This window comes from Benincasa hispida, chromosome 10, assembly GCF_009727055.1.
Source record: "Benincasa hispida cultivar B227 chromosome 10, ASM972705v1, whole genome shotgun sequence".
NCBI lineage: Eukaryota > Viridiplantae > Streptophyta > Magnoliopsida > Cucurbitales > Cucurbitaceae > Benincasa > Benincasa hispida.
The window spans coordinates 39,821,784-39,888,302 of record NC_052358.1 but is presented as its reverse complement, the minus strand read 5'-3'; the positions used below and the strand labels follow the sequence as shown (position 1 = coordinate 39,888,302).

General features: G+C 37.5%; 1 long non-coding RNA gene and 1 pseudogene across 1 annotated transcript; both read right to left on the bottom strand.

The window, feature by feature from the left end:
* Positions 1 to 24,793: 24,793 nt before the first annotated feature.
* Positions 24,794 to 40,774, bottom strand: LOC120089078 (annotated as a pseudogene).
* A 4,748-nt stretch (positions 40,775 to 45,522) lies between these two features.
* LOC120087737 lies at positions 45,523 to 51,476 on the bottom strand. Its single transcript, XR_005484667.1, has 4 exons — positions 51,335 to 51,476; positions 51,165 to 51,219; positions 50,080 to 50,592; positions 45,523 to 45,874 (listed from the first exon to the last, which is right to left on the bottom strand). It is a non-coding gene; the product is annotated as an uncharacterized LOC120087737 (long non-coding RNA).
* Between the last annotated feature and the right edge of the window lie 15,043 nt (positions 51,477 to 66,519).

Below are 66,519 nucleotides of genomic sequence, written 5' to 3'. Positions count from 1 at the left end.
ATGGAAAACGTGAGCTATAAAGCCCAGTGAGTGGTATCTTTAAATAAACAATAACTTTGATTACAGAAATATACTTTTGGGAAATTAGTACATAATCAATGAGTACATTACCACAAGTTCAATATTATTCTTCCAACCAGGCCACTGGATTATCCCCAGCTCAACTACTGGTTAAAACAAATAATCCCAACTTGACCGCTGGTTATCACATAATAAGACATCCCCAGCTTTACCATTGGTTATCCCTAGCATGATCCTAGGTTTTCCCCAGTATTTTCACACGTATACTCAAGCAATATATCAACAATTCCTGTGGAAACTTTCCCTGTACCCTATTATCCCACCAATGTGCACATCGACTATTTTCCTGCTAGCTATGCTTAGATAACTTGACTATATTTCCCGCCGGTTGTCACCGACTATCATTTCTTGCAGACTGAAGCCGACTATACTTTTCCGCCAAGTACCTTTTCAAGCATGCTAACTATATATCCCGGGTACGATTTTAGTTTCCAAAATAAACATACAAGCAATATCTTAACAAGCATAATAACAAGACAAACATATATGCCTGATCATGCCAATTTAACACTATCCCTTATATATATTTACCTATATATAGAAATTACATCAATAATACAACAACGCAATAACCACTCATCTTGGTTGGTTAGGAACTTTCCTTTTTGAAGTTCCTTAGGTTTCCTTGGTTTCCCTTTTGAATCCTAAATTCCAGATTCAAATATCAGCTTAGATTACTCATAGTTCCAGACCTTATTTTAAGATCCTCTCTTTTGAAAACATGTTCTAAAATGTCTCAGGAAGCTTACCATAAAATCTTAGCTCATAACTCTTCGTGATTTGGAAGGAATCATAAAAATATTAAGACTGGCTCAGCTTACCCGATAGCTCGACCCTTTTGTCTTTTCCTTATTCTCCAGCCCTATTCCTTGGAGATTATTCTCTGGAAGCCCCACCATGAAAACTAGACTCTTTTAGATTTCATATGGCTTTGAAATCACATTAAACGCACGAGAATTCTGGGAGAACTCCTCGTTCCAAGTTGATGTTACTTCCTGTCTTTTCTGCCCGACAGCATCTCCCCTCTTGGAACCTTTTAACTAACGCATGGTCTTACTACCAACGCATGGTCTTCTCCCAATTAGTCCTCACACACTCTTCTTTATGTTCGAAGAGAATTTGAGTTCTCATCTGAAGTCCTTGGCCCTATTTATAGGCGTCCAAGATTGCTCCACGATCGACACCTCCTACTTGGTCGCATGACCAAGTGTCTCTTCCTTACACCATCAACGCAATCTTGCATCAGCATAAGCCAAAGTGTCTTCTTCTCCTTTTACCAACACATAGCCCTCATCCTTTACATGTCTTCATATGCATCCACCTAATTTGCTTAAGGTTTAAGAATTCCTCTTAACAAGCCACATGTCCGGATGACATCCTCCATGAGTTCATCCTTTTTATGCGTCCACAAACCCTTGGATGTGCAATGCATATTAGGCCATCACCGCATAGTCTATAATCCACGCATAGCAAGCCAACTCACTACCATCACAATCCAACTTAGCCATCACAAGAACCAGCCATCACCAACACATAGGGTGGCTGCTCATCCTCGACGCATGGCTCACTAGGTATCATCGCAAGGCTTGCTCAGCATAGGCGCATGGTGCTTGGCATAAGCGCTAGCCGCTCGACGCATGAGCATGCTACATAGGTACTGGTCATCACTCGACGCATGGGCATATTGCATAGGCACTGGCCATCGCTCGCAGGCTTGCTTGGCCGCATTGATTCTTCGACGCATAGGTATGACCATTTGACAGGGCGCTCGCTGCATAGGCTGGCCACTTGACGCATGGGCAGGAGCGTTTGATGCATGGCCACTCGGCACGGTAGCTTGGCATGCATCGCTTGGCAGTTTAGCCGAGACACTTCGACGCATGGCTGGGCGTCTGGCTGAGGTTGCTCGACACATAGCTGGGCGTCTAGCTGAGGCTGCTCGATGTATAGCTGGGCATCTGGCCGAGGCTGCTTGACGCATGGCTGGGCATTTGGCAGCGCTTGGCCTGCTCGACGCATGGGCTGTGCGCTGTGCATGGGCACTCAACGCATGCTGCATGCCNATTTGGCAGCGCTTGGCCTGCTCGACGCATGGGCTGTGCGCTGTGCATGGGCACTCAACGCATGCTGCATGCCTTGCCCGAGTCCTCGCCTACCCTTGTGCCATCAAACCTTCCAACGCATCACTTCCATTTTTCTTCCTTCACCAATGCATACCACCACCAACACATCCATCACAACTCTTCTAACGCATCCATTGGATCTAATGTGTTGGTCTAACCTCCAAGGCATGTGTTACTCTTACTTCCAATTCTCCCTTTGCCCAAGTAAGCTCTCTATGATCTTATGACCAATGCATAGCAATGCCTAGTCCAACACTTAGTCAATTTTCATCAACTAAAGTTTAACTCAAAGCTACTCAACGAAAATCTATTCAACACTTAGAAATTTCCTTCACTTTAACATAGGATTTAACTTTCACTTAGTTAATTTCCTTAACTACCTACTTAAGTAGGGACAATGGAAATCCGGGTTTCACAGATAACTTGTAGAAATACAAGTTATTTATGCTGCCTTATTCAGATATTGCGGCCAAAAGAGATTAAATATGCGTCGATTGTATGGAAATTAGCTAAGAAATACAATAATTATGAATTATTGAAAATACACCCACTAACACCATCAAGATGGAAGAAAAGAATATTTCTATTTTGTTTTACGGGAAATCAAGTCACCGCTTGCGTTCAAGTCTCAAAGAGAAACTGAACAACGCATCTCTGTCGCATTGCACCCGTCAATCAACAATGAAGAAACGATCAATGCAACGGCGGCGCATGCGATAGTCGATCTAGAGCTGAATTTCAACTGCATGCGGTAATAAAAACAACACCGCATGCGAGCACATGATCGAAAGATGCAAATGAGCAATGCAAATGCGGAGGATTGTGACACGTGTATAACTAACCGTTGTGTATATTCGACGGACTGATTGCATAACAGAAGGAATATTTATTCCACCATTTTCAGAATTTCTATAACAATAAAGTGGGGTCCACAAGTCAAAGAGTCAAAGCTTTCCGCCTATAAATACCCTCATAGAATTCACTGAAAAGATATACTTGATATGGGGGCTATTTGATACGAGGCTATTGAGAGAGAGGCTGAGTTGAGTGCTGATCGAAGAAAATCTGGGAAGAGAAGAGACAAGGCCGAGAGGTGAGTCTCAGTGCAAATCTGCCAAATCCCCGCCGTGAAGCTCTGTACTGGATCTCTGCTACCGGATGAGCAAGCCTGAGAGGGAAGCTCTTCCTTCCATTCGATCCACACGCCGGTAAGCGATTTCTCCATCCAGATCCGTGTCAAGACGTTGGCACTCATCTGTATTTGTTTCTAACTCTTATTCATCAATTGTATTTCATTTTCTTAATCTCTTCATTCACAATCATGTATCAGACGCTTGATTATATAGTTAAATGTCTTGATCATTGTCATATCTATCTTTCTGTCTACTTCCGTTCCTCCATTAATCGCTTTCTCTACGATGTTTTCTTAATCCCTTGGTGATTAATATGAATTAAACAAGTGACTTAATCTGTGCTAAAGAAATAAAGATGTTTAGCTAAAGCATGCTAGACTACATCTTCACTTGTGAGAGCAGAAGTGAAAGTGCCATTCTGATATGTCGAGAGAAAGTTAGAAGAATGCGTTAACTAAAGCGAGAAGTACTTCCAGAGATGGAAGCAACCTTGTGTTCATTACGTTCATCCTTGTTTCACCATAGAGATGTGGGAATGCGACCGATCACCGAGAGGTGTACGCCAAGGGAAAACGGAACCGTAGTTATGTCTTTAACGCAATTAAGGAACTTGCGATGTTTGTACTAATTATCCTTTCTCTTTTTGCTTCGCACATAAGCCTTGCCACCGCATAACATGATCTTTGTATAATCTTCACAGTCAATCTCAACCTCGGTATCTTGTATCATGTAACCTGTATCTTGTATCATCATAGCTTAGGTTTATTTTATCGCACTTTTCTTTTATCGCAATTTACTTTATTATCGCATTTTATTGCTTATATTTACTTTATCACATTTTTAAATACTTGTGCACACAACTTTTATAAATTGAAAAACCCTAGTCGCATATATCACAAATGTAACGCATGTAACCTAAAACAATCTCTGTGTTCGACCTCGGATCACACCGAGAAACTTGCGGTGGAATTATACTTGGTTCCAACGCAAGGAAACTTGTGACAACACATAGCATACTACAAGAGCATTCATTAATAATGCATATCTAGAAGTAGTATCGCATAAAGTAAATAAAGTCATCATTCATCCATGCATTGTATGACATAAGATCATAAGATTAGAATACATTCCATGTTGTCAAGTTTATGGCATATCTATGTCATCAAGTTTATGGCAATAGAAGATATATATCTATGTCTTTACAAGTTACACTAGTCAATGGTGTTACATCTAGTGGTTACTATTTCGCGGTTTGCTCTTATGTAACCCATTGCATAGGATACCCCCACTTGCGTGTCACCTACACGAACGCGTTGAGTCATTGCGTTCTTTCCAAATACAAAGTGGGCCATATCCATAGTGTCACCAGGATAAGGTATTTAGTCCTTATCCCTATACTATAGACCCTTCAGGCTATTTTGTGAACATTGATCCCTATATGTCTCCACATACAGTTCAAGACTCATAAGGCAACTATGGATGTTAGTTTATTTGATTCCGAGTTATTAAGACAAAATAGAATACAACACAATCAACAACATTTATTGAATTAACATCGATAATTGTTTATTGATGACGATCAATTGATAACATTTACTATCTACGAGTTTTAGGACATAAAACCCAACAAGTAGTAGTGTAGGCATTAACACAACTAAAGAAATAATTATCAAACAATGGATCCTTAAAATGAAGTTTCAAGTTTCTTAAGAGGTGTTATATACACATTTCGTACTCAACATTAGCAAACATTCTTAGAACTCCTTGAAGAATGCTAAAATGCCTATCAGAAACAATGATTAGATTCTCTCATTCCCCAAAACTACTTCGTAAGTTTTCAAAAGACCATGTCTAAGATGCATCATTTTCAGAATCTATGATAGCAAATGCAAGGGGAAAGATTTCATTGTTATCATCTACTGATGAGGCTGTTAATAGCATGCCACCTGTTGGATTGTATGTCCTAAAACTCACAGTTTGTAATGTTAAACATATTCTATTATCAATAAAGATGTTATTGATGTTTATTAAAAAACTGTTATTGAATATGTGAATTGCACTTGTAAAGTCTAAATCCAATAAACTAAGATCCATGACTATTATATGAATACATGAACTTTATGTGTAGACATAAGAGGATCAAGTTCAGTAAATAGCCAAAATGGTCTATAGTATACGAATAAGGTTGGGTACCTTATTTTGGTAACACCGTTGGATGCGGCCTACTCTGTAGTTGTTTTAAAGAGTTGTAAATTGCTACATACGATGTGATCCTAATTCATACATGTTATGACATAAGGATTGGGGGCGTCCTATAGAATGAGTTTGCATAAGATCAGAACCAAGAAATAAGTCACTCTTACTTTATAACGTTGTTTACTATATAAGACTGACTATTCCACCTAGATGACCTAGGTAACTCGATCTTAATCCTAAGATAACTATGAACTCATGTTTATTCGGGATTGCCCTTAGATTTGCATAGGTGAGGATTGGCTCAACAGCGTTGGCTCAATAAGTCTCTCATTTCAGGGGTAAGAATGGATAGATAACTAGGGACATAGGGTGCAAGATGGAGTTCATGCCTACTCGATTTAGGGATAAGAGAAAGGTTGTTCTCTCAAGTACTGAATCCAGACCTTGAACAAGGGGCCCCACCCTCTCACTGGGTTTAGAGAGTTTGGTTTAGTGATTGGACCACAAACCAATTGTTCATTAGAGGACCAGTAGAGACTTGAGGAATAAGACGTAAAACTCGAGGGTAAAAAAAATATTCGACCCAGTTATTATTACGAACAATCTGTGAAAGGTCGACTTGCTGGTTATGGTTAAATCATGTGGACATAATATATCTACATGAAGGGAGTGCAACTATGGGCTTTAGTGGAGTGACCCATTAGTTAACGAATGGGGATTAATTTTTTCTAATGAGTTTAGCCAATTAATCTCGGATCGTTGGAGCCCATGATTTGTAGGTCCGTGAGGTCCCCCTACTAGCTCGTAACGGACTAGCTCTAGAATAATGTGATAAGTTAATTTGAAACGTTCAAATTAGAATTAAGGGAATTAGTAATTATATGAGATATAATTACATGTTTAATTTGAGAATTAAACGGAATAGGAGAATTTATATATTAAATATGATTTAAATATATAAAGACGGACATGTTTTAAAATTAATTTAATATTTGATATTAAATTAATTAAGTTTTATTTAATAATTAATTTATGAAATTATTTAAATTTTCCAATTTTAAAATTAAAATAGATTGTATAAAATCAAGTTTTGATTTTATGATAAAATTGAAAAAGAGAAAAAAAACAAAACACTAAAAATGGAAAATGATTTTCCATTATTCATCTCTTCACTTGCTCACACAAATAGCATCTTCCTTGCCTTGTCTTCTCCAAGCATGAGCTGCAACTCATGCAAATCTCTCCTTTGCATGTTGATATATAATATAATGAAGAGATTGGAGTGAAAATCGAGGATGCAATCTATAGAGAATTTTAGAGAAAATTCGGTTTGAAGAAAGAGTTCTTCACCTAGATTGCTGCTGTGAGCTTTTTTTCTTCATCCCTTGATTCAAGCTTGTTTTGAGTATCACAACTAAATCTAGAGCACCAAGAGAATAGTGGGGAAGATCTTGAGGTAGTCTGGAAAAAGATGTGGAGAAGATAGCAGCTAGAGGAGGAGCTTTAAAGAAGTTCTACAAGAGGTATGTCTTGAAACTCGTTTTCTGCAAGAGCATGCTTTATATTTTGCTAAAATTAGTGAATTAGAGTGTTTAGATTATCTTTGTGCTTCCATTATTGCTGTTACAATCTTGCAAATAGTTCTCTCTTAAAAAAAAAAAAAAAGAGTGAAGAAAAGTTATTCTCCTTGCTCTCCTCCTCTCCATCTCCTTCCCTCTTCCAAAACCCTAAAGAAGAGCCCACACCTCCTGCCATCTCTCAATCCCTCAGGAGAATACAGGAGGCTCCGTTTGGTGGTGTCCCTTTTAGAGAAGGAGATCCATTTGTGAATTGTTCGAGGGATTCTTGAAGAATAGTCATCAAATGTAGGAGTTTCTGAAACCCTAAGTTTTCCTTTAATAATGGATGCTATAATTTATGTAAATACATATCCTGTTCTTGATTTACTACAAAACTTACATTCAATGAAAAATGGATTTTGAACGATCTTGCTTCCGCTCAAGGTTCTCCTCTAAGAGAGTTTATTTGATTGGTTGCTGGTTTACTGATCCCAAATTCAATTTTTTATTTAATCAAATTGTACAGTGTTGGTGGGTTTTACTGCATTATGTTTAAAATTAATGTGATGAATGGTTTCAATATGAATGTGGTTTTGTTGATGGATGTTTTGTGATAGGATACTTAGTTTTAAGGCTTTATTTTGTTTATAAATTTGGTTTGTAAAGGCCCCTGTTTTAGGCGTAATTTTTGCTAGAGAGTCTATATTTGTTGTTTTAGTCGCTCGTGCTGTTCTTGAGATGCTTCAAACCGGATGACTCTTACGCTGCAATAGTTAGCCTTTTAACTTTCCTTTAAGGTGTCCTATCCCGGTTCATTAATTGTTTATTTTAAATATACATATGATGTATGTTCTTTATATGTAATATTGTATGTCATATAGTTTTAAAACCCACCATAGTTTATGCATTTATATTCATGGATCATTTTATATTATAAGTGTTATAATATATGTATGTGCATGATTTAAATTATAAAGCATGCTCATGTATCATATAGATATGATTGAGAGTTGCATGCAAACATTAGGTTATAATAATTTTTTAAAATTGTTTTAAAATATGATTGATGTAGACCTAAGTTCACAAATTTCTAATGAGATTCGAAATTAGATTAATCTTTTTTAATCGGTTTGATATGATTAAACTGATTTCAATAAAAGATTAAATTTGTAGTAAACATATCTATAAGGGACCTTTTGTCTAAGGCAAGAATTAGATAGATTTTCTACAAGCATGCAATTGTTAATTAACATTTGTTAAAGCATTTAACAAATATTAATCAAAATTGTTTAACTTTCCAAAGTAAGTATTACTTTTGAGCAAACATAAACAATCACTTAATAAAAATAATTAGCCGTATTTTTTTTAAGTTAATTAAACCCTAGGTCGTTATAATAGACAGTGGGAGGAAAAGATTTATATGATACATAATTTTTTCACTCACGTTTCTCCATTAATATTTACACCATGGACTCATGCTTGGCCTTGGAGCGCCCTGGTAGCATCCCTCTTTGGATGGTGTTTGCATGGGTCAATATCAAGGTGAATGGAGAGAGTACTTATAGTAAGTGGGAGAGGGATGTGTGTCAACATGTCCTACTGTTTCTTTCATTGGTTTGCATCGTGAGATCTTCTTGCATAATGATAACAGGCAGAAATGCACGTTATTACAGTGCTAAGTTATTAAACAATGCAGGTTTGCGTTGATAAAATATATAAGATTGCGTCCAAAAAGCATTAAGTTTGTAACATTGCGGTCACATGCGTTCATCGCATAAAAACAGTTAACTTTTGTATTTTTGTGCAGAATATGCGTTGATGCAAAGCGTAAAATGCGATCACAAGAAAGCAATTTTCGAGCGCAGCGTTACTGCAAGGCTTTGCGGTGATTTGTTCTCGTAAACATCTGTTCAAAAAGGATTGCCGCATAGAGCCGCTGCAACTTGGTGGGCGCATCTGGGCGAAAAGCATAATAAATGACGATGGGATAGAAAACTGATGACAGTCGAGTCCAAATTAAGTTGACAAGCCGCTAACGAACTACTGTAGCAAGTACACTCAACTTTTCGGTGATAAATATTCGACGCATCTAATTAATGCCATTCCATCAGTGCAAATATAAGAGAGAAGACGTCTTTCACCCTGAAGCTCTATAAATACCAAGGGCAACCTTCAGTAAAGGAGTTCGGATAGTTAGAGAACTTTCCCTTAGATAAAATAGCCTTGTTCATAGTTTTCCTTTTTACTTAGAAGGTGGAGCAAGAGAAGGGAAGAGACGCCGGAAGATCGCTCTGGTCAGTTTGAGAGAGAACCCAGAGGCGTGAAAAGCAGATAGAGGGCCGACTCTCGCGAGAGCGAGACTATCTTTTGAATAGAGTAGAAAAGACAGTGTAAAAGCCTTAGGAAGCAAAAGATTGCTACCATGCTCTTTATTCTCATCTTGCATTGTTGTTTTGTATTCCAACTCTATATCTATACAATGAAACTTCCTTATCTACATCTGTTCACTCTCTTAAGAGCACGCAGGAGTAGCTAAATATATCGAATAGGTTGAGAAGAACTAAGCTAACATGACCTAGGATCTTCATTGCATGCGATTATCTTGTTTTATGCCGTGCCCAACACCCCTTTAGAGCTACTCGAGAGAGAGTCTAAAGAAAGAACCTAAGACTTGAGAGAGCTAGGTTAGAATCTAGACTCAAGAGAGCAAGATTAGATCTACATAAGCAAGAGATAGAGACTTAGAGATAAACCCTGTTTGCCAACATGCATCGCATGCACCCTAGAGATAGGTTATGATATTATGTGGTTGCCTTATTTGTGTGTGTGTCATTTTGTCATCGCATAAATAAGAATAGAGGCTTATGTGTAGGTCCTATAGACTCATCGCATATATCGCATGCGTTCTAGTACTAGAAGCCGTAGCATTTACGTTGAGAGATGACTTGCTATTGTATGTGTGTTGCATGATCGCATAACATGAACGCATCCTAGGAAGTGTTAGCTAAACTTCTTCTCAACCCGTTCCCCGCATATTCATCGCATCTTCCGTATTATCAACTCTTTTGTAACTCCGCCGCATACGTTTATTTTATACCGCAAACAACAACCCAAAACAACTATTTTATTTATTGGTTACTGCAAAGTCTTCTTGAAAATTATCACCGCATACCATTTTCCTTAGTCCCTGAGTTCGACCCTGGGTTTGCCAGGAAACTCAGTAGGGTTTACATTTGGATTATGCTGAGAAAACTTGTTGCTCAATGCATTTACATCACCGAATTTCATCCCATAATTTCACCTCATAAAATAACGCATCACACGACCTTGCCCTTGGATCGTCCCCCGTCAGATGGTTTGTGCAGTAGGTCAATATCAAGGCGAACTCCATAAATAGATAGGATCGCTTTAGTTTTTGCCCAAATCGATTTTTTTCCTTCGATTGGCTCATTGGGGTAGAATCTAGGGTCTAAAATAGAGGGTCACACTTATGGAAAATTATTAAGCAATTAATGATTCTTGACCATATAAATGATGACTGATTATTATAGGAATAAGAGTTATTCTGGTGTAATGATTGGTTGAAAGTGTCTCAATTTAGTGAAGGGAAAACTCACCACCTTTTGGTGGCTGTTGTTTTAAATCACTGAAGCGATATTGCAAAATTAGATGTTAAATGGGGTTCGTTTAGATTTTCCTAAAACTGGTTGAATTTTTAAAGAGCAATGCTAAAATCTAATGAAGATCAATGCGTTTATTTTGAAGCAAATATGTCAAATACCATTTTTCCGTTAGTTGCCTTTTTTAGTTTGACCGATTTCAATTACACGACATGGAAAGAATCCATTAAAACGTCTTTCATGGTAAACGACCTCGAAATTATCATGACCGAGGATTGTCCTCAAGTTCCAACCCCTGATGCACCCCGAAATGTTTGTGATGCATATGACGTGTGGACGAAGGCTAATTCTAATGCTCAAGTTCATATTTTGGCAAGCATAACTGATGCTCTGGCCAAAATGTTTGAGAACATGGTCATAACACATGAGATCATGCAATAAATGCGAGAATTGTTTGAACGAAAGTTCTCACGATTCAAGAAAAACGGGATTGGTGACAATGAAACCAGTAGTTTTAGTTCCCAAGATAATCTCTAGTCCATATTGAATGTCAAGAGAATAATGGAGAAAGCAATCGTTGCTAACTCTGATGAAGTTCATCGATGAGGATTGTCCTCTGAGATGAAACTTGGAGTTTATGACTTGGGTTGTGGAGCTATCCCACTACCCTCTAGAAAAGGAAAAACTCCAAAGAAAATAAATTTGATTTATTTGTATTGGAGACGTGCTTAGTAGAGAATGATGAGTCTACTGGATAGTTGATTTAAGAGCTATTAACCACATGTGTTCTTCCCATCAAGGATTTAATTCTTGGAAATAGTTGGAAGCTGGAGAGACGGCTCTTAGAGTCGGTACTGGTGAGGTTGTTTCGTCTAATGTTGTAGGCAGCCTTAAGTTCTTTTTGGACAAGAAACGATATATTTTATTAGATGATGTTTATGTAGTTCCTCATGTCAAGAGGATTCAAATTTCTGTTTCCTGTCTAATTGAACAAAAATATTTCATATCCTTTTCTGAGAATAAAGTGTTTATTTTTTAGAATGAAATGGAGTTATATTTTGGTTGAATGGAAAATAGTTTATACGTACTAAGGCCGTTAGTCATAAAAGTTGTTCTCAATACTGAGATGTTAAGAACGGCAAAAATTGTAAAAGGACCGAGAATTTCTCCTAAAGAAAATGCCCATCTTTGGCATCTAAGGTTAGGTCACATCAATCTCAATAGGATTGAAAGGTTGGTGAAAAGTGGAATAGTAAATGGTTTAGAAGAAAACCCTTCACCAATATGTGAGTCAGGCCTTGAAGGCAAAATGACCAAACAACCTTTTAGTGGAAAAGGTTATAGAGCCAAAGAAACCTTGGGGCTTATGCATTGAGACCTCTGTGGTCCGATGCAAGTAAGAGCACAGGGAGGGTATGGATATTTCATCTCTTTCATAGATGATTATTCTAGATTTGGGTATCTATACCTAAGGCAACATAAGTCTAAACCTCTTGAAAAGTTCAAGGAGTATAAGATTGGAGTTGAAAACTTGTTAGGTAAAAAGGTAAAAACAATACAATCTGGTCGTGGTGGAGAGTATATACACGCAAGATTCCAAAACTGTATGATAGAACATGGAATCACATCCCAACTCTCAGCCCCAGGTACACCTTAACAAATGGTGTATCAGAAAGGAGAAACAGAACCCTGTTGGACATGGTTCGGTCTATGATGAGCTATACTCATCTTCCTGACTCGTTTTGGGGATATGCAGTAGATACTGCAGTTTATATTTTGAAAAATGTTCCCTCAAAGAGTGTTTCTAAAAAATCTTTTGAGTTATGGAGAGGTCGTAAATGTAGTTTAGGCCACTTTAGAATTTGGGGATGTCCAACCCATGTGCTATTGACAAACCCAAAAAGATGGAATCTCATTCAAAATTAAGCCTATTTGTAAGCTACCCAAAGGAAATGAGAGGTGAATACTTCTATAATCCAAGTTAGAATAAAGTGTTTGTATCGACAAACGCTACCTTATTGGAAGAAGACCACATGAGGGATCATAAGCCACGAAGCAAAGTTTTTTTTAAGTGAAATTTCTAATGAATCTACCGAGACTTCAACAAGAGTTGTTGAAGGGGTCGATATATCAACTAGAGTTGTTGATATCAGTTCATCTAGTCATCAATCTCAAGAGTTGAGATTGCCTCAACATTGTGGGAGGGTTTTGAACCTACCTGTACGCTACATGGGTTTAATAGAAGCCCAAAAAATCATAACTGATGATGGGGTTGAGGATCCATTGTCTTATAAACGAGCAATGGAAGATATTGACAAGGATGAATGGATTAAAGCCACGAATCAAGAAATGGAGTCCATGTATTTCAATTCTATCTAGGAGCTTGTAGATGAACCTGATGGACTAAAACCTATAGGTTGTAAATGGATCTACAAGAGGAAAATAGGTGTAGATGGAAAGGTACATACCTTTAGAGCTAGACTTGTGGCAAAGGGTTATACCCAGGTTGAGGGAGTGGATTATGAAGAAACTTTCTCACTATTGTCATGTTAAAGTCTATAAGGATTCTCTTGTCCATAGCCACATATTATGACTATGAAATATGAAGAATGGATGTCAAGACTGCCTTTTTGAATGGTAATCTAGAAGAGATCATATGCATGAATTAACTAGAAGTATTGAATGAAGTAGATCAAGAGCAAAAGGTTTTGCAAGCTTAATCGGTCAATTTATGGACTAAAACAAGCATCTCGATCTTGGAATATAAGATGATGTTGTGATCAAATCTTATGGCTTTGATGAGAATGCTAATGAGCATTGTGGGTACAAGAAATTCATCAACAGTTCAGTAGCTTTCCTCGTGCTGTATGTGGATGATATCCTACTCATTGAGAATGACATAGATTTTCTGACTGATATAAAGAAATGGCTAGCCGCCATTTCCAAATGAAATATTTTGGAAAGGCGCAGTTTATTATAGGGATCCAGATTATAAGAGATCGTAAAACAAAAGGTTGGCTTTGTCTCAGGCATCGTATATTGACAAGATGCTTGTCAGATATTCGATGCACAATTTCAGGAAAGGTTTATTACCTTTCAGACATGGAATTGTATTGTCTAAGGAATAGTGTCCTAAGACTCCTTAAGAGGTTGAGAAAATGAGACGAATTCCTATGCATCGGTTGTTGGCAGCTTATGTATGCAATGTTATGTACTAGACCTGATATTTTCTATGCAGTAGGGATTGTTAGTCGATATCAGTCCAATCCAAGATTAGATCGCTGGACGTCGGTTAAAACGATCCTCAAGTATCTTCGGAGAACGAGGGACTATATGCTCATGTCTGGAGATAAAAATTTGATCTTTACAGGATACTTATACTCCGACTTTCAGATTGATCGGGATTCTTGAAAATCCACATCAGGATCAATGTTTACTTTGAATGGATGAGCTATAGTATGGCGAAGCATCAAGCAAAGATGCATGACAGACTCCACTATGGAAGCTAAATACGTAGATGCTTGTGAAGCTAATAAAGAGGTTGTATGAATAAAATAATTGTTATTTCATTCTGGCATTTACTTATATCCAATAAATAAAGCTCCATGGTTATCTTATGTAAAGTTAAGCATGTATATGAAATATATAAGTGGATTATGCCTTAAGAGATAACCTAAATAGGTCTGTAGTATAAGGATTAAGCTGGGATACCTGATCCTTGTGACACTACAGATACGACCCGCTTTATTAAGGTTTGTAAGTGTTGTAAACCACTACAGATGGTAGATCCTAACCATTCATGTGGAGACATGCGAGCGGGAGTGTCCTATACAAAGAGTTTGTATAAGACTGGACCACGATATGATTTTTCTCTGTATATAACGCCGTTGATACCGGAGACTTACATATCACCTAAACGACCATAGGTGACACGACCTCAATCCTGAGTGTTTTGGGAACTCCTGACTTTGAGGGCAGTCCTTTGATTAGTATGAGTGAGAGTGGCAAGATTGCCAACTCAACATGCCTACCTTTTTGGGAACTTGTCTGATTTGGGAGCTGGGAACTTAACACACAAGATGGAATTCACTCCTTCCCCGAAGCAGGGGTAAATAGATAGATTGCTCCCTTAAAGGCTGATTATGGGGCTTGAAGCCACAACTTCTCTTTGAAAGAGAGGACTTAGTCATAGTAAGACTATGACTTATGTTCATTTGAGGGATCATTGGTACTTAAGGAGTTAGATGTAACTACAGGGGCATAATGGGCCGAGCTGTACTTACGAGCGATCTGTGAAGGGTTGTAGCGCTGTTGATTGGTTAAGATGGGCACATAATATATTTATAGTAAGAAGAGTTCAACTGTCGGTGTTTAGTAGAGTGTCTAGCAGTTAACGGATGGTGGATCCCTTGACTAAAGAGTTTTGTCAGTTGTTCACATACCGTTGGAGCTTCAAGCTACAGGTCCATAAAGTCCCCTTGGTAGCTAAATAGATTCAAGTAGAGGATTAGTTCTTGGTGTTTATTTGAACTGTTCAAATTTACAAGAGGTAATTCGATTATATATGATATGATCGGTATGACGTATGAGATACATCTAGTGGAAGCTTAATGTAAATGAGATTTAGATTATGTGCCATGGAATAGAAAAATGAGCTATGGTTTGTATGTTTCATGAGATGAAATATTAAAACTATAGGTTATAAATATATTATGGTAAGTAGTTATCATTTATATTTATAATAATATTAATTATTGGATGATTATCTCTTTTTCTCTAATACTCAATTAAGTGGGAGGTTATTGGTGGTCTCATGGTAACCGTGAGATAAAAGAAAAAATGTTTTCCTAATTTTAGATTTGCAATCTTGGAAATTACTCACGGAGAGTTGTCAAGTAAATTAGATTTACTAAACGACAGCTTGGAGTTTTCTAAGCGATCGTGGAGTGTTCTTACATGACAGACACTCAGCTAGACGATGAGTAAGACGATAGCATAGCTTTTACTAAACAATTGGGCATCGACCTATACGATAGGCTGTGTCATCTTCCACTTGCTCAATCGTTTACACAATTGTTCTTCCTCCGATTTCTGCTTCTAACCAAGTCCACAAAGAGCCCACCATCTGGATTCTCACACCGAGAATACCAAGGTAACCTTGTTGGTGGTGTCATACTCAACTCGACACAGTCGAGCTTCTATGGAGGCTGTTCGTGGTGTTCAGGGTGTTCATGACCTTGGCGATTGCTTTGTTCGAAGTCGCTATGTTTGTGCAGAGTAGCGGTTGTGTTGGACGAACGTTCATGTGTTGCTGTGTTGCTATGATCGAGCGTTCATGATCAAGGAACTTAAAAATGAGTCTATAAAGGTTTGTTGATTTTTGTCCTTGAATTTCTATTTTATGCATACCCATATGTTTCCGTTTGTGATTGTAATTGTAAGGTTCATATACGACTGAAATTTGGAAAGGTACTTCCGCTACTCATGGAAATCCTCGTGTTCGATTTCCTTCAATTGGTATCAGAGCCAAGTTGTTCTGATATTCCAAATTTCAATTCTGTTTTGAACTTCTTTTACAGTCGTGGTGGGTTTTATGCATTTGTGCTTAATTGTTAAATGCATTTGTGGATGGAGTTGATGGATGTTTATAGGTTTAATAGCCTATGTATAAAACTTTCTTTAAATTACAAAGTGTTAATTTACAAGGGCCCCTGTGTTTTTTTGGGCATAATTAACATGCTATCGAGTCTATAATTCAAAGAGTTTGACTTGTCGAGTCGTTTGTGATGAAGTTTCGAAGCATGGAGATGCAATTTTCAACGAGGAAGAAGACCAAGAGTTGGTCGTGTTGTGTAGCCTCAGGTAAACAATTGTTGGGATTTAACTAAGCGATCATTTAGTATTTACTAAACGATTGTTTATCTAATGCTAAGCGATAGGGTAAATCGTTTACTCTATCGCGTATCATTGGTTGCCCAATCGTGTAGACGCTGAAGGTAGACAATCGTAGTGGGAGCATTTGATGCTCATCGTTTATAAGAAGGTGCGCGCTTGACGATCGTGTAGTTAACATGCCTCATCGCTTAGTTACTACCTACACGATCATGCCGTATACGATATAAAGGCGCTCGCTAAGTGATCGTTTAGACGATGGTGCTTCGCCGCATTGTAGTCGTTTAGACGATCGTGTAGGGCTTGCGTAGTGCGGAGCGCCCTAAACGATCACGTAACTCGTGCTTCATCGCTTAGTAAAAGGTACACGATCGTTGCTAAATGATCGTTTAGCTTTGGGAGCATTGGTAAACGATAGAGCGAAGCGTTTGTTCTTTCGTGTAGACGATCTTGGGTAGTTTGTGCACGATGGTTCGTCCGTACGGTTCAAGACCTGGTTTGCCTGTTTGAACCAGAGACTCCTTGTGTTGTAATAGTTAGCTTTATTTTTTTGGATTTGAGGCAATTTTACCCGATTCATCAACTTTTGTTTATTATATATGTGATGTATGGTCTTTATATGGAAAAGTGTTTGACATATAGTTTGAAACCAACTTTAGGTTGTGCAATTATTCATGCATCATGTATTATAAGTGTTATAATCTTGCATGAAGAAATTACTTGAAAGCTTATGCATGCATCATGGAATATAAGAGTTATATTTTACCTGCAATGAGCATGATCATGCATCATTCTTTTATTATAAGTGTTATAGTCTAAGGGTGAATGGAAGCATGTTTTGCTTGTTTTGTTGCTATTTTGTATAAGCATTATATAAAAGAAGTAGCAATGAATGAACAATGCATTGAGCATGACACTTAGATGGTTTATAATCGTTATGAGTGCCTTTCATATGTTAGCCTTGCGTTGTGGTTTTGGTTGTTTCCGCTATAAGTGTTATAAAGGAAATTAGAACTAAAATCAATAAGAAAGAGTTGAATGCGGACTTAGGGTGAATTCAAGTTTTTTAAAAGGGTTTTAAAATTGGATTGAGATAGACCTAAGTTCAAATGGTTCCAAAGAGTTTAGTAACCTAGATTAATCTTTTAAAATCGGTTTAATAGGATTAAGTTGATTGGCATAAAAGATTAAATTTGTTTTAAATCTATCTATAAGGGACCTTTTATCTAAGGCGGGTTCTATCTAGGTTGGGGTTCTTAAGCGAATGGAAACGGAACACCCCTACCTGGGAACCTGTCTAGAAAGGTGAATTAGATAGATTTTCTACAAGCATGCGACAGTTGGTAAAATACTCCATTAAAGAGTTAATGGATGATGATCACAAGTTGTTTAACTATCCAAGGTTGCTACTCTTGGGAAAACCTAGAAGTCACTTAGTTAAAATCCTTAGCCGTGTTTTTTCTAAGTAAACTAAACCTTAGGTTATAAAATACTCAGTGAGAGGAAGAGATGTATCTGATATGTCTATGATTCCACTCAAGTTTCTCCCTGAATGTTCACACCGTGAGATTCATGCTTGGCCTCGTGGTGCCCTGGGAGCATCCCCCTTCGGATGGTGTTTGCATGAGTCAATATCAAGGCAGACGGAGAGAGTGTTTATAGTAAGTGGGTGAAGGGTATGTGTCAACACGTCCTATGGTCTATCATTGGTTCACACCGTGAGATCATTCTGTACTCCCTCGTGGTGCCCTGGGAGCGTCTTCTTTCTGATGGGTTTTTTGCAGTTGGTCAAGATCAAGGTGAACTCTAGAAATGGATAGGGTCGCTTTAGGTTTTGCCCCAATCGAATTTTTTTCCCTTTGGATTGGCTACTTGAGGTGGATCTCTAGGGCCTAAAATGGTGGGTTACACTTACGAGAGATCGTTAAGTAAGTTAATGATCTCTTGACCAAATCAATGATGGCTAGTCGTTATAGGAACAAGAGTTGTTCTGGTATTAATAACTGGTTGAAAACCTCTCAAGTCAGAGGAGGGGTAATTGACCTCCCTTCGGTGGATTTTGTCCTAAACCTTTGAAGCGTCATTGTGAAACTAGATGTCACAGGGGGTTCATATTAGTTTAGCTAAAACCTTATTGGATGTTGTTTGTTTACAACGGGTATTTGCTTAAAACCTAACATAGGTCAATGTGTTTTTCTTTACAGCAACTCGTTAGTATTTTCGTTTAGTGCTTTTAATATGACCGATTACATACAGTGGAGAGAATCGTGTAAAATATATTTCGTGGCAGACGATCTTGAATTTTTCATGGTTGAGGAACGTCCTCAAGTCCCTACTGTAGTTACAAATCCTTTCTTCTGATGCACTCTCTAATATAATGATATCACGTATCAATGTGCTTCCCCCGATTGTGGAAGACTGGGTTATTGGCCAAAGCAATTGATGACTTGTTGTCTACAAAAATTTTGGTTGGCTTCTCATGTGATAGTCTCAACTCCCGTAATAGATTTCTCATCCCAATTGCATGGCAAACACATGAAATAGCAGCCACATATTCTGCTTCACATGTTGAAAGCGTAACAATTGGTTGCTTCTTTGATATCCACGTAAAGGTAGTGTCTCCCATGTAGAATATAAAACTAGTCATACAATTGTGGTCATCCACATCTCCACCCCAACCATTATCTCTATATTCCAAGAGCATATAATTATTAGACACTAAACAAAACATGTTGTAGTTTATTGTACCTTTGATGCACTAAAGAATTCTCTTTGCTGCCTTCAAGTGTGTTGTTGTTGTTTTCTCCATGAAGCAGCTGATAACTCCAACTTAATAGAGAATGTCAGTTCGTGTGCATGTAAGATACTGCAAACATCCAACCAAGGTTTTAAAGACTGTTGGATCCATACTTTCTCCATCCTCGCAACGTGACAATTGGATTCCACATTCAATGGATGTGTTTAATGAATTAGAATCATCCATCAGGAACTTTTTTATCACCTCCTTAGCATAGCCTGCCTATGTGATAAAAATGCCTTTATCTTCCTGCTTCACTTCAATGCTAAGGTAGTAAGACATGAGCCCGATGTCGGTCATCTAAAATTCGATTGTCATCTCTTCTTTAAACTTGTTAAACATGCTTGGGCTGCAACCTATAATGATCAAGTCATCTACATACTAGCACACAATCAATACATCATTATTTTGGACTTGATGTAAAGTGAGTGCTCATATGGGAACTTGATGAATTTTTTTTTTGGTGTAGATACTTGTCTATTCGAGCATTCCAGGCTCTTGGAGTTTGCTTTAGTCCAGTGCCTTTTTCAACTTAAAAAATTTCTCTTCTTTTCCCTCAACTTTATAGCCTTGAGGTACAATGTAGACATTTTCCTCTAGTACTTCAGTGAAGAAGGTAGATTTCACATCGATGTAATGGATTCTCCAATTTTTTTGAGCTAATAATGAAATTATTAACCTAACAATTTTGAGTTGAGCAATAGGAGCAAATACCTCATCATAGTCGATACCCGCTTTTTGACTATAACCTTTTGCCACAAGTCTTGTCTTTTATCTTATCCTCTTTCATTCTTCTAATTTTTGTAAACCCATTTCACACTAATCGCATTGAGACCTTTTGGAAGTGAGACTAGCTTTCATGTTTCGTTTTTCTTGATTGCATTCTTTGGGCTTAGAATTTAGTTAGTTTCATTTTTAATTTGTGATCATTAATGATTTCTATGTTTGATTGTAGGAAATTGAGCAAATAGACGGAAAAAACAATTTAGAGGATTAAATGACAAAAGTACCCTCAAGGAAGATGGGAAATTAACCTAGGGCAAGGAGAAAAGTGGAAAAGGTTGTGAAATGTGAACAACAATGTCGCAACGCTACCCCGCTACATTGAAGACCCGAGAGTTAAAAAAAAGCATAGCAGCATCGCGACGCTACTAAGAGAGTCCTAACGCTCCAGAAACAAAGGAATGCATTACTCCGTGTATCAGGTATGGTTGCAAAGCTACGACTGCTACCTATAAAAAAGTTCTTCCGATGATCATTTAGAGGATGCGGCATTGGGCTAAGTGTTACGGTTTAATTAAGATTGTTGTAAGGCCCCCATGGGGAGTAAAATTCTGGATAGAGATGACATTTTGGAGCTTGAAAGGAGTGAATATTTGAAGAGTTTATTGGGTTGCACTTCTAGATTTGAGGGAAATATTCAAGAAACCAACTTGCATCTTCTTCCCTATTTTATTTTCTATTCCTTTGTATTTTAGAACTTCATGAATGGTCTATGTTTGTGCTATAACTATGAGTTATTGATTTTTGTTCTTAGAGTTCTGGTTTAGTTTTATTGATTATTTGAATTGAATTAATTTTTCTTCGATTTGATTATGCATGATTTATTTTAACATGTTTAATCTTAATGCTTTTGAACAATTGTCCATTGATTGAATTTTATTTACTTGATGTCTTGCTTGGAAAAGAGGGTGTTAGGTTAGACCTAGCATGTTAAACTGTTAGTCAAATATGCATGAAAGTGAAATGAGATTATTAGAGATTAATGATGGAGGAACTTAATACCGTAACAATCAAGTAATTGCATGTGGTTGAATTAATATTTAGTTACTAGAAAGGGTCAAGCTCGGAAGAGAATACTTGGATATAAGACTCCCAAGTCTATATAATTAATTCAATTAATCCATTTAATGGAATTATATCCTAGGACATGTCTTTGCCTAGTTTCACCTTGCATTATCTTTTATTTGGTTCTTATAATTAGAATAGTTATGTTTCCATCGTAGTTCGGTCCCATAAGAAAATTAAAAGAATCTATGAATAGCTAGAAGAATCAAACTAATTTTTCAGAGGACGATACTCTGTTTCTTGACCATTTCATTATATTACAATTTGATTCATGCACTTGCATATATCATGTTTTTGGCACAGTTATAGGGAAATTGTATTTTGATTTCTTTTAATATTTAAGAGATTTGTTGTTAATTTTGGGTGTAAATTAGTTCTTTTTATTTTATTTTTGTGTTTGTTTTGTTTGATTTTTTTTTGGTTGATTTTTTGTTGTGGTTGCATGATTAAGTATGTCTTACTATAATTTTGGGTGGCTTGATGGGGTTTTCCAACCTAATTTATGTCCAACACCACCAATACCACTTATTCTTTCCAACCCATATTTTTATCTTGTCAATTACCATTCCCATAATCATAGGAATTTATATGTTTATCCAACCCCAGTAAATGAAAAACCTTCTCTAGAGGACCAATTAAAAGAGTTTATCTTAGAGTCCAAACTTAAAAGGTTTTGTATAGAAGAGAGGGATATAATGGATAGGATATAAGCCCAAGTGGTAGAGAATGAGGCAACCCTTAAACGTATAGGAGATCAATTTATTCTGTTAGTTAACACGTTTAGAGCCTTGCATGAGGAGAATATTTCCAATGCCACTAAGGTAGGGAGATGGTGAGGATGAGTTGTAAGCATTAGAGTCATACCAAGAACCGGTTTGTGAGATTGAGAGAGTAATGTGCCTAATTTAGGCCAAGAAGTTCAACTGATTAAGGTTGAGGTTGAAGAGCCTTGTTTTCCATCTCTTGAGAATCCTCCCATTCTTGTTTCTTTTTCTCTTTCTTTTGAACCTTGTTAGTTTAAGTCTGCTTTTGTGTACTTCTGCTTTCCTTGTTGTATTTATTCTGCTATGCATATTAATTAGGAACCATTGACTTATGCATGTTAGTTGAATGAATATTCTGAATGGGTGAATTTTGGAGATTTTTTTTTTTAATTTTTAGTGGGAAAACATAATGTTGTGCTTAAATTGTGAAATTTGATGTGGAAATGGGATAACATACTCCTGACTTAAGTTATCTTTAAGTCCCTCTTTGAGTCTCTTGCATAATTAAGGACGTAACAATTTTCTTCTAGGTTCTTATTAGTAAAACCTGCGTTTACTTGAATTAATTTGGTTGTCACCTCAAAGACCCCATCGATAAAAGAGTGTCTTTCATGATTGTTGGTATTGTTATACTGAGGGAAAAGAAAAGGTCGTATTTGCCTGCTTTAGAAAAATTGTGCACAAAACACTCAGCGGAATATTAGAATATTATTAATAAAAAGTATGAAAAATAAGCTTATACTGTGTATGCATGGATGAAGATAAAAAGAGTTGGGAATTAACTAGATGTGAGTCCCTACGATGAATGTGTGAAAGTTAGTGCCCCTACGTAATAGAATGCAAGGTTAGGGTACCCTTAATGAGTTATCTCAGGCACATTAGTTGATATATTACTTTCATGAATGCTTTGATGCTTGAAGACTGGTGCATGATGCTAGAGTAGGGGAAAACTAGAGAGATTCATTTAAAATCATGACAAGCTAGTATGACTTAATTGAGAAGACTTGCACACACACATGAGGGACAATAAGATTTGGCGTTGATATCTTTTAATGTTGGCATGTGTTTGAAAATTTCAGCTAATGGATCTGATGTGTTTATTTTTAATGATGAGGTTTGAAGTCATTTACATGCTTGTTTGAATTTCCCTATAGTCTTGTTTTTTCTTTCATCTTGACTAGCAAACTTCTATGTTTGGGGTGGAGTAATATACTCACAAAGTGCATACTTTGGGCTTAGAATTTAATTGGTTTCAAGCTTAATTTATGATCTTTGATGCTTTTTTATGTTTAATTATAGGCAATAAAGCAATTGAATCGGAACAAACAATTTTGAGGATTAAATGACTAAAGTACCCCCAATAAATGTCAAAACTTTGACATAGGGCAAGAAGAAAAGTGAAAAAAGTAGTGAAATGTGAAAAATATGGCAGCATAACACGTAGCGCTACGATGCTGTCCTACTACACTGAAGACCCGATACTTAAAAAAAGCATAGATGCTACTGGGAGCATTGTGACACTCCAGAAACAAAGGCGCGCATTACTTCGTGTTTCAGGCAGCATCGTAACGTGACACTTCAACTACTGCCTAGACAAGAGTTCTTCCACTAATCATTTTGGGGAGGTAGCTTTGGGCTAAGTTAGAGTTTAATTAAGATTGCAACAAGGCTTCCACGGGGAGTTAAAATCTTGAAAAAGGTGACATTTTGGAGCTTGAAAGGATTGAAGACTTGAAGAGTTCGTCGGGTTGCATTTTCGAAATTGAGGTCGATAGTTAAGAAACTGGCTTGCATCTTTTCCCGTCTTGTATTTTCTATTCCTTTGTATTTGGGATGTTCATGAATGGTCTATGTTTGTGCTGTAACCATGAGTGGTTGATTTGTATTGTTAAGGATTTGGTTTAATTTTATGGATTGCTTGAACTAAATCAATTGTTATTGGATTTGATTTATGCATGATTTATTTTAACATGTTTAATCTTAATGCTTTTGAACAGTTGATCATTATTTGAATGTTCTTTAATAATGTTTTGCTTGGAAAAGAGAATGTCATGTTAGATATAGCATGTTAAACTGTTAGTCAAATATGCACAAAAGTAAAAGAATATCAATAGAGATTAATGATGGAGGAATTCAATGATGTACTAATTAAGTAATTAAATGTAATTGAATTAATAATCAGCTATTAGAAAAGGTTAATCCTGGAAGAGAATACCTGAATATAAGACTCCTAGGTCTATAAATAGCATAAAGTCAATCTAAGGTCTAAATTATTAATTAGATTAATCCATTTAACGAAATCATACCCAAGGACGTATCTTTTCCTAGTTTCACCGTTTTGTTATCTTTTATTTGCTTTTTAGGATTAGATTAGTTGTGTTTCCATCACATTCCAGTCCCATAAATAAAATTAGAGGATCTCTGAATAGCTAGAAGAATCAAACCAATTTTTCAGAGGACAATACTCAATCTCTTGACCATTTTATTATATCACAATTTGACGTGTGCACTTGCGCATTATCATATATGCACATGAGTAGTGATTTCAAAGACTCTGGAATGAGATATCCTAGGTTTCCTTCCATTCCATGTTTCTTGTGGCATTTTCTTTCAGATATGCTTATTGTTGGAGATCAACTGGATAGATAGTCTGCACATGCTACTACTTTTGCACAAAACTCCTTTGGCAATTTCTTGCTTTTAAGCATACTTCTTAAATTCTTCTATATTTTTTTTTCTGCCACTACATTTTGTTGAGGGGATATCGACACGGTCAATGGTCAATGAATTCCATGATCTTCAAAATATTTTTGGAATTCATTTGATGTGAATACTCCTCTATGATTAGATCTCACAACCTCGATCACTGGACAACTTTCAGCCTCGATCACTAGACAACTTTCTTTGTCAACAAGGGATTTAAACTTCTTGAAGTTCTCAAACACCACTGATTTATGCTTAAAAAATATATCCATTTTTTTCTCAAAAAAGTCATCAACGAAGAGAAGTAAATAGTTACTCTTACCAAGAGAACTTGGCTTGATCAATTCGTATACATATGCATGTAAGAGTTCCAAAGGCTTTTGAGCTCTCGAGTTTCACTTCTTTTGGAAGCTTTTCTTGAATTGTTTACCAAATAAACATCATTAAAACACTTGATCAAGGTGGCTTATGGAAGTTAACCCTCTCACCATGCTATTTTTTTAGAGTGATTTAATCCTCCGAAATTGAGATGTCCATATCAAAGATGCCAATGCCGAGAGGAATCTTTGTAACACATCTTAAGGCGTTCTACGATGTCATTTTGAATGTTGAGTATAGATATTCTATTTTTGTCACTGGCACCTTAGCAATCATGTTATTTGTAGTGTCTCTTATAGAAAGGTTATTTTCTTTTAATCGAATGCCATAATCTCTCTCTAAGAGTTGGCTCATGCTCAAGATATTACTCTTCATATTTGGCACATAATAGATATTTGAAATAATTGGTGCTCACCATTCTCTAACCGGATGAGAATGATACTTGTTCCTTTTACTTCTTTTTTCATTCATCTCCAAAAGTCGCATTCTCGCTTACTAATTCATCACGTTCTGTAAATAGCTTCTTTCTCTAGAAATATGGTTGCAAGTACAATCTATTATCTTTGTTCAATTCATTAATTGTGCAAGCCATATATAAGGTGCCACATTCTTGACTTCTTTCTTCAATATAATTTACTTTCTCATCAACTTTATTGATTTTTGGAGTTCTACATTTGGATGCATAATGACAAACCATTGGACATTTATAGTATTTTATAGTTGATTTATCCTACCTTGATCGTGAGTTGCCTTTTCCACGACCTCTTATTGACATTCTTGATCCTCTTTGGGAATTATTGTTGTTGTCTTCGAAGGGCCTCCAACTACATCCTCATCCTTTTCCATGACCTCTTCCTCGTCCTCGATGTTTACCATGTTCTCGTCCTTGTTCGCATTTATTATTAGGACTAATTCCTCAACTAGTCAAATCAACTAGCAACATGAGCAATTGATTGACAGTTCTTCCTTCTTCTTTTTCTTTTCTTCATATGCTTGTAACGAATCCATGAGTTGCTAAATGGTTGGTAACAAAAATTTAACCTTTAAGCATATGCACAATGAATGATTGATTCAAGTTCTTGTCCCCGACAACGGCGCCAAAAACTTGTAATACTAAATTTATAATCTTTATCTATGTCTTATAAAAATGAATGAATTGTTATGCGCTAAGACTCAAGTTGTTTTGCGATAAAGATATTACGATACTACGTTCTAGGTGTATGCGATGATGATAATATGCTTCGTAGTATGCGATGTTGTAGTGCGTGTCACAAGTTTTCTTGCGTTGGAACCAAGTATAATTCCAATGCAAGTTTCTCAAATTGACCTGAGGTCAAACACGGGGATTGTTGTTGTAAATGCGATACTAGTGTGGTAAATGTGACTGGTTTATCATAAAGAATAAAGAATTGGTTTGGCAGAAATGTAAATTGCGATGAAAGTAAATTGCGTTAAAGAATTAAATGCGATGGTAAAATAAATGTCTAAACTATTAATGATACAGGTTGAGAACTAGCTATGAACTTGTGCAAGATAATCTAATGAATGCGGTGGCAAGTCTTGTGAATGAATCAGAAAGAGAATGGGTTGAGGCAAACGACATCACAAGCTCGTCAATCTTGTTGAGGACACAACTAAGATTCCGCTTTCCTTTGGCTTAAACCTTTCAGTGATCGGCCGCGTTCTCATATGTCTATTGTGAAATAGAGATGAATGTAATGAACACAAGGTTATTTCCATCTTTGGAAATACTTATCGCTTTAGCTAACACATTCTTCCAACCTTCTCTCACTAGGCGGAATGACAGCTTCACTTCTACTCTCACAGGTGAAGATGCCGTCGAGCATGCTTTAGCTAAACTTAGCCATTTACCTTAACAAGGATTAACTCACTCGCTTAATCCTTCCTCTTAACCCAAGGGATTAGTGACACGTGATGGAGAAAATAGGTGATGAATGCATGGAAAAGAGCAGAGAGATGGTAATGATGACGTTAATGATATTAAATCTAAGAGATAAGCATTTTGATACAAATTGTGAATGAAAGATTAAAGAAAGATGAACACAGTAGATGAATGAAAGAATAGAAACAAATACGGAAAGAGTGTCAATGCCTTGACATAGATCCCGATCGGAGACGTTGTGCTTGCCGGTGTGTGGATGAAATGGAGTGGAAAGCTTCCCTCTTAGGCTTGCTTTCTAGGTAGAAGTGACCTCTCGCACAGAGCTTCTTCTTCAGGAATGGAAATAACTTCTTGCTCGGAGACTTACCTTTCAGCCTTGTCTCGTCGTTCTCCCGGATTTTCTCTATATTGTCTTTTTAGACCAGCCTCATTAACATTGAATTCGAAGAAGCTATTTATAGACCTTGGCTCTCTGTATTAGTGGTCCCACTTCGTAATTATGATAATTCCTACCATGGCGTAATGGAAATGTCCTCTCTGCTCCATGATCAGTTTGTCAGAATAGTACAATAGAAAAGCTATACACTTGTCAAGAATCCATGCAAATGCATTGCTCTTCACATCTTCGATCGATTGCCGCATGCGGTGTAGTTGTTTTGATCTCTTGTTGATTATCGTATGCGGTGGAAATGCGTTGATCGCTTGAATCCATGATCGATCGTCGCATGTGTTGCAATTGCGTTGATCTTTCTCATTCTTGATCGGTTGCCGCATGCTGTGTGGATGCGTTGTTCATTTTTGTCCTTGAGCAATTAACGCATGCGGTGACCTATTTCCTGGAAAACAAAGACTTGGACATTCTATTTCGCCATCATATTGGGGTTAGTGGGTGTGTTCACGACACTTTACAATTTTCGTATTTCTAAGCCAATTCTTATACTATCAATGCAACTTTTCCTTCTTTTTGCCGCATAATCTAAATAAAACAACATAAATAACTTGTATTTCTACAAGTTATCACACCCCCAAATTTAGATATATGCTTGTCCTCAAGTATATCTTCGACTAAGGAAATTCCGCTCAACTCCCATCCTAACTTTGCATCGATCAGCTACTCCGAATGCTCCACCTCTATAAAATTACTCAACATTACAAGTTCCTTCTATCCTTTAACCATTCTTCACATGCTCTACTTTATTCTTATCTAAAACAAACCTCTACCCAAAGTCCCTTCTAGTTTTGAGAAGAATATTTTACCTTTTTATGCAAAAACAACGAAGTGCGTTCTTTATGCGGTGGCCTGGTTTGCGTCATCGTATAGAGAATGTTGATCATGGTTAAACCCTTCATTTTGGCTTGCTCCCATGGGTGTCACGTGAGCATCCAACTTCGGTTGTGTACCAATCTCAACTTCATCTCTTGATCCTTAACCAAGTTTTACTTTTGTTGGTCAGAGGAGTTGTCTCTTTTATCCTTATTTTCTCTCTTTTTTTTTTGTTTTTTTTTTCATATTGCGTTGATCCTGGAAACCTACCTTTGTTTTGACTTGCTCCAATGAGTGTCATGCAAACATCCAACTACGAGCAGGTTCCTTTCACAACTGTACTCTTATCAGGTTAGGATTTTCCCTTGTGCTAACAGCGGGGTTTTATGATTTTTTTTTATAATAATGAATGCATTTGCCTGATATTACCGCATCTACTTGATCGCATCTGCTCAGACCTTCCCCACCCCCAAATTTAGAGATGCGCAAGGTTCTCATTGCATTGTTTTGGACAGAAAAGACAAAACACTTGCTATTGTGATGAAATTTGTCTAAGTGTTAGGTAGAAAATGCAATGTATAGAGAAATATTGCTAAGGGTATGCATACTACTCATCATGGCAGTGCAAATAAACAATGCAAAATAAAATATAAGAATTACTGCAATAGTTGACAAAGGTTGATAAAAGTAAAGAGGCTAATGCATATGGAAAGAATGATTACTCAGTTGTATAAAATTTGTCTAAGTATATAAAGAATTATAAATATCGCAACACCAAATTGTAAGTATGTACAAACAAATACAAGGTATAGCTTCTATATAAAAGAATTGAATGAATGGCCGCAAAGAAAAATTAGCAAAATTGCATAGAAGGTGGCACACCCCAAAATTTAGAGTTGCGGCAGGGGATCTTGAGGAGGATGTTGCGGAGGAGCTCGTTGAGGTGCTTCTTGAAATTACAGAGGTTGCTATAGATGGGGAGGGACCATAGGACCATGTAGATAAGCCGTTAGGAAATTGAAGTAATCATGGTTGTGCTCTATCATCTGTCTCTGATTCAGGCGGATGGTAACGATATTGCGTTGAATGTTAACCATCACCTGTCGCACCATTGTATTCTTGTGTTGCAACTCTGTGTTGCTCTCCTGCAACTTTGTTATTGCTTGGCGGAAGAAGTTAAGTTGTTGAGAAAAGAGGGATCACATTTCTGCTAAGTCAGCAGCAAGGGATGCGATGGTGGGTTGCGCCATCGATGTTTTACAAGCATCGGTTTGAGGTTGAGCGGAAGGCCCTGCTCTTAAACTGTGTGGGTCATCAACATGCGGCGATGGTGGTGAAAAGTGAGGTTGAGATGGATGGCTGAGGGACGCTCTGAAGATGCGAGGTTAGAATTTGGAGCAAGGAGGAAGTTTATGAAGTGGTTTGGAAGAGGGGAAAGGGGCTCTATTGGAGGGTTTGACGGGCGAATGATTAAAGGCAAAGGGTCCAAGGGTAGTTGGGTTTGCTTTTGTGGTGATTGTTCTTGGACTTTTTCCTTTCTTTTATCATTTCGGCGCTGCTTCTTTGGCTTGGGTTGTTGCGGCGCATTCAGATCAATGAGGGGCCTCATGGGCAAATGATTAAAGGCAAAGGGTCCAAGGGTAGTTGGGTTTGCTCTTGCGGTGATTGTTCTTGGACTTTTTCCTTTCTTTTATCATTTCGGCGCTGCTTCTTTGGCTTGGGTTGTTGCGGCGCATTCAGATCAATGAGGGGCCTTTTGGTTGGAAGCTCGAGCAATGCGGGGAATCCTTGAGAAGCATTCTCAAGATCTTCGTGTGGATGATGCTGTGGACTTCAGGCATGGGCTCTTCTTCAATGCCTATGCCCACAAAGAGGCACAGGCTCGAAATCATCCATGGAAAGAAGTATTGGCTTCTCACACGGCCAACAAAATCTCGAATTTGCTTTGCAATCAGCTAGCCTACATCATCGGATTGCCGCGCGCTATACAATATCCAGCCATCACTCGATCCCTTGAAATTGTTTTGTCATGCATTGTTGGGATGAGTCGTTGTTTCACCAAATATACCCAAAGTCGCGCCTCTGGGAGTAGCTTGTTGGAGGCAAAGGTCTTAATGCCTGTTAATGAAACCGACCACTAGGTGCTCGGTTGCATTAATACCTTCAGTGCATCCTCTATGGGCTCTTCATTAGGATCATCAATTATCTTGTTACCCGGTGCTTCCGGGAAGTTCTTCAACTTGTAGAGCTCATTGATGTCCTTTGCGCTGAATGGCACTGTCCACCCTTCAATGATCACCGCATCTTCGGTATTATGGAGCTAGCCGTGATAAAAAGCCCTCACTATCGTAGGAATAACTATGGATGGATATTGGCAGAAGGTCTCGCACCCATGTTCCAACACTACACTTGTGATAAGATCTGGTAGTGGCGTCGACGTAGGGAAGAAACCCATTTCCATCAATAGATCATCATTTTCTTTCTTTGTTGCTAGGCGCCTCTTGGTCGACGCAAGCTCGATGCTCTTAACTTTAGCTTTGCCCTTATCTTGAGCGGACGCAAGGCAGGATTTTTGTCTTTGTCTGCGTTCCCTTTCCTTGCATTGCTCTTCTTTTTCCCTTTTCCATTCCTCCACTTCTTTTCTCTTATTTTCTCTGACGCGCTGTACATTGGCCTTGCGACGTCTTTCCTTCTCCTCTTTCTCCTTCTTTTCTTTTTCTTTTTCTTCTCTCATTTCTCTTTCAAACTGCTTCGAGGCAAGAAAAATGCATTACTCATCCTTCAGCCTTCTTCTTTCTTCTTCTACCGCCCTTGCGTTGTCACGGCAAACCTCCTCATCGTGGATTTTTGTGGCCAAATCACCTGATGCGATGATTTGGCGTGCAGGTGACATCTTTTCTTGCTTTTCCTCTACTTATCTTTTTCTTTTCTCCTCTTCTTTTGCTATGCATTGAAAGAATAATGGGTCACTTGTAGACCCTTGCGGCGCATCCTCCTTGCGACACCGCATAAGAGGGGTGATGTCAGGATCTTCTCTATCTTCAGACACAACCATTCTGATATGCGATGATGAAACTTATGGTTGCGCCGATGCCGTGGCTTGTGTTCACTCTTTTCACTCTCCTTCTTTTCTCTCTTCTCTTTCTTCAATTGGGCTGCTTCATCTTCTTCCACCCGTTTTTCTTTACTTTTTCTTTTCTTCTTCCTTTCAGCCGTCCCCGACTTCTTCTTTGCTCCTACAACCTCCAAAACGGCCCTGATGGGTCTATCATTGGAGTATGTTGGAACGATCTCCTTAGGATCCGTAGTGGCCAAGGCCATTCTTCTTGAAGCTTCCACCATTTCCTCTTCTGAATGCAGGCGACGAGGCGGCAGCTAGCAGTGAGGAATGCCGCCTCTCGTGCGGTGACGGGGGCTTGGGAAAGTGATGATGGTGGGGATGATGAGTGTGAAGATTTTTCGGCCATTTTCTTGGTTGAGTGAAAGAGTTAGGAAAATTCTAGTCGTAGGAAGAGAATCAGAAGGGTATGGTATGCAGAGAAAATTTTAGGGTTTCTTTCGGGAGAGATTCAAATAAGCTCCTCGGTTGAAGAAGGTGAGATTTATAGGTTGGGCCTTGATAGGCCCAACGCAATCTCTACGTGGCAGGCTTCGATATTCTCAAAAAGCCTGCCGCCGCACCTCTCCCATTATGATTTAGCAAAAAGGATGTCCTTTCGTCTGCTAAGTCATAATTCCCTCGAAAGCTTAAACGATTCGACTACTCTTTCTGCGAAGATTTTATCTTTTTATTTTATTTGGATGAGCGCAAGGTTAAAGTTTAACGCAATGCATCCGTTACCGAAAATGCATATTTGTGGAGGACGGATCAATGTAAGCATTAGCGCAAAACACCCCTCAACAAAACGCATTTTTGGAGAACGGGCGCGCGGTATTTCAACCAGTGCAACACTGCCTCGACATAGTGCATTTTTGCTGAGGACAGACACAATGTACACGCGCGCAACTCATCCGTCAACGCAATACATTTGTGGAAGACGGGTGCAAAGTGTATCTATCATCGCAAGATACACCCGTCATTGCAATGCATACCGTATTTTTTTTTTTTTTTTTGTGTTTCGTCAACAACATAACACTTATCCCAATACCAAGTTGGTAAGACATTGGGTGTTCATTTTCTTTTTAATATTCATTCACAGAAGTTAGGCTCAACGTAAACTAAGGCTAGAAAGGAAATACCTTCTACTAGGCATAAAATTAAACTAACGTAAGTAATAAACTAAGTTGAATAACGCAATACTAAAGCAATGAACTAATTTATGAAAGTACTAAAGAAAGCGGTAAAGAAAGCGATAAAGATAGATGTAGAGATGCTGATTGAAAGAGGTTCTTTAGGGTTACCGCAATAGCATCCCTGCAAATGGTCAATCCTGCTTGCCTAAGTCGATGGTCTCCATGCGTCATTCCACATTGCCCCCATAGTAGGGCTTAATTCTTTGACCTTTGACTTTGAATGCGCTATTTCCATCCTCGGTGTTAGCTCCACTGCCATAGGGAAAGATAGTCTTGATGCGAAATGGCCCAGACCAGCGGGACTTCAACTTTCTTAGAAACAATTGCAAATGTGCGTTAAATAAAAGTACCTGTTGACCCACGAAGAACGTCCTTTTTCTTATGCAGTCGTCATGCCACTTCTTGGTTTGCTCTTTATAAAGCTTGGCATTTTCATAGGCATTCATTCACCACTCGACCAGCTCGTTCAACTGCAACTTCCAGACTTCCCTCGCACTTGCAGGTCAAAATTCAGCTTTTTACTTGCCCACATTGCCTTGTGTTCCAACTTGAGAGGTAGATGGCAAGCTTTTCTGAAGACCAGGGCATATAGGGACATACCGATTGGAGTTTTGAAGACAGTCCTGTATGCCCATAGTGCTTCGTCAAGCTTGGGTGACCAATCTTTCCTGGAGGTACTGGCTACCTTCTCTAAGATGGTCTTGATTTCTCTGTTGGAGATTTCTACCTGCCCATTAGTTTGTGGGTGATAAGCAGTTGCAACTCTATGGCTGACATTGAATTTGATCAACAGGTTGGCGATGATGCAGTTGATGAAATGTGTGCCTTCATCGCTAATTCAGGCACGAGGCGTTCCATATCGTGTGAAGATATTTTTCTCGAGAAATTTCACCACCGTGGCCGCATCATTTTTAGCGCATGCGATGGCCTTAACCCACTTTGATACATAATCAACCGCAACCAAAATATATTGATGACCCTCTAAAAGCGAAAATGGGCCCATGAAGTCGATTCCCCATACATCAAACAATTCAATTTATAGGATCGAAGTCAAAGGCATTTCATCCCGTTTGGACCTGTTCCCTGTTCTATGGCATCTATCGCATTGCACAACATGGGCATGGGCATCCTTGAATAGCATTGGCCAAAAATAGCCGCTCTGTAGGACTTTTGTGGTGGTCCGCTGCCCCCCAAAATGTCCTCCATAAGGGGACTCATGACAAAGTTCTAAAATGTGCTTAGTCTCATGCTCAGGAACGCATCGACACAGAATATGATCGGGTCCAAGTCAATACAAGAATGGGTCATCCCAGAAATAAAACTTGACTTTGTGTCTCAACTTCTTCTTTTGCTGGTATGAATAGTCTTCTGGTACTTGGCCGTAAACTATGAAGTTTACAATATCCGCATACCATGGGACATTAATGCATACCGTCATAAGTTGCTCGTCAGGGAATCTTTCTTTAATCTCTTTCTCTTCTTCTGAATCTCGCAATTTTCTAACCATGAGAAATGATCTGTGACTTGGTTCTTAGTGCCCTTCCGATCTTTGATCTCTAGGTCAAATTCTTGCAGGAGTAATACCCACCTTATCAGTCTTGGTTTTGCATCCTTTTTCGTCATGAGGTATTTGATCACAGAATGATCAGTATACACCATTACATTTGATCCAATTAGGTACTGCCAAAATTTCTCCAGGGAAAACACCACTATGAGCATTTCTTTCTCTGTGGTTGTATAATTTTCTTGTGAATCGTTCAACGTCTTACTGGTATAATAGATAGGATGAGATTGCACCCACTGCATATCCACTAGCATTGCATATCAACGCAAATGGTTGCGTCCAATTGGGCACAACCAGAATAGGTGCAGTGATGAGCGCATTTTTCAGCGTGTGGAATGCTTCGACGCATGCATCATTAAAATCATATTCACAGTCAATCTCAAGGAGCGCACTTATGGGTCTTGCGATCTGAGAAAAGTTGCGGATGAATCTTTGGCAGAACCCCGCATGTCCCAGAAAATTCCTAAGTGTTCTCACATTGACTGGTGGTGGTAACTTTGATATTGCGTCAATTTTTGCTTGATCAACTTCCAACCTTGCCTTTGATATCCTCTAACCTAGTACTATTCCTTTCTCTACCATAAAATGGCATTTCTCCCAGTTCAGAACCAAATTTGTTTCAATGCATCTCTTCAAAACATTTTCTAGATTTGATAAACAAGAGTCATAGGTGTTGCCAAAATCGAAAAGTCATCCATGAATACCTCGACTGACTCTTCCAGGAAATCTGAAAATATGGCCATCATACACCTTTTGAAGGTGCCTAGTGCGTTACAAAGTTCAAATGGCATGCGATGGAATGCAAATATGCCGAATGGGCATGTGAAAGTTGTTTTGTTCTAATCTTCCGGTGCAATCGCGATCTAGTTATACCCTGAATAGCCATCAAGATAGCAAAAGAATTCATTCCCTGCAAGCTGATCTAACATCTGATCAATAAACGGGAGTGGAAAATGGTCCTTCTTTATGGCCAAATTTAACCTGCGGTAATCCATGCATATTCTCCACTCCGTGGTTGTTCTGGTAGGAATTAATTCATTTTTGCTATTGGTGACGACTGTCATGCCCCCTTTCTTTTGAACGCACTGCATTGGGCTTACCCAGCTGCTATCAGATATGGGGTAAATGACGTCTGCATCAAGCCACTTCACAATCTCTTTCTTTACAACCTCCCTCATGGTAGGGTTCAGATGGCGCTACCTCTCTACTGATCCTGTTTCCCTCTTCAAGATGGATCTTGTGCATGCAATACGAGGAACTGATCCCTCAAATGTCTTCTAAGGTCCATCCCAAGGCTTTTGCATATTTCTTAAGGATCTGAATAAGTGCTTCCTCTTTTTCTTTACTCAGTGAGGCAAAGATTATAACTGGTAGAGTGTTATTGCCTCCTAAATAAACATATTTGAGGTACATTGGTAGCACCTTCAACTCCAACATAGGTGGTTCTTCCAAAGATGGCGTAGTTCGTTGCGTTGCTTGTTTAGATAACTTTATTGTTTCAAAATCTGGTTCAGTTTGTATTGCGATGCAATTCTCCTCCAACATTGCACTAATCTTAAAGTCTTCTTCCTCCAATTCTTCTCAAAACTCGTGCCAATGTTCTTCCTGCAGTTCTCGAACATACTGATAGTTTTCCATATCACCTGGGTATTTCAACGCATTGAAAACTTTTAACTTGACTTGCTGATTGTCGACTCTTATGGTAAGTTCTCCTTTCTGTACGTCGATCAGCGCTCGCCTTGTTGCGAGAAACGGGCGACCTAAGATGATCGGCACCTCAGTGTCAGCTTCGTAATCCAATATAATAAAATTAGCAGGAAAGATGAATTGATCCACTTGCAAAAGTACGTCTTCTATCTTGCCCTCTGAATGCGTTATTGATCTGTCAGCCAACTGCAACGCAACTGTGGTGGGTCTTGCATTGCCGATTTAACTTCTTGAAGATTGACATGGGCATCAAGTTTATACTTTCCCTTAAGTCACACATCGAATTTACGACTTCTTTACCCCCTATTGAGCATGGCAATGTGAAACTACCTGGATCTTTCATTTTCTTAGGGATGTTATTCTGGAAGAGCGCACTACATTCATACGTTAGTGCGACAATTTCATTTTCCCCGATCTTCCTCTTGATGGCGATTATGTCCTTGAGGAATTTCACATAGCTCGACATTTGTTCCAGCGCTTCTACAAAGGGGATGTTGATATGTAGCTGTCGGAGAACATCCAGGAACCTCTTGAATTGTTTACTATCATCTTTCTTTTTCAGCCTAGACGGGAAAGGTGGAGGATCCCGCCGTACTTTCTGATCATTTGACTATTCATTGAGGTCCCCTACTTACTGTGTTTTTTAGGCTGGAGTTTGCGGTGACTTCGATTATGTCTTGTTGAGATTCATTCTTTCTAGAGTTAGTTGCTTCTGAACAGGTAGATTTGTTGTTTACGATTGAGTGGCCATTATTAGTGATTGAGTTTTCTGGTCATTTTACTAGATCCGATACTGGTGGCACGAGGACCGTCTTCTTATCACTTCTCAATGTCACTGCTTGACATTGTTCTTTGCCGCTTGGTCCCGGTGCTTCTGAGGTGCTTGGCAACATACCAGGTGCTCTATTCTTAAGCTCGTTTGTAAGCTGTCCAACCTGCACCTCGAAATTTCGAATGGAGGAAGCTTGCCACTGCATGATTGCCTCGTTCTTCTCAATATATTGTTTCAATTGTGTTTCCAAAGACGAGGTACTAGAAGAGGTGTTAGAAGAGGACGGTTGGTCGTGTGGTTGTCTACTCTTAAAATTACCTTGGGTTTGATTTTGATGATGGAAAACCGAAGGATTACCTCGATTCCCGGGATGACTGTTCTGATGATTCCTTTGGCCCCCCTGGTTGTGATTCCCTCCCCAACTAAAGTTGGGATGATTCTGCCAACCAGGGTTGTAGACATTGTTGAATGGGTCATTGTGAATAGAGTATACAGATTGTGGATTTAACGAGCAGACTTCCACTGAATGCCCCTTTCTGCATTGGATGCAGCTTACTACTGCCACTTGTGTCAGCGCATTGGCTTGCATTGCACTTTGATAGAGATGTCCTTGATTAATAGCCATAGTTTGGAGAAGCGAGGTCACTATTGCCATCTGGGCGACCAGAGTGGTCATTGTATCAGCTGGTACAATGGCACGTTCTACTCTTCTTCGTTCTGGGCCTCTTCCCTCATACCCGTTATCCATCCAATCATCTGTATTTCGTGAAATGTGATCTAAGATGATCTTCACTTCCGTATACGTCTTGTCCATGAAACCTCTTGCCGCGGAGGCGTCAGCAACTACTTGTGTTGATCGATCCAAGCCATTATAAAAAGTTTCCATTAGAACCCAATCGGGAATCCAGATGTGCGAATAGTTCTTCACTAATTGTCTGAATCGCACCCAAGTGGTGCTCAGAGTTTCATTTTCCATCTGTTCAATATTTAACACGTCCCTCCGTGTTCTTGCATTGACGGTGGGCAGGAAAAATTTCTTCATAAACTTCTCAACCATCTGATCCCATGAGTTGATTTCATTTGGCTCTAGTGAATGAGCTAACCTCTTAGCCTCATCCCTCAGTGTGTACAGGAAGAGGTATAATCTAATTCCCTTAGGAGTCATTCCGGGAATGGAGAAAGTATTGCACGTCTCTATGAAGCTGATCAGGTGCGCGTGCGGGTCTTCACCTTGCATACCTCCAAACTGTCCCGCATTTTGGATCATTTGAAGCATGACCGACTTAATCTCAAATCGTGCATTCTTCTCAACTGCGGGTCTTAATATTTGGGGCGAGAAGTCATATAAGTTCGGCGCCGCATAGTTCCTCATCGAGATATTGCGGTTGGTAGCAAGAAAAACATGGTCTTGCGCAGGCCGATTTGCCCCTTGATTCCTATCAGGCCTATCATTATTATTCGCCATGTTCCTTCTTCGCCTATTCGGTTTTGGCGTGCTCGTGCGCGAAACGTTCGCTCGATCTCTGGGTTGGCTACGAATTCTGGATCAGTCCTAGTACTCATAAACCATCAGCCTGCTCTTCGCGATAAATAGACAGTACAACAGAGATCTATCCTGCAAAATACCACAAAACTATTCAACAATAAACGTTACCAATCTCCGACAACGACGCCAGAAACTTGGTAACAAAAATTTAATCTTTAAGCATATGCACAATGAATGGTTGATTCAAGTTATTGTCCCCGGAAACGGTGCCAAAAACTTGTAATAATAAATTTATAATCTTTATCTATGTCTTATAAAAATGAATGAATTGTTATGCGCTAAGACTCAAGTTGCTTTTACGATAAAGAAATTACGATACTACGTTCTAGGTGTATGCGATGATGATAATATGCTTCATAGTATGTGATGATGTAGTGCGTGTCACAAGTTTTCTTGCACTGGAACCAAGTATAATTCCAACGCAAGTTTCTCAGATTGACCTGAGGTCGAACACGGGGATTGTTGTTGTTAATGCGATACTAGTGTGGTAAATGTGACCGGTTTATCATAAAGAATAAAGAATTGGTTTGGCAGAAATGTAAATAGCGATGAAAGTAAATTGCGTTAAAGAATTAAATGCGATGGTAAAATAAATGTCTAAACTATTAATGATACAGGTTGAGGCCTGGCTATAAAGTTGTGCAAGATAATCTAGTGAATCCGGTGGCAAGTCTTGTGAATGACATAAAGAGAATGGGTTGAGGAAAACAACATCGCAAGTTGGTCAATCTTGTTGAGGGCGCAACTAAGGTTTCGCTTTCCCTTGGCTTACACCTTTCAGTGATCGACCGCGTTCTCATATGTCTATGGTGAAACAGAGATGAACGTAATGAATGCAAGGTTGTTTCCATCTTTGAAAATACTTCTCACTTTGGTTAATGCATTCTTCCAACCTTTTCTCGATAGATGAAATGACATCTTCACTTCTTCTCTCACAGGTGAAGATGTCGCCGAATATGCTTTAGCTAAACTCAGCCGTTTACCTTAACAAGGATTAACTCACTCGCTTAATCCTTCCCCTTTACCTAAGGGATTAGTGATACATGATGGAGCAAATGGGTGATAAATGCATTGAAAAGAGCAGAGAGATGGTAATGATGACGTTAATGATATTAAATCTAAGAGATAAGCATTTTGATACAAATTGTGAATGAAAGATTAAAGAAAGATGAACACAATAGATGAATGAAAGAATAGAAATAAATACAGAAAGAGTGTCAATGTCTTGATACAGATCCCGATCGGAGACATTGTGTTTGCCGGCTCGTGGATGAAATGGAGTCGAAAACTTCCCTTTCAGGCTCGCTTTCAAGGTAGAAGTGACCTCTCACACAGAGCTTCTTCTTCGGGAATGGAAATAATTTCTTGCTCGTAGACTTACCTTTCAGCCTTGTCTCGTCATTCACTGTATTGTCTATTCAGACCAGCCTCATTAACATTGAATTCAAATAAGCTATTTATAGACCTTGGCTCTCTATATTAGTGGTCCCACTTTGTAATTCTGATAATTCTGGCCATGGCATAATGGAAATGTTTACTCCGATCAACGATCAATTTGTCAGAATCGTACAATAGAAAAGCTGTGCACTTGTCAGAAGTCCATGCGAATGCGTTGCTCTTCACATCTTCGATCGATCGCCGCATGCAGTGTAGTTGTTTTGATCTCTTGTTGATTACCGCATGCGGTGGAAATGCGTTGATCGCTTGAATCCATGATCGATCGTCGCATGCGCTGCAATTGCGTTGATCTTTTTCATTCTTGATCGATTGTTGCATGCTATGTGGATGTATTCTTCATTTTTGTCCTCGAGCAATTGACACATTCAGTGACCTATTTCTTGAAAAACAAAGACTTTGACATTCTATTTCGCCATCGTAATAGGGTTAGTGGGTGTGTTCATGACACTTTACAATTTTCGTATTTCTAAGCCAATTCTTATACTATCGACGCAACTTTTCCTTTTTTTGCGGCATAATCTAAATAAAACAGCATAAATAACTTTTATTTCTACTAGTTATCAATGGTTGTGATTTCGAAGTATTTTGTTTGTTCGATTATGGCAACAATATGTTCAAACTTTACATCTTATAAACTTAGTATTTTCTCCATGATTTTTACGTCATCAATATTTTCACCATGTCTTTTGAGTTGATTGGTGATAGTTAAGACTCTAGAGAAATAGATTGAGATGGCTTCCCTTTCTTTCGTGTGCAAAGTTTCAAACTTAGCTCTAAGAGTTTGAAGATGTATCTTTTTAACTAGATCCGCTCTCTTGTATGATGTTTGAATCTTTTCCTATGCTTCTTTCATCATCTTGGCTTCTGAAATCTTCTCAAAAGCATCATCATCTAATCCTTGAAGATTAGATAGAGAGTTTTCTTCTCTCTCTTTCTTAAGTCTATTAAACTATCCTTTTGTGCTTGAGAAAGACCATCATCATTCTCCGATTCGACGTATCATTTTTCTACGATCTCCCACACATCTTGTCAGCCAAGAAGAGCCTTCATCTTGATACTCAAATTATCATAGTTGCTCTTGTTTAGCATTGGGACTCGGAATGGAACCACGCTATTGCTTGCCATCTTCTTTAAAGAGGTTTTTAAGCTCTGATAGCACTTTGCTGGAATGAAATGTTGAGGTTGGAGGAAATTTAGAAGAGAGAATTAAGAAAGAGATTACTTGTATTATTGAGAAGTTCTATTTTTTTTTTTTTTGCTCCATACAAATGGTAGGACATCCCTCCTATTTATACTAGTTGGCACCCCTAAATCTATGACTAGGATTTTGTCAACATTATGATCTAATGGTTACAAATGTCTCCCTACAATTTTCATTACAATAACACTTTTTCTCATATTTTCTAGATAATTCTTGAATCTACTCTAAGTATCTCATACAAGTATTATCTCTAGAATATTCTAATACTTGATACTTTTTAGAAATTGGGCTTTTTTTTTGGACTAGGCCCAAAATCAAGTTTATATTTCAACATATTAGGTAACAAAGTATGCCTTTGATGTGAAGCAACAAGGCTCGGCTTTAAGAGTAAAGCGGAAAAGCCATACTTTTTTTAAGATGATGCGTCAAAGCTTGACTTTGTAGATGAGGGTGACAAAGCTTGAATATAAGAGTGAAACACCAAAGCTCAAATTAAACAACAAGGGATTTAAACTTTTTGAACTTCTCTAACACCTCTGATTTATGCATTAAAAATAAACCCATGTTTTTCTAAAAAAAAAACCATCAACGAAGAGAAGGAAATAGCTACTCTTACCAAGTGAACCTGGCTCAATCAATTCATATACATCTATATGTAAGAGTTCCAAAGGCTTTTGAGCTCTTGAGTTTCACTTCTCTGGGAAGCTTTTCTTAAACTATTACCAAGTAGACATCATTCACACACTTGATCAAGGTGCTTATGGAAGGTAGCCCTCTCACCATGCTCTTCTTGGAGAGTGACTCTAATCCTCCAAAATTGAGATGCCCATATCGAAGATGCCAATGTCAAGATGCATCTATGTAACACATTTTGAGGCATTTTGCGACGTCATTCTGAATGTTGAGTAAAGACATTCTATTTTTTGTCATTGCCACCTTAGCAATCAAGTTCTTTGTATTGTCTCTTATAGAAAGGTTATTTTCTTTTAATCGAATGTCATAATCTTTCTCTAAGAGTTGGCTCAGGCTCAAGATATGACTTTCCATATTTGGCACATAATAGACATTTGAAGTAATCGGTGCTCACTATTCTCTAATCGAATGAAAATGTTACTTGTTCCTTTTACTTCTATTTTGATTCATCTCCAAAAGCCACATTCTCACTTACTGATTCATTGCATTCTGTAAACATGCTTCTTTCTCCACAAATATGGTTGCGTGCCTCGGTATCCAGGTACAATCTATTATCTTTGCTTCATTTAATAACCGTGCAAGCCATATATAAGGTGCCATATTCTTGATTTATTTCTTCAATATAATTTACCTTCTCATTAACTTTATTGATTTTGGGAGTTCTACATTTTGAGGCATAATGACAAGGATCTGACATTTATAGTATTTTATGTTTGATTTATCCTACCTTGATCTTGAGTTGCCTTGTCCACGACCTCTTATTGAGTTTCTTGATCCTCTTCGGGAGTTATTGTTGTTGTCTTCATAGGGCCTCCAACCATATCCTCGTCTTTTTCCATGAACTCTTCCTCGTCCTCAATGTCCACCATGTTCTCGTCCTTGTCTGCTTCTATTATTAGGACTAATTCCTCAACTAGCAACTTGAGCAATGGATTGATGATTCTTCCTTCTTCTTTTCCTTTTCTTCATATGGTTGCAACGAATCCATAAGTTGCTCAATGCTTGACTTCCAAGTCTTTTGTTTGTTCGATTATGGCAACAATGTGTTCAACTTTACATCTTATGAACTTAGTATTTTCTCCATGATTTTTACGTCATCAATCTTTTCACCATGTCTTTTAATGGTATTGGTGATAGTTAAGATGCTAGATAAATAGATTGAGATGGCTTCCTTTTCTTTCATATGCAGAGTTTCAAACTTGGCACTAAGAGCTTGAAGATGTGCCTTTTTAACTGGATCCACTCTCTTGTATGATATTTGAAGTTTTTCCCATGCTTCTTTCATTATCTTGGCTTATGAAATATTCTAAAAAGCATCATCATCTAACATTACAGGAAAAAAAGGCTCTCCCGACACCTAAAAATGTCGTCGGGAGATAAGGTCTCTCTCGACGAGGTAAGAGAAGCGTCGAGAGTTAGAACTAACTCCCGACGGCGTATACTAGTCGTCGGGAGATTGGTAGAACTCCGGACGATTGGCTACTGCTCGTCAGGAGTTCTCGACAGATCTCCCAACGGCTATCATGCGCCATTGGGAGATCGGCTATATAATCTTCTCCCTTCAGCCCTAGTCCCCCTGCCGCACACCCCCTTCTTCTTCAAATTCTCTTCTTCACATTGTAACACCATTTCGTCGAGCGACCGTTGCAAATCCTCTTCTTCAAATTCTCTTCTTCACATTGTAACACCATTTCGTCGAGCGACCGCTGCAAATCCTCTTCTTCAAATCGATAACACCCCTTAGCACTTCACGCTTCACACTTCACGCCTCACTAAAAATGCCCGCCGCAAATCCTCATGCCTCACTAAAAATGTTGAATGCCAAACGGCTGAGCCTCATGACGAATGTCGTTCACAGTTGCTGTTGAGCTCGTTGTCGACTAGCTCCGTCGCCCGTTTGACCTGTTCTGTAGCTCGTTTGACTTGCTTCGCAACCACCGGTAAGTACTTCATTCGCCCTTTTTTTTATTGAATATATGTACTTTGATTATTTTTGTGGCATAATGAAAATCAAAATCTAATATTTGTTTTGTTATTGTTTTGAATATATATAATAATTTAGTTATTGTTATTGTTATTGAATATACATATTGATTTTCTTATTGTTGTTGTTATTGAATATATTTATTAATTTTGTTAATGTTATTGTTTTTTAATATATTTATTAATTTTGTTATTTTTTATTGTTTTTAAATATATTTATTAATTTTGTTATTGTTATTATTATTGAATATGCATATTAATTTTGTTACTGTCATTGTTATCAAATATACATATTACTATTGTTATTGTTATTGTTATTGAATATACATATTATGATTGAAAATTTGCTTTGATTGTTTTGCACCGGTGGTTGGAGGAAAATCTACGGTACATTGTTGAATTTTGAAATTAAGTTGAAAATGTTATGATGCGAGTCTTCTTATCTCTCTTTCTTAAGTCTATTAACCATGAATTTGGTGCAAAATTCGAAGAGTCAAGTCAAAATGTAGTTTTAAGGAATGAGAGTTGTTTTTTTAGGGAGACTTAACTTTAGTTTTTTTTTTTTTTTTTTTTTTTAAATAAAATTTATGGTTGTTCACATTTTAAGCTCAAGTGAGTCATAAGCAATATGAAATTTATACTCTTATGATAAGTAGTTTTATACTTTAAATGCATAAATCTTCACCATGGTTTTGATCATTGTCTACTTTTTTTTGTATGATTTGTCCGAATCATGAGTTTTGGTTCACATTAAGGAACCTTCATACATGAAGGAACAAGACTATGAATTCGTTCGTCACTCTTAATCCATCATGTTGATTGCTTGTTAATTTGAGACAATTAAAAGTGGATGTTGAAAAGTCGATCCTTTCTTTAAAGTGGTGATGCTCAACCTTTGCAAGTTTGAAGCCCAAGTGGAAATAGACGTTAAACATTAACTTTCTTATTTTGTTGTGGTCATATTCAATTTTTTGAAACTAAAGCTCAAGTAGTTGAACTTTCAACTTCGTGCCTAACATTTGTCTCTAATCGATCTAATCAATATAGATTTTAATTTTATGGTTGTTGGTATCTTGAACTTTTTATTGTACCTAGCACATGCATAAGAGTTATAAGAAATGTTGAATAGGTCAAGCACCTATTTGATACAAAATAAAGAATAAGAAATTTATTAGACACAAAACTGAAAGTCTAAGGAACGATTAGGGATTTGTAAAAGTTTATGAGCTTTATAAACCCTAGGAACATATACTATACATAATTGAAAGTTGACTTTTCTTCTTTTGAGGAAGTCGCCAAACATAGAATTTCTGAGTTACCGAAATGTTTGTTGGTATAGGTAATAGATATCAATTTCTTAAATGGTCTTTCTAACCATACTTTCATATCCTCAAGATCTCTCTATTGGACATGATCTCGATTCATTCATATATGTACCTATTCTAAACTCGACCGTTATAATCTTCTTCCGAAAGATCTGTTCTTTGCTTATTTATTCATATAAGGCTTGTTAGATTTATCTAATTTATATTATATACAACTCACGTACTTAATTATTTATGAACAACTATGTTTTATTTAAATTTTTGTATGTTTCTATGATTTATTTGAATTTAAACACTACCTTTGAATAAAAGTTTGATTTATGCTAGAAACATACTTACATATTTAGAATCATGTTTTTGTATTCTTTATTTCCCTTTTGTCCATCTCAAAAATAGTAAAATTAGTTGATGATTATCGTATCAAATTGGGTACCTGAAACATCTTAACTATATAAGTTAGATGTTTTTCCTATGTTATTCTTTGCCGATCTTCGAGCTAAAACGTTAAAATAAACAGTTTTTGAAATTATTTAAGGACTTGAAAGTAATCAAAACGAGTATTAAGATGCGGGATTTGATCATTTCTTTAGGCATTAGAACTAACATGAAACCTTACCTGTCTACTTCAATATAATCTAATTTTAATGGAGCTTCCCTTTCTGCCATGAACAAAACTTACTCTAAATGCTTCCTTAGTCTATTTCATGACTACCATCATGTTACTATAACTATGAAAAACAACTTCAAATGTTGTTAAAAATTAGTTATACAAGTTGTCTTTAAATACATTTGTAAACTTCTTGTACATACATGAGAGAAAAAAGATTGATAGATCTAGATAGCTAAAAATTACTCATCTTGTAATAGTTGTTGTAGCTCCCTGATTAAGAAATCATCAGCTTCTCCGTGGATGTATGCTCCCTTTGGCGCCTAACCACATAAATTTTTTTGGTGTTCTTCTTCTTCCCTTCGTCTTCTTTATCTTCTGATTGTTTACTTCAGCACCTCCATCGTCTAAACGAAATTCGGCAGCACCTCCCTCTGGTTTTCCCTTTTTTCTCTTTCGTTTTTCTTCCGCAAGAAAGAAAAGAATAGGGTTAGTGCTTGAAGTAAATCGTGACCATTAAAGTGTAGGGTGATGATCAATCTTCACAAAGATTGTGCTTTTAGCACATGGTTTTTTTTAGCTCAAATCCCATCAGTGGTTTTGGTTTTTTTTCGGGCCACGCTTTCAACTTAAGCCCAAATAACTTTTTTTTCAATCAGGAATTGTATTCAAGCTCATCAAGCTCAACAAGTGGTATCAGAGCTTGCAAGAAAACTTCAAGATTAGTCAAGATTCTAAAGAAACAAAAATATTGGAGCTTTCGAAATGAAACAGACAGAGAAATGGCAGTAGCAAGAGATGATATTGAAAAGTTTGATGGGATAGGAGACTTTGACTTGTGGAAAGCCAAGATCAAAGCCATTTTGGGGTAACAAAAGGATCATAAGGCACTTGAAGATCCAGTCAGGCTACATACTACTGCAATAAGAGAAGAAAAGGAGAACATGGAGCTAATTGCTCATGGCACACTTGTTCTTAATTTGTCAGACAATATTTTAAGACAAGTGATCGACCATGAAACAACATTCAACATGTGGAGTAAGCTGAATGAGCTCTATGAGACAAAGAATCTGCCCAACAAGCTTTTCCTAAGGGAAATGAGTTATTTGAAATTATTGACAGAAGACTTAGATGACTTCAAAAGGATTACTGCTAAATTTAAGACTCAAGGAAAAGAGATTGGGGTAGATAATGAAGCTTTTGTGCTTTTAAACTCACTTCTAGATTCATATAAGGATGTCAAGACTTCACTAAAGTATGGTAGAGACTCTCTAACTACTGATATTATCATTTTAGCCCTTAAAATCAGAGAGATGGAACTCCTAACCAACAAGGAAGATAAGCCCAGTGTTGAGGGTTTATTTGTCAAGGGAAAGTCTAAACAAAATAATAAGGACAAGGGGAAACAAAGCTCAATAGAAGAGGGCAAAGAGAAAACTAAGGTTAGATGTAAATATTGCAAAAAGTTTGGACATCTAATCAAGGACTGTAAAATATTGAAGTGGAAAAATGAGCAGAAGAACAAGCAACCATAGCCTTAAAAGAAAGTCCAACAAAATCAGTCAGGTGAAGCCTCGGTTTTTGAGGATTCTTACTTCTATTCAGATGCCCTAGCTACATCAAATTTGAAGGCAGATGAAGAATAAGAACCTAGATTGGGTTCTAGACTCAGGGTGTTCTTTTTACATGTCACCCCACAAGGACTGGCTCAACATTTATAGAGAATTGGATGGAGGCTCAGTTTACATGGGTAATAATAACTCATGTCTAGTGGTTGGTATTGGTTTTGTATCACCCAAACTTGAAGAGGGATAAGTCAAACTATTGAGAAATGTCAGACATGTACCTAAGTTGAAGAGAAATTTGATTTCACTAGGCATGCTTGATTTAATTGGCTGTGAATAAAGAGGAAAGGAAGGCTATTGTGAAGATTTGAAGAACAACAAGCCTATTTTTAGAGGGGTCAAGATAAATAGTGTCTATGTTGTTCAAGGAGTACAGAAAATGAATTCAACTTTGTTATAATTCAGAAGCAGCCTACTAAAGGAGATCTTTGGCACAAAAGACTCTCACATATTAGGTCTACAAGCTCTTGCTAATCAGAGAATTTTACTTAAGAGAATTCATCAAAGCCTATCTTTCTGTGAACACTGCGTGATAGGTAAGGCTACAACGCTGAGTTTTGTAAATGCTCAGCATACAACCAAGGCCATCCTTGATTATATGCATTCGGACCTATGGGTTCCCTCACCTTTCCAATCTTTGAGTGGAGCTAGGTACTTCTTAACCTTTGTGGATGATTATTCTAGAAAATGTTGGATATATTTCCTAAAATCTAAGGACTTAGTGTTTGATAAGTTCAAAGAATGGAGGACTATTGTTACAAAAATGTTTAACATTCAAATTAAGTATCTAAGAGCTGACAATGGGCTTTAGTTCTGTGCAGAAGATTTTAATGTTTTTTGTAGACAACATGAAATTACTAGACACAAGATTGTTAGGTATACACCTTAGCAAAATGGGGTGGCAGAGAGATTGAATAGAACTGTTATGGAAAGAGTAAGAAGCCTACTGTCAGATGCAATTCTCCCTGAGAAATTTTGGGCTGAGGCAACATCTTATACTATCTATACCCTAAATAGAAGCCCTCAGCATCTCTTAAAATTCTAACTCTTGAAGAAAAGTGGACCAAACAACCTCCAAACTTAAATAATCTAAGGTTGTTTGGTTGCACTGGATTTTTCCATTAGAACAAGGGAAAATTAGTTGCCCGAGCTGTGAAAGGTATGTTTTTGGGTTTCACAGAAGAAGTAAAGGGATATAAAATATGGCACCCTACAGAGAAGAGATGTATTACAAGTAGAGATGTTATTTTCAGGGAGGCTGAGATGTTTATGCAAGGATCTACATATAATGTTACAACACCTCAAAGGAAGAATGATACAATTGAGGTGGAGCAAGTTCTCAACCTTAGCTTTGATCCTTCAAGCTCATAATCACTTTTTGATCAACTACCTCATCTTGAAGAAGAAGTAGAAGATGATATTTCTGATCCAGAGCAAGAAGAACCAGATTTGAGGGGGTACAGCCTAGCTAGAGATAGGCAAGGAAGAACTATTGTGCCACCTTCAAGATATGATGACTACTTAGCTCTAAATGCTTCATATCTATATAATGAACCAGAACTCTCAAAATTTGAAGAAGTGGTGAGTTGTTCTAAAGCTAAGTTATGGATTGAAGCAATGAATGAAGAAGTTGATTCACTAGTCAGAAATAACACTTGGAAGTTGACACTTTTGCCCATAGATTGCAAACCAATTGCATCCAAATGGGTATACAAATTCAAGGAGGGATTTCCTAATGATCACAGGACCTAGTTATAAAGCTAGGTGGGTAGCAAGGGATTTACTCAAAGACCAGGTGTTTATTTCAATGAAATATTTTCTCCAGTTGTCAAGCAAACTTCTATCGAACTCTTACCGTCTATTATGGCTCAGAATGATCTAGAGCTGGTGCAACTTGATGTTAACACAACTTTGCTATATGGTTTTCTAGAAGAAGTTATCTACATGAGCCAACCTAAGGGGTATGAGGTCAGAGGGAAAGAAGATCATGTTTGCCTACTTAAAAGGTCTATCTATGGCCTTAAACAGTCCCTTAGGCACCGGAACAGTAGATTTAGTGACTTTATGCAAAAGAATGGTTTTATTAAGAGTTCCTATGATAGCTGTGTTTACATAAACACTGACATCTACACTCATCCTATCTATTTGTTACTCTATATGGATGATATGCTATTATCAGGAACAACTGTGCAAGAATTAAATAAAGTCAAAGATCTACTCAAGTCAAAATTTGAAATGAAAGACATGGGCAATGCAAAGAGAATACTAGGCATTGATATAATCAGAAACAGAAAATCAAACATTCTCAGCATTGATCAGTCACAATATTGTTAGAAATTGCTCAAGAAATATCATATGACAGAGGCTAGATCAGTTTGTACTCCTATTGCTAATCATTTCAAACTCTCAGTAGAGAATTCACCTCAAGAATCTGACATTGAACATCTGAAGGTAATGTCAACTATTCCCTATTCCCAAGTTGTAGGAAGCCTAATGTATCTAATGGTGTCTACATGGCCGGATATTGCTTATGCTACTGGTCTGTTAGGTAGATATATGGCTAATCCGGGTAAGAGGAACTGGGAGGCAAATAAGTGGATAATGAGGTACCTTAAAGGCACTACAAGTACTAAACTAATGTATCAACAGCTATCAGACAGAGGACCAGAACTAATTAGGTATGTTGAATCTGACTATGTTGGAGACCTAGACAAAAGAAGATCTTTATTAGGCTATATCTTCCTATATGAATGGTGTGTTCTAATTTGGAAGACTACATTGCAATTAGTAATAGCCCTTTCTACTACTGAGGCAAAGTTTATTGCTCTTTCAAAAGAAGTAAAAGAGGGTTTATGGCTAAATGGTCTCCTAAATGATTTCAGGATCAAACAGAATACAGTAAAAATATTTTGCGAGAATCAGAGTCCCATACATTTATCAAAGCATCCATAGTATCATAATAGAACAAAGCATATAGATGTAAAATACTATTTCATTCAAGAACAGGTTGAAGGAAAGCAAATAGAAGTGTTGAAAGTACATACCTCAAAGAATGCCTCCGACATATTGACAAAGACTGTCACTCAGCTCAAACTTCAAAAATGCCTCGATATCATAGGGTTTGAGCTGAGAGACAAAGGTTAAAAGAAGAAGAGATTCAGTACAGAGAAACTGAAGAAATAACTTGAAGTTTTCTTTCAAGGTGGAGATTGTTATTACAAGCTATGAAAAACAACTTCAAAGGTTGTTAAAAATTAGTTATACAAGTTGTCTTTAAATACATCTGTAAACTTCTTGTACATACATGAGAGAAAAAAGATTGAGAGTTCTAGATAGCTAAAGATTACTCATCTTGTAATAGTTGTTGTAGTTCCTCGATCAAGAATTCTCCGTGGATGTAGGCTCCCTTTGGCTGAACCACATAAAATTTCTTGGTGTTCTTCTTCTTCCCTTCATATTCTTTATCTTCTGATTGTTTACTTCAGCACCTCCATCGTCTAGATGAAATTCGGCAGTACCTCCCTCTGGTTTTCCCTCTTTTCTCTTTCGTTTTTCTACTGCAAGAAAGAAAAGAATAAGGTTAGTCATTAAAGTTTCTTTAATTCCCTTAGTGCTTGAAGTGAATCGTGACCATCAAAGTGTATGGTAAAGATCAATCTTAACCAGGATTGTGCTTTTAGCACATAGTTTTATTTTAGCTCAAATCCCATTAGTGGTTTTGGTTTTTTTTCGGACCAGGCTTTCAACTTAAGCCCATATAACTTTGTTTTCAATCAGCAATTGTATTCAAGCCCATCAAGCCCAACATATCATACACAAAATTTGTTAATTGTATTGTATATAAGTCGGTTACATGGAATTCTGTACAATATTTTTGTATTTTATTGACACAAATTTTGGGTCACCATAGTCACATATACTAAAGGGAACCGATCGACACCTTTTAGTACCAAACCGACTTGACAATTTTCTTTGTTATTTTGGGCCCAAAACCGATGTAGACCGACTGTATATCAACCTTTGTTTGAACCGATTATTTTGACTAATATAATGATGACGATCTCTATATTTAGATGACAATATAGAATAACGATGCCATTGGACAAATGCAATATAATCATAAACTTACCAGGCCTGAAACTCGTTCATATACTTTCCGAAATGAAGTGTATGTCAACAAACAACTGGAGCATCACCAAATTAAATCAATGGCAAAGAAACAATGACAAAATTAAATTCTGACTAATTTGTGTTGATAGGGAAAAAGCTTTTAAGCATAGGAGTCTAGAATTTGCTCACCTGAAATGAAAGAGATGGAAGCATTTCTTTGAAAGAAAAGAAATGGAAGTTTGGAGAGAAAACTTGGTGATATATTTCATTAATGCAGACACTTTTTTTTCACTCCTCTGTTGTATCTGTACATAAACTAAAACGTATATTGTGTAACAACCACACAGATATGATATTTATGACAAAGTCACATGGTCATGCCCCATAACCCACATCTCAATCTACACTATCTTTACCATTTTAAAGTGGGAATTTTGGCCCACCATGTCAATTTCTCTCCTTTCAAACAACCATTATTTTTTACTTTTTACTCCAACCAATCAGCTTGTACCACATCTTATCTTTAGTAACTATTGGATAGTTTTGAAAGTGGGGATTTTGCCCCCACTGGGTACATTATTCCCTTTGCATCAGTTGAGATTATAAACTGCAGTGAATATTGGTTAGTTAATTAGTAAGTTTAGTTAATGTTAGAAAAAATGGTGGAGGACAAATATGAAAAATGAGAGATATATTTTCCATTCAACTAAGCATGCTTTTATATAGGCTTACAAAAATAACCATAGGAATGTCAATGGTTTAAAGCGATAAATATCATCAAATGCTCATAACTCACATAACTCCTATAACTCAAAAATCACTATTGATTACAAAAAACTAAAAGTCACAAAACCCAAAAGTCACACTGTGAACCCTGAACCCTAATTTCTCTATTTGAGTATGTTCCCTATTGAGACCAGTGTGGTGAGTAGGTTGATGTGGAAATTAATGTGTAATTGTAGAAAAAATGGTGAAAAATTAGAAGAAATGTGTGAATTTGAAAGCTTCTCTTGGGTAAAACTTGAAAAATTTGGCTAAGTATAACCCATGCGTTGGAAGCTAGAAAATTGACTAAATGTTGTTCCATGCATTGGCCTTGCTTATTTAGAGGTTATTTGGGTTTTGAAGGAAGCAAAAGTGTGGCCAAGAGAAACGCATGCGGTAGCCAATGTCGTGAGAGGTTGGCAAAGAGTGCGGCAACCTCAAGTTGCGTGGACATAGACACTGTGCGTTGGAGTTGCGCGCGCTGGTTGATCGTGTAGTAAAAGGAGTAGTGCTACGCGATGGTATGTGGCAATGATGAGCTATGCGGTGATGAGACAAGCCATGATGGACGCATGGTGAAACGTCTTGCATTGCTAAGGCTTGCGGTACACAAGGCTAATACTATGCGGTGGTGATGTGCTATGCGTTGGACATCCGAGGGCATGCGGGCGCATAGGACAAGGCTAATAGCATGCGTTGAAAGAGTGTTGGCCATTATCCTAGTTGAACGCATAGGGAAAAGGTAAGCCATGCAAAAGAGAAGGATATGCGGCCAAAGATGAGCCTTGCAAGCATCTAGCATATGTGACCAAGTTGCGTCAATTGGATGCACAAGGTAAGATTGAATGAAGGCATCTTGATGGACACATGCGCCAACTGGTGGTGTCCGGACATAGGTAGGTTGTGACAATTGGATGGGCGCATTTGTGGTTAGATAAACGAATATGAGGTTGGATGGACGCATTTAAGGTCGTCATCCGGACATGTGGCTTGTTGGGAGGAAATCTTAAGCCTTAAGCAAATGAGGTTGTTGCACAAGAAGACATGCAAATTTAAGCATTTTATGTTGGCTAAGGAAGAGGAAGACACCTTAGATTGCGATAACTTGAAGGTTGCATTGATAATGTAGGGAAAAGACACTTGGACATGCGGCCAAGTAGAAGGTGTCGACCTTGGAGAGATTTTGAACGCCTATAAATAGGGCCAATGACTTATCTTCAAATCATAATTCAAAGGACATTAAGAAGAGTGTGAAAGCTGATTGTACAGAAACTATGCGTTGATGAGAGAACGCATGCGTTGATAGCAAATCTATGTGTCGGTCATAAAGCTTCAAGTGGAGATGCAATTGGACAGTGAAGTCTGGAAATAGCATCAACCTGGGACGAGGAGTTCTCCCAGCATACTCGTGCATTTAGAGTGATTTCAAACCTGAAAGCTACACGAGTCTAGTTTCAGGGTAGGGATTCTAGAGAAGAAGCTCCAAGGAATCGGGCTGAAAAGTGAGGAAAGATAGAAGGGTCAAGCTTTTGGGTAAGCTTGGGCCAGTCTAGAAGATTTTGTGATTCCGACCAAACCACGAGGAGTTCTGAGCTCAGATTTAAGGTAAGTTTCTTGAGATATTTTAGAGCATGTTTATAGAAGGAAGTATCTCAAAATAAGGCTTAGAACTATGAGTAATCGGAGTTTTAAATTGAATCTGGATTTTAGGGTTCAAAAGGGAGCCCGAGGTAACCAAGGAACTTCTAGAGAGAAAGGCTCCAAAACGATCAAGGTGAATGACTAAAATATTTGGCTAAATATTTACAATGTTTTAAAGAAACCATGTTTTCAAGAAAGATTATTCTCATGCTAGCTAGTTTTACAAAGTGATTTCCAAGCAAACCATGAATTACGTTTTAAACGCATGCCATGTATAACAGTTTATTGAAAAACTATTTATGTGTGTTTAAATACATCAAGCATGCGTTAGTATCTTTAAAGACATGTTTTCTATGCGTTATGCTTTACATGCTTTAAAGAGAAAGACATTTATGACTAGTTCTACTTGAAACATGATACCGAAGGACAGTTGAGAAGGTATCCGAACAGCTCGATACTGAAGGACAAGTTTAGAGAAGGTATCTGAGCAGAAGTACCTAAGATATGACGGTATTTAGTATGGCCACGTGCATGTAGGTAGTTAAAGTCAGAGATTGAGCAAAAAAGTTCTCTCTTGACTAGCAGTCAGAGATTGAGCAAAAGGGTTTTCTCTTGACTAGCAGTCAGAGATTGAGCAAAAGAGTTCTCTCTTGACTAGCAGTTGACGTTGGGATTTAACAACAACAGGGTTATTCTCAACTAAGGAATATTTGTAATATGTTCTGATAATTGCAGCTTTATATGCTTTATGCTTGGAAAATGTTTATACTGTAGTACAAGGTTACTGTAGAAATTTATATTTGAGTTTAATCTCTTTATTGAGACTGTTGCATGAGAATCAGTTTTCTTTCTTAAGTCACTCATTGGGCTAGCAAGCTCACCCCGTTTTCAAATGTTTTCCTTTCCCCCAGACAGCGATCAAATCCTCAGGAGATAGCTCTGCATCTGCTCTGCCACTAAAGAACAAAGATATTGTAACCCGTCNCCCTAGGTAGCGGTCAAATCCTCAGGAGATAGCTCTGCATCTGCTCTGCCACTAAAGAACAAAGATATTGTAACCCGTCGGTTAGGTGGTTACTATAAATATTGTACACATGTTACAGTTGTTCATATAGGGACTAAGGTTTTGCACATCGGGACTTGTGAAACTAGTAATGTAATCACTTTAAATAAGTTGTGTTTTTAAACTTAATAAAATTGGCCTGAGAGGCATCCGCTGTATATGAATTTGTACATTGGTATCAAAGTTATTTTCACAAGAGTTATTAGGCAGTAAGTGTCAACAAAAGGGTTAATAACTGTTGTAGTCATGTCCTTTCTTAGGCTCAGAGAGTAGTCTGGAATAGGGTGTGACACACACTAAATGCCACAAATAAAGTTTAATAATGACAAACTTTTTAACCCCCCCTCCCCCCCAAACTTGATTTGTTACACCAAGTCAACTCCTTATTTTGATAAAAGTCTCCAACTTGAGGGGCTTTGTGAAAATATCCCCGCTTGGTCTTGTGACTTGATATATTTGAGTTCCACTTCTTTCTTCGTAATGCAATCCCAAATGTATGAAATCGGGTATCAATGTGCTTGTTCCTCCTATGAAATATTGAATTTTTGGCTAAGGCAATGGCCGATTTATTGTCAACAAAAATCTCCATTGGACCTTCCATTTGAAACTTCAACTTCTTCACTAACTTTCTTAGCCAAATTGCATGACATACACATGAAGTTCTTGCGACGTACTCTGCCTCGCATGTTGATAATGTGTCTATCGATTGCTTTTTTGACATCCATGTGAATGTCGTTTCACCAATAAAAAACAAAAACCCCATAGTGCTCTTTCGATCATCCAAATCACTACTCCAATCACTATCATAATAACCAACAATATCAAAATTGCTAGAAGAGACATAATAAAGACCATACCCAATCGTCCCTTTGATGTAGCGAAGTATCCTTTTTGCCATTTTGCATTGTGTTGCTGTCGGTTCCTCCATAAATCGACTAATAATTCCAATCGAATAAAGAATATCTGGTCTTGTACATGTCAAGTATCTCAAACTTCCATTCAAGCTTTTGAAATATGTAGAATTTACCTTCTCTCCTCCATCTTTCTTGGTGATTTTGACTCCACATTCCATCGGTGTTCCAACTGGATTAGCATCATTCATATTGAACTTCTTGAGCACTTCTTTAACATAGCCCTCTTGGGATATAAAAATCCCATCTTCACCTTGTTTGACCTCGATCCCTGATGCTTAATTTTGTAAAATGAATTATGGATGATATGCGATGGTGAAATTGCGTTGTGCACTCAAGTTTCCTCAGCGAATCCAAGTGTAAATTCCAGTAAGTTTCCTGGTAAGTCCAGGGTCGAACTCAGGAACTTGTGAAAACAGGTTGTGTTGGAAATTTTTAGGGACACTTTGCGGTAACCAGACAAATAAATTGTTGGTTTGTCGTTGATTGCGTTAATGAAAAATAATAAATGCGGCGGAATTGAGAAAAGTTAGTTGTGTGATAGATACACTGAGTAAGCAGATGAATGGGATGAGAGGGTCTTTAGCTAGCGTTACTTGAGAATGCGTCAGACAATGCGATCATACTACAACCATGCACAGCAAGTTGTTTTCCAATGCGAATGCGATGCTCCTAAGTCTAGGACGCATAGGTTGAATGCAAAATTGTCCATAGAGCTTATCCCTAAGTCTCTACTCGTCTCCTATGCGATGATGCAAAATGCATAAAGGCAAGGTGACCGCACACAATCATATCCTATCTCTAGGATGCATGCGATGCGTTGATAACAAATAGTGTTTATTCCTAAGCTTCTATCTCTTAATTATGCGTTCTAATCTGACTCTCTCGAGCCTAGATTCTAACCTGACCTTCCCAAGCCTCGATCATATCCTTAGACTACCCTCTCGAGTATCTCTAATGGACAAATAAAGCATACATAATACAAGATAATCGCATAGAATGAAGATTCTCTAGTTGTGCTAGCTAAATGCTTTTCAACCCATTCAACTGATTTAGCTACTCATGCGTAAACAACAAAGAGTGAACAGATATAGAGAAGTAGATTCCATTTTGATAAATGAGTGGAGTACAAAATAACAATGGAAGTTAAAGGTAGTGAGCCTGGTAGCAATTCTTTGTTGACCGAAGCATTTACATTGTAAATCTCTATTCGGTTCCAAAGATGTTCCTACTTCCGCAGGCATCGACCCTCTCTCTGTTCTTAAAGCTTCTGGTGTTCTCCCAAGCTTACCAGAACGATCTGTCGGCACAACCTTCTCTCTCGCGTCCGCCTTAAAACGAAAGAAAACTATGAACAAGGACGTGCGAACTGAACGTATGAAAATGTCGAACTGCTGAACCCCTTTTCTAAAGGTTTTCCTTGGTATTTATAGAAAATCCAAGGTGAACGGCGGCTTCTCTCTCATGATTGCACAGATGTGACAGCTTTAATTCCCCTGACTAATGCGCCAAATATTTGTCACCAAAAAACTGAATGTACTTGTTATCGTTAGCGGCTGTCAACTTAATTCGGATTCGATTGTCATCAGCTTTTTGTCCCATCGCGATTAATTAGCCTTTCACCCAGATATGCCCACCATGTTGCACTGACCAGTTGCGACAATCCTTCTCGGGCGAATATTTGCAAACACGATCACCGCAAAGCCTTGTGGTAATTCTGCACTCGACCAATGATTTCCTATGATCGCAATTTCCACCTTACGTCAACGCATATTCTGCATAAAAACACAAAAATAAACTGTTCCTATGCGATGATCCATGTGCCCGCAATATAATAAACTTAATTCTTTTTTGACGCAATTTAACATATTTTATCAACGCAAGCCAACATTGTTTAAGAAATTTACATTATGATAACGTGCATTTCTCCCCATTATCAATCCCAAGATAGTAACTCATGAGACTAATGTCTGTCATTTCAAACTCCTTTGCCATCTCTCTTTTGAACTCATCAAACATGCTAGGATTGTTTCAGGTAAATACTAAATCATCAACATATAAACAAATGATTAGTATGCTTTTACCTTGCATTTTGATGTAAAGGGCATGCTCACAAGGATACTTCATATACTTTTTCTCTTGAAAGTACTTGTCAATCTTCGAATTCCATGCTCTTGGTGCTTGCTTTAAACCATAAAGTTCATTCTTCAATCGAAGCACTTTATCTTCTTCACCTTTGACTTTATAACCCAATGGTTGTTCCACATAGACCTCTTCCTCAAGAATTCCATTCAAGAATGCCGATTTGACATCCATTTGATGTATCTTCCATTGATTATGGGCTGCCAAGGCAATAATCAAATGAATAGTTTCAAGGCGAACCACAGGGGCAAATACCTCATCATAGTCTATGCCATGTCGTTGGCTATACCCTTTCACCACTAGTCTTGCCTTGTGCCTCTCAACTTTGCCATTGACTTTTCTCTGTCTTGTATACCCACTTCACTCTGATTGGTTTGTGCCCATTTGGATGCTTGGTCAATTCCCATGTGTCATTTTTCTCTATCGCTTGAATTTCTTCATCAATTGCATCCTTCCATTTCTTGCTTGCAATGGCTTCTTGGAAACTAATAGGCTCACAATCACCAAAAAGACAATAGAGAATTATGTCATTTTGATTTTCATTTACCTCATTAAGTTCACATAGACTTCGAGTTCCTTTTGAACCAATTTCGTTCTCCGAATAGCTGGATGAACCTTCAGATGATGATCGATTGGTCGAATGAGGTGGCATTGGAATGAGCAAACCTTCACCCATTTCATCCCTGGTCGTCTCATTTTCATCATCTTCTTCAAAATATGGAAGGAAATCATACTCCTTCTCTTGTATTTTCCAATCCTAAGAGGCTTCCTCATCAAAAACTATATCATGACTAATCATTACCTTCCCATTCAATGGATTATAAAGACGATAACCTTTTGAACTTGCATCATAGCCGATGAAGATGAGTTTCTCACTTCGATCATTGAGCTTGGTCCTTTTTTCTTCCGACACATGAGCATATATAATAATCCCAAACACCTTGAAGTGACCAATCCTGGGCTTTCTTCCATTCCATACTTCTTGAGGCGTCTTGTCAAGCACACTTTTGGTTGGTGCTCGATTTGTCAAATAAACCGCACAAGCTACGACCTTCGCCCAAAATTCCTTTAGCATCTTCTTTGTCTTTAGCATGCTTCTTGCCATGTTCAAGATTGTCCGATTCTTCCTCTCCACCATGCCATTTTATTGCGGTGTCCTTGGGACTGTTAACGAACGTCGGATGCCTTTTTCATCACAAAATTGTTTGAACTCATTTTATGTGAATTCACCACCTCGATCGGTTCTCATGGCCTTGATTGTAAGGTTGCTTTCATTCTCCACACGTGCCTTAAATCTCTTGAAGATTTCAAATACTTCTGATTTTTCCTTCAAAAGTACACCCACGTTTTTCTAGAAAAATCATCAATAAAGAGAAGGAAATATTTACTTTTACCATGAGACTCTGGTTTGATCATTCCACACACATCAGCATTGATGAGTTCTAAAGGCTTCTTTGCTCTTGTCATAGACTCCTTCGGAAAACTACTTCGATGATGTTTGCCAAGCAAACACCCTACACACACTTGGTTTGGCTTTTGAATTGTGTGGTAAACCTTGCACCATCTTCTTCTTCGACAAATCTTTTAGACCTAAAAAATTGAGGTGCCTGAATCGTAGATGCCATAGTCAAGAGAGATCTTCATAACACATCTTCAAGCATTTTGGAACATCATTACATATATTCAAAGGAAACATTCGGTTTTTGGTCATGGAGACTTTAACAATAAGTCTCTCATGATTATCCCTCAAATACAAACAATTGTTTTTCATTTGAACTTCAAAACCTTTCTCTAACAATTTTCCTACACTCAATATATTATTTTTTACATTGGGAATGTAATAAACATTTGTGATATATTGATTTTCTCCATTTTTTAATCGAATGAGAATTTTACCTATTCCTTTGATGGCAGCCAAAGAATTGTCTCCAAAGGAAATATTACCTTTCTCCATCTCATTCAACTCCACAAACATCTCGCGTTTTCCACACATGTGATTTGAGGCTCCTATGTCAAGATATCACATACTATCTTGACTCTCTTCTTCTTCCTTTGAAATCATAAATAAGGTTCCATTCTCCTCTGCATAATTGAATTGCCCTTGATGGCTTTTGATGTGCTAGCGGTTGATCAGTCCTGATGCTTTCGATCAATCGACTCTGTTTGAGATGAGTAATACTCATTCGCATAATGTTCATATTTGTTACAATTATAACATTTTACCTGAGATTTATCTCTCCCGGACCTTCCACCATGTCTTCCACGACCTCGACCTCCTCTTCCTCTTGAAGATTCAGACGAGTTTTAAGAAACATCAGTGTTGGATTCACCTCTTCCACCATTGCCTCGACCTCCACGACCTCTTCCACGTCCACGACTATTCTCCTCCTTGATTTTGAGTTGGAGAAGTTGTTCAACGATCTCTGTTTGCTCCATCCTCCTTTTCTTTTTCTCATCATAGGCTTGTAATGAGTCTATAAATTGTTCAATTGTCATGTTCTCGAGATCCTGTGTCTCCTCGATCGTCGTAGTGATAATCTCAAACTTTGTATTTAGGCTTCGTAGAATCTTCTCCATGACACGAACATCGGTGATTTCTTCACCATTCCGTCTCAATTGGTTGACGACAGCCATTACTTTTGTGTGATATTCCGCTATCACCTCCATCTCTTTCGTTTGTAAAGATTCAAACTCACCATGTAAGGTTTGCAACCATACCTTTTTCACACAATCGGCTCCTCTATGAGATGAGATGAAATCGATAGGACACACGCTTTCACGCATTGACATGTAGATTGGTGGCTGAAACTTGTGGCAGTACGTGAGAGTCACATGGAAATGATCTTCTAGTCAAATTTGGCATTCCTGAAGATCAACAAATGTGTTATCTTTTAGATAGGATCGTGACAAAAAGTCATGTTAGTAACATACCATGACAGCGGTCTGAAAATACGTGGTGATCCAAAAAACTCAAGTGACAGGCTAAATCCTAAAAGAATGATCCAGTGCTCACAGAGCAAAATACAGAATGATTCATCTTATTCTATACATTATAGTTCAATATATATAAGCATACATGATAACCTAAACTACAGTAAGAAGACAATAAAAGATAGAAGAGTAATGAACTCCTATATTTACACAACCATTCTTTTTACATTGTATTATAAGGATAATTGGATCGGGTAGCACATTTAGGATTGAAGTAAACAAGCTCAAACATTCAACATATTCAACAGCTGTTCACATTTTTTTATTTTTTTATAGTTTGTTATTGTAACTACTTGTATCAGAAATAATAGTGCAATTGCCCAATAGAATATGCTTTAGCCAGAACAAAACACAAAAATGTCACTACTAGGCAAGCATTCAGGAATAAATTCATCTTATGCAGAAAAAGCTCATCCAAATATGGAGTCCACACTTATTACATTAAAGTTTAGAGTCACTTGCTTCATTTATTTATTTTTCCAACTTTAATCATCCATATAAAAATAGATTGATGTCATGCACACACTAATAAAGGTAACTTCTCTTTGTCCAAGATTACTATCAATTATGGAATGAATGCCAAAATTTGAAGATAAGGCAATTTTGAAAATTGTTTTGTCACAAGAGAAACTTTGATCTGCCCTATGCAAATACAATAGACAAGATTCCACTAAAGTTAAAATTGCTTCAAAAGATGAAAATGATTAAAGGATCATCCTCATCTCCTTAAGACAATGATGGGGATTTTGTTGAAACTGTGGTTGAGTGTAGCGATTAAGGTGACTACTTTTGAAGTTTCAAACTCATTGGTTGGGTGCACATTTCATTTTTCTTCTTTTCTTTTTCTTTTTAGTTCTATTTAACTTTTACCTTATTTATTTTTCAGTATTTATGTTTTAAAATTTATTCTAATGTTTTCAGATAACATAATAGTAGTTTATTATTATTATTTATTTATTTTCCTTTAACTGTATTTTCAACTCGTGAGGTTCATGCTCGGCCTCGTGGTGGCTTAGGACCGTCCCCCTTCGAAAGGAATTTGCATGGGATCGATATCAAGGTAAATCTGAAATGATAGGATTTAGGATTTAGAATGTTATTTCCAATATTCTCATTCCCTTCTGCAGGCAGGTTGGGAATTGTAAATTCTAAAATGAAAGGTTACACTTTCAAAGAAATTATTAAGTTAGTTAATTAGTTTCATGGCCAAATAAATGGTAACTAATTATTATAGGAATAGTTATGGTGTAGTGTTTAGTTGAGAATATCTAAATTTAGTGAAAGAGCAATTGACTACCCTTCGATGAGATTTAATTCTAAATCACTAAAGTATTCTTGCAAAATATATGATTATAGGATTCATTATTATTTTTATTAAGATATTTGTTAGATATTATGAGATTGGCAATATTTCTTTTTAGGTCCACTGATGTTATAAGAAATATCATTGTATTGGTGGTTTCTGACAAAGGAATGTTCATCGGAAATTCTTATTCTGCAAAATACTTTCGTTAACATGTTTTTCCTTTTGCAACATTATTTGCCAATTTTTTTTCCTTTTGCAATGTGCGACTTCAAGGAAATATATCATGAGGATTTCCATGAGCAGTGGAAAGATCATTCCAAATTACAATCATGTATGAACATTACAAACTAGTCAAAACAGAAATATATGGTTATGCATTCAATACAGAAATTATAGTATGATAATACAAAGAATCAAGGAGAAACTCTATGCACATTAAAAGAATCATTGCCAATGCTCCTTGATCACGACCGCTCGAACACAACAACCTCGAACGCTCGAACAACACGATCGCTACACTGCACGAACATTGCACACTCGAACTCAACGATATCCTCAGTCACGAACTCCCCAATAGCACGAACAACCTCCACAGAACCTCGATGGTGTCGAGTTGAGTATGACACCACCAAGAAGGCTACCTTGGTATTCTCGGTGTGAGAATCTAGAGGGTGGGTTCTGTGTGGACTTGGTTAGAGGGAGAAGACGGAGGAAACACCAATCGTGTAAATAATTGAGCAAGTGGGAGAAGACTGAATCTATCGTATAGGCCGATGCCCAATCGTTTAGCAAAAGCTAAGTGATCATTTAGCTCATCGTTTAGTTCTGTGTCTGACACTTACAAAATACTACACGATCGTTTATCTTAGTCAAGCCGTCATATAATAAATCCGATTTACTTGACAACTTCTGTGAGATTCTTTTTCCGAGAGAGAAATCTCAAACCCAATTTTTTCAACATTACTAAAAATAGGAAAATAATTTTCCTTTTATCTCACTGTTATCATGAAACCACCAATAACCTCCCACTCAATTGGTTATTAAAGAAACAAAGTTAATTATCCAATAATTAATATTATTATAAATACAAATGATAACCAACTTATCGTTCTATATTTATAAGCTATAGTTTTAATATTTCATCTCATGAAACATATAAACCATAGCTCTTTTTCTATTTCATGGTACCTAATGTAAATCTCATTTACATTAATCCTCCAATAGATGTATCTCATACATCATACAGATCATATCATATATAATTGATTACCTTTCGTCAATTTGAACATTTCAAATCAACACTAAGAACTAATTCTCAACTGAATCCATTGAGCTACCAAGGGGACCTTATGGACCTGTAGCACGAAGCTTCAACGGTACATAAATAACTGACTAAACTCTTTAGTCACAGGATCCACCATCCATGAACTGACAGGCACTCCACTAGAGACCGATAGTTGAACTCTTCTTACCACAGTATATTATGTGTCCATTTTAACCAATGAGCAGTGCGACATGTAAGAGTTAAACAACATGCATTGGAAGTATGAAGGATCCATAAACATTCTAATTTACTAATTTTGACAAAAACTAAAGCATGTTCTTCATAAAAATTAGGTTTTCAGAATGTACCTTTGACGAACTCTCCAAGAAAATGTCTTTTCAGCTGCTGTCTTCACTCGATATCAACGTGAACCACCTAAAAGCCTTCCCTACTATGTTCTTGGAGCTTTAGAAAGAATTTTAGGACTCAAGAGCAACTTGAAGATTTGAAGAAACAAGAAAAGCTCACAGCAGCAAATTGACGAAGACAGTTTCTTCTTTATCGTAATGTGCTGTTTCTTCTTTATCGTAATTTTCTCTCAAAATTAAGTATCCCTCTTTTTATTTTCTTCTTCTTCTTCTCCAACAATTCAAATCTTCTTTATATATTTAGATGAACATACAAAGTGATGGAGTGCATGACTTGCACCTCATGCTTGAAGAATCAAAGTAAAGAAGATAATAGTTTTTGTATGAGCATAAAGATGATGGTAATGGAGAAAATCTGTTTTCCATTTTGTGCAACCATGTATATTGTTTTTCTATTTTCTTTTTAAAACAAAAAATTACTTTTAAATAATTTTAATTCAAAAATTGATTTTCTTAAATTAATTAATTTAATATCAAATATTAAATTAATTTTTGCATAATAATCATCTTCATATATTTAAATCATATTTAAATATTTATTCTCTTGTTCCATTTAATTTAAACATTTTAAATTAATTTATCAAGCTACTCTAAAGCCTACCCATTTACGAGCTAGTAAAAGGACCTCGCGGACCTACAGATCATGGGCTCCAACGATCCGAGATGAATCGGCTAAACTCATTAGACCGATCTAACCTCCATTCGTTAACTAATGGGTGATTCCACTAAAGCCCATAGCTGAAATCCCCTCACTGTAGATATATTATGTCCACTCGATATAATCATGATTAGTAAGTTAACCCTTCATAGGCTGCTCATAATAACGACTGGGTCGAATCTCTGTTTTACCCCCGAAATTACCTCTCGTTCCTTAAGTTCCATTGATTCCCTAATAAATAATTGATTTGTGATCCAATCAACAAATCAAATTCCTCTCAGGCTAATGAGAGGGTGAGGCCTCTTGTTCAAGACCCAGAATCAGCACTTGAAGGGAACAACCTCTCTACTAACCCTAATCGGGTAGGAGTGAATTCCCTCTTGTACCCTATGTTCCCAGCTATTCATCCGGTCTTATCCCCAAAATGGTAAGCTTATTGAGCTTAGGCAATTGGTCTATTCTCACTGTTTGTAGATCAAAGGATAATCCGAACAAACAGGAGTTCATAGTTAGCTCAAGATTAAGGTTAAGTTACCTAGGTCATCGCTTCGAAATAGTCAGCCTTAAACAGTAAACAACGTTATAAAGTATGAGTGAGAGGTTTTGTGGTCCGATCTTGCACAAAGCTAATTTGTACAGGAAACCCCCATTTCTCATGTCTCAACATGCACGAATTAGGATCACTTCATATGTAGCACTTTACTACACTGTGTAACAACTACAGAGTAGGCCGCATCCAATAGTGTTACTAGAATAAGGTACCCAACCTTATTCATATACTATAGATCATTTTGACTACTTACTCGAACCTGATCTACTTGTAGGTCTCCACATAAAGTTCAAGTACTCATATAATAGTCAAGGGACTTAGGTTTGTTGCATTTCTAATATATTCAACAACAACTTATCGAATTCTCAAGATAAGTTCTAATGTTTACAAACCACGAGTTTTAGGACATAAAACCCAACAAACTCCCACTTGGACTAAAACTCCAGTGGTAACTTATATATCTGCTATATAAGACTGAGTTTCTACATTTTATAGAGAAATACAATAAAATAGGGCATCATATATCCATGGTTTTACAATTTGGTATCTCATACCTAATATTTCTCCTACTTGCTCTAGGTTATTGAACTCTGGTATTTCTAGTCTTACTAGATGATTCTTAAACACTTTAGCTAAGAGAATCATTGTAAACATATTAGTATACAAATAGGTTTCTTATGGGGAATTCATCTATTTCTCAATAATGGCTAGGAAACACATTTTCCTCCCACTACATTGAGGTACTCTCAACTCTTTGATTAAGATGGTCTGACCTGCCTTAACAACTCTTGTTAACAGTCAGATCTAGAAATCTTAAATTCATAATACTTCGATCTTAGCCATTTAAATATCTGAATATTTGTTGATGGCTATTAACAATTTGTTTCTTAACAGAAGTTGGTATGAGATAGAGCAAACATATTTCTTGAAAAAACATTTCATTCATAACAAAAAATATGTATAAAAGTTTCTTTACAAGATTTAACAAAAACAGGCAATTTAAGTCTTCATCAGCAACTTCTCCTACAAGATAAGCTGAGCAAACGGCCTTCAGGATCTAAGCAGCCTATTTTCCTTTCTATGCTCTCTTCTCTGCAAGATATTTAGGGCAATTTCTCTTCCAGTGCCCTAGCTCGTTGTAGTGGAAACATTTCCCTTTCTCTACAACGGTTTTCTTACTCTTCTTACCAACAGGCTTTTTCCTTTTCCCTTAGTCTTTCTTCGCTGGAAAACTCTTAGAATGCGAAGACGAGGCAACTTCAGGCTTGGAGGACATTCCTTTCTTCTCAGCAGAAGCAACATTTACTTCTAGTACTGGTTCCAGACATTTAGTTATCAACATGGTCTGAAAAGCATGCAGCTCATTAAGCAGAGTTGTGAAGTTGTATTCAATTTTATTCATCAAGACATTGGTACAAAATTGCAGAAAATTATTTGGAAGAGATTCTAGTTGTAACGACCCGACCCTCTAGGAATTAAGTTAGACCGTTACTAAATACATGCATGCATGAAACTCAAAACGACACTCGGTTATGGTGAAATAAATGCTAATTAAATAAGGTAAGTTTAAAAGACTTTCATTAATTTCAAATACTAAACAATAGTAGGATACCCATAATTCATGAAGGATGATAAATAAGTCTGAAAAACAATTC